Source organism: Streptopelia decaocto (genome assembly GCF_964273445.1).
Source record: "Streptopelia decaocto genome assembly, chromosome: 1".
In the NCBI taxonomy this organism is placed as follows: Eukaryota; Metazoa; Chordata; class Aves; order Columbiformes; family Columbidae; genus Streptopelia; species Streptopelia decaocto.
The window spans coordinates 107,641,874-107,708,675 of NC_138663.1; the positions used below are offsets into that span (position 1 = coordinate 107,641,874).

General features: G+C 43.3%; 3 protein-coding genes across 7 annotated transcripts; 2 read left to right on the top strand and 1 right to left on the bottom strand.

The window, feature by feature from the left end:
* Nucleotides 1-8,396: 8,396 nt before the first annotated feature.
* PRDX4 (peroxiredoxin 4) lies at nucleotides 8,397-17,208 on the top strand. Of its 2 annotated transcripts, XM_082065055.1 has the most exons (8): nucleotides 8,401-8,736; nucleotides 11,182-11,299; nucleotides 12,293-12,409; nucleotides 12,971-13,093; nucleotides 13,736-13,866; nucleotides 15,487-15,521; nucleotides 16,691-16,737; nucleotides 17,085-17,208. In XM_082065055.1, the coding sequence occupies exons 1-8, from the start codon at nucleotides 8,490-8,492 to the stop codon at nucleotides 17,086-17,088; spliced, it is 822 nt and encodes a 273-aa protein (XP_081921181.1). In that variant the 5' UTR covers nucleotides 8,401-8,489; the 3' UTR covers nucleotides 17,089-17,208. The 2 variants fall into 2 exon arrangements, with proteins under 2 accessions (XP_081921182.1, XP_081921181.1); XM_082065056.1 differs by lacking the exon at nucleotides 16,691-16,737 and having other exon boundaries at nucleotides 8,397-8,736.
* A 2,699-nt stretch (nucleotides 17,209-19,907) lies between these two features.
* ACOT9 (acyl-CoA thioesterase 9) lies at nucleotides 19,908-43,909 on the bottom strand. Of its 4 annotated transcripts, none has more exons than XM_082059836.1 (16): nucleotides 43,585-43,909; nucleotides 42,071-42,162; nucleotides 40,479-40,505; nucleotides 37,470-37,515; nucleotides 33,717-33,887; nucleotides 33,586-33,623; nucleotides 31,321-31,404; nucleotides 30,661-30,764; nucleotides 29,466-29,539; nucleotides 27,400-27,467; nucleotides 26,324-26,435; nucleotides 25,080-25,170; nucleotides 24,506-24,591; nucleotides 23,627-23,668; nucleotides 23,291-23,441; nucleotides 19,908-23,045 (listed from the first exon to the last, which is right to left on the bottom strand). In XM_082059836.1, exons 1-16 carry the CDS (start codon nucleotides 43,596-43,598, stop codon nucleotides 23,028-23,030), a joined length of 1,218 nt encoding a protein of 405 aa, XP_081915962.1. In that variant the 5' UTR covers nucleotides 43,599-43,909; the 3' UTR covers nucleotides 19,908-23,027. The 4 variants fall into 4 exon arrangements, with proteins under 4 accessions (XP_081915962.1, XP_081915960.1, XP_081915961.1 ...); XM_082059834.1 differs by having other exon boundaries at nucleotides 23,627-23,714; XM_082059835.1 differs by lacking the exon at nucleotides 40,479-40,505 and having other exon boundaries at nucleotides 23,627-23,714.
* A 6,976-nt stretch (nucleotides 43,910-50,885) lies between these two features.
* On the top strand, nucleotides 50,886-53,934 carry SAT1 (spermidine/spermine N1-acetyltransferase 1). The gene is made up of 6 exons (XM_082062053.1): nucleotides 50,886-51,162; nucleotides 51,450-51,501; nucleotides 51,593-51,676; nucleotides 52,876-52,977; nucleotides 53,069-53,109; nucleotides 53,420-53,934. The coding sequence occupies exons 1-6, from the start codon at nucleotides 51,097-51,099 to the stop codon at nucleotides 53,588-53,590; spliced, it is 516 nt and encodes a 171-aa protein (XP_081918179.1). The 5' UTR covers nucleotides 50,886-51,096; the 3' UTR covers nucleotides 53,591-53,934.
* Nucleotides 53,935-66,802: the final 12,868 nt, after the last annotated feature.

The window sequence follows — 66,802 nt, forward strand, 5'->3', positions numbered from 1 at the left end:
CATTCAGTATCGACATCAGCTTGCCACAGCTGTTTCTGGCTATATCCGTAGTTTTCCAGTAAGTAAACTGACCTGACGGGTAATAAAAATGAAATCACAGAAGAGATGTTGTCAGGTATTTTTAATGAGGCGTTTTTTAAGTAATTATTCCTTGCTAAACATTAAGAGGCTCCTGTCTGTTGGTAATGTGGTTGCAGACTCACCAGGACAAAAAGCATCATGTCAGCCCTCTGCAAAATCACAGCAAATGTTGGAAATGACCTTGGAGTCTGTTTTCCTACAGGATGATCAGGAGATATGCAACCTGACTTTTCCTTTTTTTTTTTCCTTTTTTTTTTTTTTGAAGTGCTGCTTGTTTCATTTCCATTAACAACACCATCTGGCAGAAATCTTCTCTCTGAAATCAACACCCCAGACTAAGAGAGGAACTCTGGCCCACAAACTATTCTGTGTTATCAGCTTTCTTAACTGGGAACTTCAGCTCACTCAGCCAACTTTTCATAACAACTATTTCAAAGCGTAGGCTTGAGGAATAATTCCATGTAACAGCTAGCTGTGCAGCAGGTCAACACGTTATTTTATTTATCTCAGCAACAGTTACCATCTTCAAAATCTTGGAAAAAAATCTTTATCTTAAAATCTTGTCTTAAAATATCTTTTTAAAAACTGGGGGAATTATTTAGCAGGGCTTCCCACCCAGTGAACAGCAGAGATGGAGATGACACAAATTTTGACATGTCTGCAGCTCCAGAGCATCTCGGACCTGCTTGTCCCCATGCCTAGGGACAGGCTTTGCTGCCTGGACCAGCACGGGGAGCAGCCCTCAGTGTGCACAGGAGCTGTGCACAGGCTCAGCAGTACAATGAAAAACAGTCATTTAATTTTCATATCACCCGACTGCACGAAAAAACCCGTTGTCTTATTTACCACTTTAGACTCAATACTGAAAAAAACTGTCATAGTATTTTGGCTTTTACTCTTTTATTGTAATTTAAGTGCGTAAATTGCATACTGTGCTTTGTTTCAGGCCTCCAGAGGAGCAGTTACAAGTAAATCAGCTGCACCCAACAGTAGCAAGTATAGTATCTTCTGAACATTTTCCTCTATTTTTTGTTGTGCAATGGTGACTGAGATTGTAGGGTATAAACATACAAATGCTTTGCACATAGGTAGGATACTTTAAGTGTACTATCTTCAATACATGCAGTATCTTGAAAATCCTGTGTTTTCACTTAAGACTTTGTAAACTTACAAGCCTTTCTAAACTTCTAAGAATGATGCCTTTCTCAAGAAAAAGTAAGCACATAGTAATAAATAAAACTCCTAGCTGGAAAATATGGGCTTTTTTTCCCCTTTCATTATGGGAAAACAACAGAACTCGATTTCAAGTTTAGATGTGGTAGATCAAATATTGGCTCTTGCACAAAAGCATGGCTTCCCAAGGCCCCTTGGAAAGCTGATGATCCAAACAGAGAAGCAGCTTTGACACAAACAGGGGTTATATTAGTACTGACCTAAATTAACATACAGTTCACTACCAACACGATTTATACACTAAATTAGACTATAAGAGCTAACTGAAGGAAATTCAACATATAAACCTATGGTCTGGGGAACACAAATATTAGATCTATTTCAACTTCGATGACTAAGAAATTTTGCTTTGCAAGGAAACCTCTAGGTCCTTGCTCTCTGAAATGCAAGCAAAATCGAATTGGAATGGATGCTACCATAAAAAATGTAAAGTCTTCATTTATTTACAGCAATTCTAAATGGAGCATGGAGATTTCTGAAGCAGCGGAGAAGAACAAGGGCCTGTGAACTCCACTCATCTTAGTCAAAGCAGAGACGATAGCTTTCTGGACTGCTATTTAAACTCCCAGAAAAATGTGTGTAGCTAGCAAAAAAAGGAAGCAGAAATTAAAATCCAATATTTATTTCATTACTACACAGTGACCAGGTTAAAACCTAACTTCCGTTACAAATTGCTACCTCTTTCACCACAAGTTTTATGCTTGTTTTTTCTTATTTTGTCCTCTTTTTTAAGAGACTACTTCAGTATTTCCAGCATCTTCACTCTCCGAGGCACAATAGAGAAAGCTTCTTACTGAAAAAATATACAAGGTTGATTACCTTTATTGTTTAAGAGGTTCACAGGAACTGGGGTTGTTTATGAGTATCGAATATAGATTTCATGTTGTATTTCCTTCACCTGTGGACCTTGAATTTTAGGGGAGGGAGAGGAAAAACAAAAAAAAAAAAAGGTGTTTCTGACACCAGATCCTCAGATCTTAGGAAATTTAAGGCACTTGGAGAATACAGGACTTAAATTTTTCTAATCGGTGTAACAGTATCTTACTGCCACCTAGTGAGCAATGTAAAAGCCACTAACACATCAAGGTGCATGGATATTTCTGGTCAAAAGCCATTTTTCTCTTTCACAAATAGAAGAAAAGGCAAATTTAGATATGGAACAGTGCTAAAAAACAGATAATACAAAAATCTTTTCAAGAGAAGACTGAAAAGGGGCAGGCAGGTAGGCATAAGGAGAGGAGCTGGGAATTTTTTAATACCATGTTATCCCTGTATCATGGGAATGAAGCCTCCTCTCCTCCACAAATCCTGATGTGATCACACATGCTTCAGGCAGCGGGGCCTACTTTTTCAAAAACAGCTAAACATTTCATTTTCCCCCACTTAGGCAGCTAACACACCCATAGGCTTGAGCAAGCTTGTTTTAGTGACTACCCACGGAACAGGCCTACCCAGGCATCATCAACAACCATCAGCAACATCTGTCTCTCTTCTGGTTTGAAATAATATGACATTGGGCTGCCACGGGGCTCCCTTCCACCCATGAGGATACGGTGGCAGGCACCTGCGAGGGCAGGACGCAGCTTCGCTTTTTGTCTGAGCTGAGGTGACAAATTTTCCACCTTTTCCCAAAGGCTGACTGAGCTCAAGACTTAGACCAAAGTGCACTAGCCTCAGCTCAGATCTGAGAAGGAAGAACCAAGAGTGGGTCCCCGAGGGCAGGAGCCTGTGAATCCCCATGAATGACACTGATGGAGATCATTACGCTTGGCACGGTGGGGTTACTCCTCTGTGGGTGAAGGTCTCTGTTGGTTAGCAACACCAGATGAAGCTAGCTAGGTTATTTTGGCTAGCAAGCTCCTAGCTGTGATGGTCTTGGGGCACGTCAGCAGCACACTGCCAAGGGTCTAGATGTCCAGCATCGGTTTCTAGGTGCAGCACCTCAATTGTTCGTCACAGTCCACTGACTTGTAGACAACAGCATATGCCTAACAGATATGGTTCAGTGTGGGCTTCTTCTGTCCTCACTGTTGTCAGTTTGACTGTCCAAAAATTGTGCGAATGCTCAGAGACATTTTGGGCACTTTATTTGAATACATGCTTGCCAAAGGAAGAAAAAATGGGATGGAGCATAAAAGCACTTGTAATTCACCCCTCCAGGTGTCAGCCAAAGGAACACTGACAGGGCTGCCCAAGGGCTACATTATTTATTAGGTCAAGAAGGCTGTTTCACAGTATTTGTTTATCTTCAGCAACTTGTAGATTCTGTCAGCACCTACAGAGGCAGAAGAAAGCTTGGAATGGGTGGTGCGTTAAGAACCGTGCTCCCCCATCACCCAGTGACCAGCAGTTTTGCTCACCCTGTTATGCCATGCTCAGTCAAACACACAAAGACCATGCTCAGTCCTGTTCCTATCACACCAACCCCGCAGGGTTTCTGACACTGATGCCGCAAGAAGCAGAACCAGCTGGAGGAGAAAGGGAAGGAAATGAAGCAGAACTTTTCTATGGCAGGTGTGTTTGAAGAGGAAAAATATAAATTCGTCTCCAAACACTAGCATATTCCCCAAAGGTACGTTACAGGAATTATATAGGAATACCTATTACACCTCTATACTGCAAAGTGGCAGATTTGAAGAAGCTTCTGTTTATATTCAATTAGCCATACTGCTTCAGCTATATTAGGAGCAGGCAGAAGTCAGGATGAACCTCTCATCAAAGCAAATGGAACCGCCCCACACTTATCAGCTTGATACACTTTTTCTTCAGGGACCCTGTGCAGTTAGTGCACACACAGCTGATCCCACCAGCCTAGCCTAATCAAGAGACAAAAAGGAGACTCCTCTAATTGCTAACTTTAATTATGGTCATTTTGATCCAATACCACTTACAAAACAGATGTTTTCTACCCTGCTTTCTCCAGCAAAGTTTTGTACACTGCAGTTTTTCTGTCATGCATGACAAGCAATGTAATACAGTTTTTAAAATGTCCCTGTAAGCCATAAGGAGGATAAACCCAGCTGCTAGTTTCACCAGCACAATACTGAGCATCTGTTTCATCTGTTCCAGGAAACGTGATAGGCATCTTGCTACAATATACTATGTTAATTTTTCCAAGTTATTTTTATATTAGGTCATTTAAATGATAGTGAGGTATTTTATCACTACAAGCAAGGACAGAACCTCCATAACCATCTCTAAACTGCTTTAGTAGCCTAAATCACTCCCTGCTCCCGTATCTCTAATGCCATCAGGGCAATGACACCCTGCCACAGTCAAGCCCTTTGCCAAAACCGAACAACCTTGTGGGCCTGAATATGGCATGACATGCAGTTAAGACAGCCTGTTAAAAGAAAGGAAGGACTTAAGAGCTTTCCCTTTGCATGTGGTAAACTCTACCAACTTCAGAGAGCTGTACAACTGGAGCCCTGGAGCCCTCAGTACAGCAAAGATATGGATCTGTTGGAGAGGGTCCAGAGGAGACCACAAAAATGATCAGAGGGCTGGAACACCTCTGCTGTGAGGACAGGCTGAGAGAGCTGGGACTGTCCAACCTGGAGAAGAGAAGGCTCTGAGAACACCTTATTGTGGCCTTTCAGTGCTTAAAAGGGGGCTATAAGAAAGATGAGGACAGACTTTTTAGGAGGGCCTGTTGCAATAGCACAAGGGGTAATGGTTTTAAACTAAAAGAGGGGAGATTCAGGCCAGACATGAATAATAAATTGTTTACAACGAAGGTGGTGAAACACTAGCCCAGGTTACCCAGAGAGGTGGTAGATGCCCCATCCCTGGAGACATTCCAGGCCAGGCTGGACGGGGCTCTGAGCAACCTGATGTAGTTGAAGATGTCCCTGCTCATTGCCAGGGGTTGGACTAGATGACCTTTGAAGGTCCTTTCCAAGCCAAACCATTCTATGATTCTGTGATTCTGTGGATGAGTGTAGCACAGTGACAAATGAAGCAGTGTTTCCCATATTACATACTAGCAATGTAACTTAATTTTATCAATTTAAACACAAAAATCAGTATTCAGTTCAAGTATTTCATCACTGGGCAAAGAAAAAAGGCTGTCTGGGCTATCCATTTGGACACTGAAGCATGACAGATATTTGGATTTCATCTTGAATTTCATTTACAGATTTTTTAACTTTTAATCACTGGCAGAAGCTTTGATAGTATAGCAGCAGCCAGAAAGTCTTCATTGTTGCTCATCTGAACTCTGTTCCATGTCTATATATACTTAATCACATAGGAACCTCAATTTAGTGCTATCCAACTAACATGTTCAACAGACAAAACACATTTGTGTCCTTCAGGATTTTCTCCACTCACAAGACACCAGATTCTTTCCTATTTTTATTGCATTGATTTTACTGATCTTCTCTCTCATGTACTGGTATTTGCGAAAAATCTTTCAACTGAGGGATGTTAACATTATGCAAAGTGCATACCTCTCAACCTTTCAATTGTTTTCAGCTTTACTATACAACTACTCTTCAAATCACTGCTCTTCCCTGTGGTTCAAAATACCAGCAGAGAAGAGCAGGGACAACCAAAATAACTTTGTGAGGCCATGACTGTGACTTTCTTTACAAGCAGTGACATTTAGGAGAGCTCGATATTAATTTCAGTATGACTAGAGTTGGATCATGGAAAACAGTGATCTACCAGCACATTTTAGCAAGCTTAAATGTAAGGCATGCATGAATCTGAAATCAGTGCAAGTGCAAAGATTCTTCAAGTGCTTTTCATCCACCAGGGCCAGTGTGCTTAACAGAAGCAAACAGATTTTGTTCATCCCCACTTTAAAGGCATGCCCTTGACAGAAGAGGAAAGTCAAACCTAAACAGCAGCACTGAAAAGAAGATCAGATTTTATCCTGCTTCCAACACTTTAGGAGGTATAATCAGAGATTGGCTACCCTCAGCTCACTGTGGAAAAAACAGGACAAGGCGATCCCATGTGCCATCAAGTCCATTTTTTATAATTTCACACACACTGATGAAGCCCAATAACTATGTAGGTATTTTGCTTCCATAGCTGTCAGAGGGCTGTTCCAGAACCTTACCCTTCTGACCCTCACTAATCTTCAACCCCTTCAGGTGGGCAAATATGCCAAAATAAGGTTACTACCGTGACAATAACAGTATTAATGGCATTTTCCAAGCATGATCCCTAACTTGCAGAATCTAGACTGGAACTTAAAGGCAAAGATGACAAGAGATGGGAAAGGAAAGGAGTTCCTTCTGAAGAGGAGTCAGAGCTTTGGAAGAACACTAAAATCACAGGGTAAGAAGTCCAAGCAAGCTCGCAAGGTCACGTTTCTCCCACTTCTGTGAATTTAATTTTGTGAAATATCTTTTTAAAGGGTGGATTCTGTTGTAGGAAACCAGAAAAATAGCAGGATTTTTTCCAGACACAATATATCATGATAGGTGCCTTGCTAATCACTTTCTTCTTTTACAGAGCCCATATTCTTTGAAAACGGCCCTCAGTGTTTTCTTTTCGTTCTGCTCTTTATGTGCCTGTTCCATATCATTTTTAAAAGAGAGAAATTGTGCTGTCCATTCTGGCACGGGTACCATACCATCCTGAAGGTGCACTTAGCACAAATCATCTGCAGAGACAGGATGCGATGCAGATGTTCCTCTGCTAAGAGCCTGACATTGTCAGTCTGGAGTAACCCTCTTAGTGAACCACCAGTTTCCCCAGAGGATGCCACCCACAGTGCTGCAAGCACAAAAGGTCAGTGGTGTCCCCACTTTTGGTAAGGGATAGCTCCAGCCCTTTCACATGTTAATTTTTAAGGATCCTGGTTACAATTTGAGGATCCTGGATCCACTTGACATATGACCTGAACTGTCCCAGTCAGCGAGGTATGCCTAGCATAACTTAGTTCAACCAGGCATTATGCTACAAAGCTTCACCTACTGCTTGCCACAGCCTACTCACTGTCTCCAAAATTTTGCTTGTTTTTAAATGCGCTGCTGAATTACCTTCTAGCTATGCTTATGTGTGACAAATATGTAACTATTTTGTGATATGAACCACAATCTACTGAGCACTGAGAAAAATTACCTCACAAGGCAAACTTGGAACAAGATATTTGTGCCACAAAGCTCATCACAGGGCTGGAACACTTCTCCTGAGAGGACAGGTTGAGGGAGTTGGGGTTGTTCACCCTGGAGAACTTATAGCAGCCTTCCAGTATCTATAGGGACCTACAAGAGAGCTGGAGAGGGACTTCTTACAAGGGTATGTAGTGACAGGCAAGGGTTAATGGCTTTGAACTGGAAGAGGGTAGATTTGGACTGGATCTAAGAACAAATTCTTTACCATGAGGGTGGTGAGGCACTGGAACAGGCTGCTCAGAGAGGTGGCAGATGCCTCATCCCTGGAGACATTCAAGGCCAGGCTGGATGAGGCTCTGATCAACCTGATCTAGTTGCAGATGTTCCTGCCCATGGCAGGGAGATGGACTAGATGAGCTTTAAAGATCCCTTCCAACCCAAACCATTCTATGTTTCTATGATTCTATGAATTAAAAGGCATTTAGTAGTATTGTTTCTGTTTAGCCACATTCTTAATGCAGCCACTTGCACTACATGGTGCTCTTTCATGAATTGCTGCCCAGCTGGCAGCAATGCAAGATTTCAGATCTATGGCAGTTCGCTTTTCCACATTTTGTGTATTCATTAGGCCAGAGTGTACAAGCTGCGCTTGGCATAGACTGGTACGGCTGTGAGTGATGAAATGCCCACAGAACCCACTCTGCCACAGATAAGGATAGAGACAGGATTATCTCACATATTGGTAGAGAGTTTCCCTCTGCAATTACACGTGTTGGACTACGTGCACGCTCCCTCTCCACACACACGTGTGTTTTTCTTTTGTTTTTTTCTCTAGGCACGTACACAATTCAACATTTGCTCCGGGACTTAAGCCCGAGGCCACAGCCCAGCCGGCAGTGCCCGGGTGCAGGCGGCAGGCAGCGCCCAGCCGCACCGAACGGCAGGGCCTGGGGGTGGGTGTGCCGGGCGGCCGCGGGCCTCAGACCTCCGCCTCCCTCAGGCAGCGGCCGCGGGGCGGGGGCCTGGCCGTGCGGCGTGTGCGACAGGCCCGGCCAAGCTCCTCCCGCCGCCGCGCCGCGGGGACGTGCAGTCGCTCGGCGGGCCATGGAGGCAGCGCGGCGGGGGCTGCGGGCGGGCGGCGGGGCGAAGGCCCGTGGCTCCGCGCTGCTGCTGCTGGCGGCGGTGGCGGTGCTGGGAGGCGAGGCGGCGGCGGCAGAGGCGGAGGAGCCGCGCTCGGCGAGGCAGCGAGGGGACGAGCAGTGCCATTACTACGCGGGGGGGCAGGTCTACCCGGGAGAGGCGGCTCGCCTGCCCGTCTCCGACCACTCGCTGCACCTCAGCCAGGCCAAGAGTAGGTGCCGGGCGGGATCGGGGAGTGGGAGGCCGGCGGATGCCGTACGGGTGCCCTTCGTTGCGCCGCCACCGAGGGGCGGCCCGGGGCCGGGGCGCGGAGAGGTGCCCGCAATGCGCCTCCGCCGCGGGGCGGGCGAGGGGCGGGGGGCGGTGGCCACCCCACGGCTTGGAGCGGCAGAGCGGCGGGCAGCGCCACGTCAAGCCGAGCGCCTTGGCCCGCCGTGGGACTGCGGCCCTCCCGGGATCCCCATGTGGCTGTTTCCCAGACGGCCGCCTTGCCCGGCTCTCTGCACCGGCAGCAGCCCCTGGCTCTGCACGGCCTCCCCCGTGGGGTGACCGGGTGTGCCTGCGGGTGACCCCGCGGGAGCAGCACTTGCCGCTCCCCCCGCTGCTCCCGGGTGCTTTGTCTCCCCTCCCGTTGGCTGCCGGGGAGCGGGGGGCTCGGGAAGGCGCAGTGTCCTTTCCAGGCCTGCGTGTTTATGGTGTTAAACTGACAGCGAGTTAACGTTTCACAGACATTCACCAACGCTTGCGGTTCCAGATATAGCGAAGGCGATCAGGGGAGCGCTTTGAACAACGTGCAGGAATGCCTTGTGCTCACACGGGGGTTAGAGATAGCCAGCGGGCACCTGTCCTGACGCTTACTGGCCATACTGGGCTGGGTTTGCCACTTTTGTGCAGGCCCTCTCGTTGTGGTTTAAATGCTTTATGGCAGACTGAGGTGCAAGCATCTTTGAGTCACAGCGAGATGCTCTGGGGCACCCGTTCAAGTGCTCAGCTGCTCCCCAAAAGTCCTGCTTTTTTTAGACTGAAGAAAGGAGAGAAGTCACACAAAACGTGTCTTTGCTGTGAGAATTTAGAGCTTTAAATCTTTTCCTCTGCCGAGCCAGGGCATAACTTCTGTTATGAACATTTGCAAACAGATGCTATGAGAAAAATGGAAAAGCAGTCAAGATACTTGTAACCAGCTCTGTTCTTTTTTTTTCGTCCCTTTGTAATATTCTTACAACATTTTAGACAAGTCTTTTTCAACCAAAATATCACTTAAAAACAGGTCAAGATACAACATATTTAATTTCTTTTCCTTCTCCCTAGTAATCTGAAGGTCAGTTGAAGAGAATGTTTTGCTGTGATGAGATTAGATTATGAGTGTCACTGTTTTGTAAAGAGCAATATTTGAAACATTGTGGAGAGCTCAAAGTGAGGATTAATCCTTGCTCTCACTTGAAAACTGTCGCATACCTACATAGACTCGATAAAAATTTTTTTAAAAAATAAATAAACCAAAACATTAGAGGTCTGCAGCTTGAAATCTGGTCAGAAAGAATTCTACAGAAGACTTGAGAGGATTTCATCAAAACCACTAAACTGAAATTATCAGTCATACCTACTGACTCTCTCTGTACTTGTATTGCTGTGTTCCTTGTGGGTTATATCATGAGAATCCAAAGCCGACTGCCTTCCCATTCACAGGCACACGTGATTTGGGGTATTTTTGGCAGTCCTTGTTGTAGGTGCTCAATAGCTAACAGCTGTGAGTTGTCCTAAAAAAAGGAGAGACCAACAACATAGTCCTCATCCAGATAATAATTAAGATTCTTTATATTCTTCTCAGCAGCATTTCCCTAGTTCCCTGGGACTGTAGGTCAATGTCCTTGACATCACAAGTGTATTCAGATCACCTTGGATCTCCAGCATACCCTATTCTTTGTCTCAGAGTTCACATTGCTACGAAAATAGTACCTGGCAGAATAATTTTTAATGGTTTTAATTCAAGGTTAATCCCTTTTGGTAGGCAATACATTTCATGCATTTTAATTGGATTATTTTGTAAAACACAATTATCATCAAGTTACAATTTGCTTAGGAGTTGTAATTTAATAAATACACATGGTGGTTTTAGGCATTTGTCTCCAAACATGTTGCAGCATGTATTCTTTTTGTGGACTTGAATTCCAAGTAGACTTTTGTGGCTAAAAACTGACAATATGAATTTGCACTGAACCATTTTATGTTTCTGATTTGCAACAGCTATTCCTAACGAAGTAGTACGGGTTCCTGAAATCTTAAACAGCTTCCCCTTCAGTCTAACAGATGTTCTGCCATGAGCTGGTAGCAAACACATGGGTTTTTCAATACACCCAGATAAGGTTTGTGTGGCCTTGGTTATCAGTGATTCAAAGGGTTTATGTATTAGCACAAGTTGGTCAAATTATTGACTTTCCATATGTACTGAAAACTACATTTATTAATCATTCTGTAGCCTATGCCAGCTGTGCACTTTTTAAAGCGGTAAGAAAGTTTCATTTTGTAACTGTGTGCGGGTTGTTTTTCAAGCAAAAGGAGGAACAGTTGGCCTTGTGGGCAAGCTGGCTAGTGAACAGCTTGGTTTGAACACGTGCTTTGTATTCTGACTTTTAATTGAACTTTCTTCATATTTCAGTCTCCAAGCCAGCACCTTACTGGGAAGGAACAGCGGTCATTAACGGAGAGTTTAAAGAGCTGAAATTAACAGATTATGAAGGAAAATATCTTGTCTTCTTCTTCTATCCTCTTGACTTGTAAGTAAGATCACTGTAGACATATCAAGACTGAGTACAGCTACGCTAGACCCATAGTTCATTAATTTTGCCCTTTTTTTGAGATCTTGTTTTTTTTTTTGTTTGGTAGGGGCTTGGGGGAGAAGAAGCAATGAAAGAAAATATGGTATTTTCATTTGTGTTTTCATCGTGCATTGGTACAATTGTAACACAATCTTTGCCCTAATAAATGTGTCCACTAATTTGTGTCTCCGCACACAAAAAAAAAACCCTTCCTGTCTGTAGCAACCTTTATGTTCTGTTTGATGCTGTAAATCACTGCTGCAAATGAGAGCATCCCATCTGTATTTTCCAGAATATATCAAGGACATTAAAAGATGACATTTTCCCTTTAAGTTCTTCCCATAACACCCTAAGAACATCTGACATTACCCTCCTTTATTTAGAATGTGGTAACTTCAGTGGTTGAGTAGAAACACCTCAGCTTTCTACCAGACAGTCCCATTCATTTCCACAAAATGAAGACAAGAGGACAAAGATGCATAACTACCTTGGCATTATAAAGGAAATAACATAGCTCTTGGCCATTAGCTTCAAGGCCCTAGAAATTGTGGTCTTTATTTCTTCTGTAGTGGAAGTCAAAGGTCAAAATAGTTAAAATTTGCAGACATGCATGGCAAAAATTATAGTATATTCCTCTGAAAAAAATGGCATATTTTGCTTAAATTCAGCCACTTAATATTCATAAGGTCTAAAGGAAAGTAACACTAAAAACACTTATACTCAGATTGTAAGACAGCGCAGGTTTGTCATCTTCTTCCGTAATAAACTCTGTGTAACTAAGCCAGAAACTGAGGCTTAAAGATTTGTCAGGCAACATTTTGTTTAAATACTTGAAGAAGCAATAAAAAATAAGTAAAAGCTGAAATTGTTTATGATGAATCCACCATTTTAAGTTAAACAAAATTTACTGTGTCATGAAATTTTGACTTTATCTTGTTTTAAATTATCTAGTACATTTGTATGCCCAACCGAGATAATTGCCTTCAGTGACAGAATCGAAGAATTCAGAGCAATAAATACCGAAGTAGTAGCATGTTCTGTGGACTCAAAGTTCACTCACTTAGCATGGTATGTATTTTTTCCTTATCTTTTACTAAAAATTATTCATGGGTCCATCTTAGCTGAAGAACTGTATCCCCAGATTTTTAGCCTATGTAGGTGTATCATAATCTGTAAAAGCATGATACTGTTGGTACAACTGTTTAAAATATTTTTCAGTAGTAAAATTTTTTAACCCTAGTGTGTGAAAGTGCCTTATCTTTGAGTCTTGTTTGATACGTTTTGCTTGAAATATATCATGTCTCAGTCCAAAAAATATTTCAAATACAAAAGAAAAAAAGGAATAAGGGTGCAGGTATCTGTAGAGGCGTTACACTGTCCCAGTTCATGAGCACATTGGTATAAAGCTACTGTGACTGATAAGAAAGAGGTCACTGTTAATAAATCTGGCCAAAAACTGCAAAAGATCCACTGAACATTTTGCTTCGACTGTAAATAGTATTCATCTCCTTTGTATGCAGAACAAGAAAAATGTCACTTGCTCTAAATCTGTTCTGATTTGTGACTTAACTTTGTGTAGGGAATATAAGTCTTTATGAGAAACACATCTGTATCTGATTTCTTTCAAAGGATTAATACTCCTCGAAAACAAGGGGGGCTTGGACCTATGAGGATTCCGCTTCTTTCAGATTTGACGCATCAAATTTCAAAGGATTATGGTGTATATTTGGAAGATCAAGGACATACACTTAGGTATTTCACTTGGTTACTGTTCATTTTGTTCTGCTGGAGTGGTACTGACTACTTCATATCTAAAGAAGCTTTTGATATTTTTCTTTGAGAGCAATTTTTACTTGGGGATTCGTGCTTAGAGACAAAATATATATTGAATAACACAAAAAAATTAGCCATAGTGAGTCAGAACACGGATGGAGGTTACTGTCCTGTTTAACAGCAGATACCTGGGGCAGGGCAAATATGCAAATTTGGCAAATACCCCAAAACTGCAGCTAACTCAGCGACCTCCCAAATCCAAGTGGAGTCAAGACTAAGAGTAACTAATAGATTCAAGAGATACATGTTTCATAAATTTGATTAGTTACTTTTGGGATCCCTGAAATGTCTTAGCATCTGCAACATCCCCTGGCAGGGCCTGCCAAAGTCTAGCTTTATGTTCTGCAGAAAAATATCCTTTTTTGGTTTTAACTTGCCGTCATCTCATGTCATCAGATGCCCCAGATAAAGAATCGTAGGTTAGTAGTATTCTAAGGTGGTGGGTATTGTATGGTGTTTTCAGAGATCAAATTCTTCCCATCCAACAAACATGAAATAGTGTGTAAAAACATCACTGTAATTCATTCTGCTTCCTAACACACACACAAAATGTCTTCACAGAGGCCTTTTCATTATTGATGATAAGAGAATCCTTCGACAGATCACGATGAATGACCTTCCTGTTGGGAGATCTGTGGATGAAACGCTTCGTTTAGTACAAGCATTCCAGTACACAGACAAACACGGAGAAGGTGCTCTTTTAATTACTCTACTTTGATGTTGAAGATTGTTTTACTTAGAGTGGAAGCTGTATTTGTAGCTTTTAGGAAGAAAGATACTCAGTAACTTTAGAGACTAATCTCATACAGGGAATGAAGTGGTTTGATTGCCCTGCTACGAGATTCTGTCGTCCCAGTGCGTTCATAGGTTGTTTCTAGAATAGTAATTCATGTTTTGCTTCACATCCATGAGAATGCAGAGCATAAAGCATTCCTTACTCTGAATTAAAGCATTAGGTACCATCTGTCACAAGCATAAATCCGTACAAAATATGAGGCCGTGACAAATCAGGCCCAATATTTCAGTAAGTTTTGACATACTAAAATAATTGAGATACCAGTCATACTTGTCCTGTGTCATTCATTGAGGATCTGTGACAAGGAATTGAGTGTGCTTCGTGCCAAGATACGTAGTGATGCTGTGAAAGTTAGACCACCATACTTGTGTTTTCTTTACAAGTGCTATGGGATCATCTTCCCCTGACAAAGAAGCTTTCACTGGCTTCAGATCATTACTTTGTCTCAACAATTCGTATCCTCCTCAGATCAAGCATAGAATGAACTTTTCACATTTCTTTAATTAATGTGTTTAAATAAACACATTCTTTTATTTAAAGATTTGTTTAAGTATTAATACATATGTTCAGCAGCTGAACTTCCATTTCAACTTAGTTTCACCTGGCATTTGAAAGTGCATTTATCTTAAGGTACAAATCATTATTATGCTTTGCTGTACAGATTTAAAAATATAAATGCTGATACTTAGGCTATACACAGTTGACTGAGGAAATTTAACCTCTCTTATTTAGTTGCAAAGCTGTCTTACAGAATACTGATTTGCAGCGTGTTTCCAGAGTACCATTTTTTTTTCCCCAGCTTTTTCATGAACGCAGAGGAGAGCCTCCCTATATGCCTTACTGGCTTCTTTGCACAGAACAGGAAAAAAGTTCTCCGTGATTCCTAATTGCATTTGTGGCATTTTGTGTGGCAGCATGCCTTAAAGCAGTGTGAGATGGCATAACACATTGAGCTAAAGCCTCAGAGGGAGAGCTCTGGAGAGATAAGAGCTTCGCTCCAGTCTGTGCAACTGCACAGGTGGTCACAGGGCGCTCTGCCACGCTGCACGTTAACCACATGCTGTAATCCCTTTGCTCCTGAGCAGGGCTTCAAATAAAATCACTCAGTCTCTTGTGGAATCTTTGAACTGATTTATTTGCTATAATTTTTTCCCTAACATTGGTTTTAAAGAAAGAAAGGTAGGTCTCTGAATAGTCACCCGAATTTTGTTGTGAAACTTTTGTTTTTGCTAGACTAAGTGTTCATTCTCAGACAGTGCTTTGTCTAGAAGGGCACAAGAATTAAACCAAGGCATCAGCATCCATCCAAAGATAGCAGAAGTGGTAGCTGGTAGCAGGTTATCAACTGTTATGACACCGTCCCATGTATAAAGCAAACTGAAGTTGCAGATATTTACATGTGACATTTGTGTGCTGTGTTACTTCAGGTTCAGAAAGATAATGTTAAGTGCACAGAAGTAACTGTGTGTAAAAATACTTTTACTAACTTTTGTTCTTTTTTTTTTTTTTCCTCCAGTTTGCCCTGCTGGTTGGAAACCTGGCAGTGAAACAGTAAGTCACTGTTTATGTATAAATGCATGTACTATTAAAAAACTCCGGTAAAGCCAAATCCAAAATCTTTGCAATTTTCAGTGAGATTATATGAGTAAACTCACATTATTATAGTTACAGCTTTTGGATTACTACTGACTTCATTAGGAGCTCGTTTTCCTCACGCTATTCCAGTTGTTTCAAACTCCCTGTGTATGAACAAAACTCTCTTGAGCAGCAGTTAGTTAGTGATCAAGAACTTTTTTTTTCCTATTAACACCTGATGAGAGGAAGTTGGAAACTCTTGAGTGTGTCTTCTCTGTTATTTGTCCATATAAATTCTTGGTTCTGTCAAGTGCTGCTGTGGATCCTAGCTAGGCACTACCCAAAAAGAGAAAGTTCCCAGGCTGCTGTAGTATTTGGCAGAGCTGGTGTGCCACTGTCAGATCTCCAGCAGAGAGCACTGCTTTGCTGCACAATAGCTCTTCCTCCTTTGTTACAACTCGCCTACATGTGACTATAAGCACAAGAGCAAGGGCGCAGATGAACACCCAGAAACCATTGAACTTGTTTGTGTTCTCTGGCTTGGATCAAGCCTCAGCAGAATAATGACATTTTTACTAGGGGTCTGAGCTGCCTAGGTCGGATGAGATCACTGCCATTTAATTGAGCATGTGGCTTTCTTCTGAACCATCTGGTGATGACAGAGTGTTGTTGTTTAAGAGCTGTCTCAACAAAATGCAGGTCCAAGCAGCCTCTAAGCAGAGTAGCGAGCATTGTAACTGACAGTTAAACCATGTTTCTTTGCTGGGTGTGAAAATTGCCCAGGATGACTGCAGGCTCGGAGTCACCTCTTTCAAGCAAGCAGAGTGTCTCAGTGGGGCAAGCCGGATATTCAGACTGCAAAATGAAAGAGGGGTGGCTGGCCTAACAGACATGTTTTGGCAACTGGAAAGTTCTGTCCTCTGTAACCATGGATGACCTAAATAATATGACATTAATGTAATTTCTAAAAAATAGTCTTACAATGCTGAGATCAACAACTCCAGTACTACCAGTGTGAAGATCTAAAACAATACATAAGCTTTCTCCTCTGTGCAAAAGATGCAGATAATTTAAATAGCATAGTGGTTCAAAAAGCCTTTCTCGAAGATGTAGCCATGCCTTCTAAATGTGTTTGATTTAATTAGATCAGACCAGAGGAAGCCATGAGAGTGTGGTGGCCAAGGGAAGAACTGTAAGTAAATTCTAAGAGTCTTGATTACAGATATTAATTTATTACAGTGTCTTGCTTTTGGGGCAAGCAGCATAGATGTATGTGGTCCCAATTGTCAAGATTCTTCCTTTGGTAGGCTGCACTCTCTCTTTGCCCAATTAGTTAAAACTTTCTGCTACTGTTGTTAGGTATCTTTAGAGATAAAACAGTCATCTAGGATCAAGTCCACTTATAAATTACTCTCCGGTGTTGCTTGTGGGTTGGCCTTAGCATCATATTATGAAATACTACGCTGTTCTGGTATTACAGTTTGTTGTGTTTATGTGTTTTGTTTTTCGACTAACATTTTCATTTTCTTTCTTGCACAGATAATTCCAGATCCAGCTGGAAAACTGAAGTATTTTGATAAACTAAACTGAGGCTTGCTTCCGTTGAATTACATAGGTCATGTTCAACTTGATTTTTGCCAATAAAATTTCATTAATTTTGTTACTTTCATGAGTTTGACTAATATGTAACTGCAGTAGACCATTAAAGGTCTTGTTTCTTAAATGGGAGTTTAACCTGTGTGAAGCATGGGTACCTAACTAGTTATCAGAAAATATTCTTATGAAATACATGTTTTCCCTGTAAGTTTGTTTAGATGCTTGGTTTTCCCAAAATTTACTTCTCTTAGCTTCTCAGGCTTATATTCATGACTTTTGCTATTGATAAGATTACTTAATTTTTGCAGAAATCTTGTCTTGCTTGGTCACGTTCCAAGAGCTACAGCTAGCAAAGAGCCACCTGGTTATGGTACATTAGTCTGTGGTCCAGAGGCAACAGCAGCTAACCCGAAAGCCAGAAATAATTTACAGTTGCTGAATTAAAGTTCCAGTTTGTCCAAAGCTGGAAAACATTTTTAAAGTACTAAGAACATATTCTATGCTACATAAATCAGTACAACAGCACTGAAAAAAATATAGCTATGTCGGTTCACGTGATTCAAGGGCTGAACCAGTAATTTTTTTCTGTGCTTGCAGTTTACATGTTGATAAGATCAATTCCATTTTCCTTGGTCTGAATTATTTCCCTGGCCCTCCAATATTAATAGATGTACACGATAGTCAGTGTCACATGCTGATCCATTCATTAACTGCAGCTCCTAAGTTTTAAGGCCATAATCGTGGTCTTTTGTAAGATTAGTATTGATGTGTCTAATGATCTGTCAGAAGCTCTTGTGGCTCATGTACATGAATTTCTCCTTTCACGGGAAAGGAACATCTCTGTGTGAGACACACTTCATGCTTGTATGCCCCGGAGAAGCCTTTCAGAAGAATGTCTATTCTTGCTTCTTCCCACCTCTCTCTCTGTGTTGGAGTCTGTGCAACTGGAAAAACAGCAGTTGAAGTCAAGGTCACCTCTTTACCAGGATCAGCCTTGAGAAGGCCCCAGAGAAGGCATCCTCCCTGCTCCAGTCCAGCACGGGCTCACTGTTACTCCTGGTTGGAGCCCACGCTCTTGAGAACTTATTTCCCCTTCCCCCACCAGACCATACGGTTCTCTTCCCTGGACACAGATGCTTCAGTTCTCTTCTGCGGAACTAGACCAGCAGTTGCATTTTCACTGTCCAGTTAACTGATTTTGTAGACTTTGGTGGATACTGAGCAGCTCTCTTGATTAGTCACTGCGGACAGAGAGTGGAAGTGGCTGCTTGCCTTTTGCTTCAGCTTCGACACAAATAACACAGGCCTAGGGCAGAGGCCACAAGGGCTGGAGCAAGCAGGACTCCAGCAGGCCCCAGCCTCCCTGCCCCTGCAAGGCCTGGGGAAAGGAGGAGCTCCCCTCACTGTGGAAAAGTCATTGAGTTGCTGGAGAGAGTTCAGAGAAGGGCAACAAAGCTGGTGAGGGGTCTGGAGCACAAGTCTGATGAGGAGCGGCTGAGGGAACTGGGGCTGTTCAGCCTGGAGAAGAGGAGGCTGAGGGGAGACCTTATCACTCTCTACAACTACCTGACAGGAGGTTGTAGCATGGAGGGGGTTGATCTCTTCTCCCAAGTAGCAAGTGACAGGACAAGAGGAAAGGGCCTCAAGTTGTGCCAGGGGAGGTTCAGATTGGATATTAGGAAAAAATTCTTCACAGAAAGGGCTGTCAGGCATTGGAACAGGCTGCCCAGGAAAGTGGTGGAGTCACGATCCCTGGAGGTGTTTAAAAGAAGCATAGATTAAGCTCTTGGGGCACATGGTTTAGTGGTGGACTTGGCAGTGTTACGTTAATAGTTGGACTCCATGATATTAAAGGTGTTTTCTAGCCAAAATGATTCTGTGATCCCATCCAGAGGGCAGAAGCACAGCGGGACCAGCACCAAAGGCTGGCAACGTGCTGCTCCAGCCCGTGTCATCTCAGAGACCAGAGGGCATCATGTAGAGGCGCTTTATCACATTACTAGGCTGTAAACCAGCTGCTTGCGTTTTGCTTAGGATTTTGTTCACCTTTCTCAACTGTGAAACACCAAAAGCGTGAACACAGAGAATGTCAAGTAACTCCGAGCAGTTGCAGTGTGATGAATGCAGGCCCAGCTATTACATGGATGTCCATAAGCAGCCCAAGGCACAAAGCAAACCTAATACACGTGCCTGCTTTAGAAATGGCACTTATGCACTCCTCCCGCCCCAACTCTCACCTCTCGCCCTCAAACACCAGCATTTTTGCTATGGAACAGAAAATAAAAGAGTAAGAAGCAGCTGATGCCCACAAGTGCCTCCAGGCTGGTGGAAGCCATGCAAGGACAAGGATCCCCTGCTGTCAAGGGCAAGTGTTCCGGTGTATTTTCTGTGCCAGTATCATCATCCAACTACACATTCCACAACAGGAGTCACTAGTTTCTCTTTCATGGAAGCTGACTATTTATCTTTTTATTTTCCTGTTAGCTAGTGCCTAGCCCATGAAGAAATAATCTCTCCCACAACTAGTTAAAAATGCATTCAGAGGAGGACTCGCAACCAAACAAATCTGTCACCCAATGAAGGCTGCATGGAATGTGCAGTAAAGCCAATTAAACATGCAGAAAGTCTAGAGCAAGTTTCTAAACTAGACCCTCACTCAGTGGCCCATGCTGTGCCAGCTCCAACAAGCTTCTTCCCAGAATACTGAACCCCATGACATGGCTGCAAAGGAATCACGCATATTTGAAGAAACGCCAGTGGAGGCTGTTACAGTCTGAGTAATATTTATTTTTTAAAACACATAAAAATAAACACATTCAAAACAAAGTGCTTTTTGGAGCACTGAGCTCAGCCAGTCCCACAGAAATCTCCTTTTCTATCATCACCATTAAGTGAGAGGGTTAGGGGAGGCAATCCAGCCACCACAGCATTCGTCCTCCTTACTGTACTCCAAGACACAATGGGCACAGAAACATTTACTTCCCACTGTGGAGCTACAGCCAATTACACAGATAGGTACACTATAAATAAAAATATTTTTCTACCGATACCTTAAAGCCTGTGTGGTAATGCTTAGTCATTTACAGCAGTGATGGGCTGGCCATTAAGTTGCAACATAAACTTGACATTAATTACTATGTTAAAATATTTCAATTCCCAATTTGAGATCTGAGAACAATTTTATCTCACACACAATGGTATACAGCGAAGTGCATAGATAATGCCCTTGAACAAAGATACATTTAGCCTATTATCAAAGAGGGTCACAACTTGGAGTTACCCTCTCAGATCAAAAAATAGATGAGGACATACTCTTTGTTTATTACTATATATATTTTATATCTTTTACATATGTATATATATACACACATATTCTCTATTCTATCAACTACTGTGTTTGCGGTACTTGATTAAGTTATCATGAACTTCAAAAACACACTAATTCTTCCAAGCATCTTCATTTGCAGGATTCGTTTTCTCCACTGTGTCCAGAGATTCTGATGCCATGCCTTGCTCCTTACTCTATTACCTCTTTTTGTCCTGTCCAATCCCTTCCCAAAGGCTGCATTTAGAAATTATGACAAATTAATTTTTAAATACAGCTGAAAAGGCAGTAGAGGAGGAACTTGGTATCCCCTTAACTTACAAGTGCTATACAAAAGTGACCCAGGTAGGCCCACTGGGTCAATGGTAAAAACCTGCAGTCAGGAATAACACATAGTTCTGAAACAGATCCCTCCACTTTCTGCCTTCCTACTTATTTTTTAACAGCCAACAGTGACCCATGCAGCAAGGGGGGAAGAGGCTGGGATAGAATTTCTGTTCATAATTGGTGTGGTCAGTCAAGTATACTCAGCTTTCAAGGAGTTTTTAAAAGTAAAAAGCCAGAAAATACAATATATATGCACAGTCTCATTAAAGAAAAACATTATAACATCATACAGCTGAATAGGCACTGCAGTGAGGCTGAAAAGAGAAAGTCTGTGTAAGGAACCAAGAGCTTACTATGACTGCAGCACATTAATCTGATCCAGATCAGGCAACACCGCTGTGCCTCCACTGGAAAGCGATGTAACTGGGACATGCAGACAGCCCAATCTAGAAAGGAAAGGCTGATGTATAACACGCTGGTTATTATAACACAATGCTCTTCCTCCTCACGTGAACAGCAATCAGCTCTCAGGAGCCATGAACTTCACGCTATCCCAGCGCCAAAGGAAGCTGGTCCTAATTGTGAATTTCTCAAACTTTCTTAATCAGAAATAAAATTTCAACATGTCACTTTATTTTATCAACCTGTTTCATGCATTTGTGCTGATTCACATAGTGTGTGAATTCTGTGCTGATTCATACTTGCTGCTTCGTCCTTTGATTTTAAACCTAGCAGGGAAGCCACAGTCTATTCTTGTGTATTACAAAACATCATATTTCATCCATTTAACCTACCATTGAGCCCAACTACTCCTCTGTGAGTGTCCTGCTCAGACAGGATATCAGCCTTGATTCGAAGGTATCAGAAGTCCAATTTTGCACTTGTGACTAATCATCCTCACTGCTAAAAGGTGATACGTCCCATCCACCCACCTTCTGAATTTCAGGACGTTGGGCTTTATCTGCCAGATATTGGAGACATTGAAACTTTCTCCACTACATCAGAAGCACTTCAGTATCAAGTACTTTCTTCCTGTTCCTTCCATGCCATGGTTATGTCCACTGAGGTGTCCCCTCTGTGGTGGGGAATTACTCTGTCCTTCACAGGTAAACTTTGACAACCTTTAAAGCTGTGCAATACTCCTATTTCATTACAGTCTACCAAGGAACCAGACAAAGAACCCAGTTGAGGAGGCTGCCCTCTACCTGTGCCACCCCTCAGCGGAATAAAAACGCTCCCACCATTCAGCAGCTGACTTGGGAGCTGCTCAACAGAGATTCTCTGCACCCCTAACTCCAGCATCAAATGTAACCATTACCATTTAAGCAGCGTTTTACTTTTCCTACTCCCAATCCCTAACAAACCAAAACATTCTGCTCTACAATGCCTTTTCTCAGTCCCACCCAATGTCACCAATCAGATTTCTACAGGCCACGAGAAATAATTCATTGAGGAACTCACAGTTATATCCCCCCCATTAAAAAAAAACAAACAAACTAGAAGAGGCCGGGAAGGACTGGCTGTACACAAACAGAATCCCAGAAGAGACCATCTGGCCACCTCATTTCATTGCAAAAATCAGTTTCCTCCCAAGGGAACGTGAAACCATCCAAAACAGAAGCTGCAGCAACCTTGTAAAATCCCAGATAATGGGAAACACCTGCTTGACATTGTGCACACACTGGTGACCTCTAAGCTTATGCTGCCCAGACGCATGTGTCCTTGTTAAAAAAAAAAAAAGGACCCTAAACTTAAATGTAGGTCAAATGGGTTCATCTGTCTCTATCTACTTATTGCACACATTTTTCTGATAGAATTTCTATCCCTTACCAGGGAAATACAAAGGAGAGCTGCGAAGCGGAAGTAGGCAGATGGTGACAAGACAGCAAAGGTCATAATGAGAGCTCTCAAAGCAGACAAAGAGAAGCTATGGAAAGCTTAAGATTGTAATTTTTCAGCCTTTTTTCCTAGCTTCGGCATGTAAAAGTAGATTTTAACAAATCCTATTAGCAGAGTATAAAAAATCCAAATATATGCAAATACATAAATAGCACTAAAAAGGTATTTTTTGTTCTGGAGTTGGTTTGGGGTTTGTTTTGGGGTGGGTTTTCAGTATTCCAAGCACCTGTCTGTGAGCCATCTCTGGTGACAGCTCTTTCCAAGACAGCACGCTGATGCAGCATTCACTGTGCGTCAGATTTCTTTCATGGTTGCAGCAAAGTGTCGCTTCCCATCTAAATACAACATGGACTCTGAAATAAGGTGGAGAAAAGAGAGAACCACATTAGTAACTCAGTATCAATACTGGACAACTACAGAGAATGGTTAAAATTAAGCAGCAACCCACATTGTCATCAAAGCATATGGTGTGGTTTGCCATGAAATCCTGCTAAATTCATCAAATGCCAATAGTTCACCTATTAAAACGACCAATCTTCCAACAGAAAGTCATCTTTTCTACAGAGCTATGATGACACTGTTTTAACTGGATACTTGCCTCCATACGTTTTGGGGACAACCCGTGGGACCTCGTTTTCCGATATAAATGTAAAATGGAAGATATTGGTTGTCTGGTGCTCTCTGGTATCTGCATCATAAACCTCACTGTGTACTCGAACCTGGATGTAGTTTTTTTCTGTGTAACAGACCTACACAGTTAAGACAAGAGTTATAGCTTGTAATTTTGTCATTGGCACTGAAAAGCTCTGACAGACTTCATTGCACTGTTTAACAGGAAAATCACACTGTCTCTTAATGCAGTGTTCATTATCAGGGATTAACAATGACTACAGCAAATATAAATTATTCTTTTCAAAAAGAAATCAGCTCCTACCTGTCCAGAAAGCAGTAATAAGGATCCAACCTCAACTGGCCTCTGAAACATGATATCATCAACAGATACGATAAATGGTCTGGAACCCCTGAGCAAGAAAAGAGAGAAATTTCTTCTCAAGAATAACAAGGGTGTTTGGAGAAATTTAAAACATTTCATTGTTAGCATTTTAATCGAGGGTTACTAGAAAACAGCTCTCCCTCCTAAACATGGGCCACGGGAAGCACTGAAGAATTATGTCATCGCCCAAGACAAAAATATCTAGAGGAAACCTCTCACACATAAAAATACACACTCTCGAAGGAAACATTATTGCATTATTGCATCATTCTTGTATCTTATGACTTACACATGCAACCTTCAGGCCACCCTTGCTTAGGCCTCAGTTTTCCAAGCACTGACATGAAACACTTCACTTTCTGTTAAGCAATGCAGCCTCCATTACATTTACGCACTGACCTCGGCTGGTTGGTGACCCCAGTCACACTTTCTAAGCACAACTAGTTAGTAGAAGAAGTTCAGAAACTACTCCTCTTGTGTACGGAATGAGAACATGCCATATTTATTTGATAGAATGTCTATTTTATACAGTTAGAAAGAAAACGTATCTTCAAAAGTCAGTCTCAGAAAAAGGATGTATTTTCTAACTTGACATATAATGCTTAAAAACCAAGCTCCAAGGAGCAAGACACAAATCTCGTCATAAGTACAACAGATGCTCTAAGGAAAACAGTGCTGTGCCCCAAGAGTGCAAGATTCTACTAGACGCCCAGGTCTTTTCTACTCAGATTGTCATTAGGTTGGTTACCTTGCCTTCCTGACCTACATATATGCGCACAATGCTCAGGATTATATAAATATTGCAGGTGTATAACTCACCCATAGCTGCAAGCATTTGCCCATCCCAGTTCAAACGCCTTTCTCATGAGAAAACCCCCAAAGATCCTATTGAAGATGTTCCGTTCCTGTATATGGAAACAAAACCAAACTGCTACATTATACTTAGTATTTTCAAAGCATTGTGTTGAAGTCTGCACTTCTGTTTACAGTATATAACAGAACTCACAGCATTTGAATGTATAAAAAGCATGACTGAACTATATAAGCAAAAGTCCAAATGGCTGAGCCAACTCTACTTAATAGGAGCTCAACTGACTTATCTGACAATATAAGATAAAAACTCAAATTGAGACAGCAACCAGAAGCCCAACTTAAACAGTTTGCAAAGGAATTTCTTTACACAAAACAAACAGTCTGGTAAGAAAACGAGGTAATTAAAAATCTTCTGGTTTGCAGTGGCAATCCATATAGATAACAGAAAAATGGCAAAAGAAACTAAGATCTAAATACATTGCAAGAACTGCAGAACCAAAACAAAATAATGGATTGACTAGTCTTACAAGGCAATTAATAAGTAACTATTTCTGTAATTCATTGATATTTTTCAAAATACCTGAGGATGGCAAATCTGTAGGCCTTTTAGCTTTGCATCTTCCATCCACACCGAATTGGGTGGTAATTTACGACTGCGGAAACTTACTGTCCTTTGGAAGAGACAATAAAGTTTATAGCCCAAATTAGCAGAATTCAGCAAGTCAAAAATGCACAAATAGTAAAGGCAGACACACACTAAAAAAAAAAAACACCACACATATCCCAGACCAAACAGAAATGCTGTCACTAAAAACTGTTCCAACTGACCTTGAAGCCTTATCTAACATGATACTTTGATTTGTTACTGCAATAAGCGCATGCTCCTGATCTTTCCAAAACTTCTGCTAATGTTTGAGCTTATGTAAATGAACAAGCTCGAGAAAGGTACACGAAAGAAAAAATGAATCACAACTACAAAGCACACACTTTGTCAGAAAAGCCTTACTCTATTTTTTTAAGTCATAATATGAATGAAAAGCACACAATGAGCTAACAGAGTAATTCAACATCAAACATGCAGATGGTTTGAGGTTTTCAAATCCAGACAGAACATGTACAAAATATATCTGCCAATTTTAAGGGAAAGTATGTCTCACTTTGCTGAGCAGCTTTGAAAACAACAATTGTATAATGTTAGTAAGCTAAAGAAATTATAAATTATCCACAAATACAACATTGCACTTATGTCATTAGGCAATGTTCTATCACCATTGGCACTGGACAACTTCACACAAATCTCAAGTTTAAGAGAAGCACACCAACAACAGTCTTCCTCAAATATTGTTTTCAGGTATGACATTTAAAACACATTGCAAATTTACCTGGTCAAAACATGGCCAATTCCTGCCCTCACAGCTTTTTTTTTCTCTAGATATAATGGCAGAAAACTCTCAGGTTGTGCAAGTCACATGGCTGCAAAAGCATACCGTTCCCCTGTTTGGTTAAACATCATTAACCTGTTCCTCAACATTATTCCTAACAGCTTGGTCAGAACGGTTTGTGCTCACGCTGTCACTTTCACCACCTGGGCACAGCTAACACTCTTTAATGACAGAAAACTCTTTTAAAAAGAGATGCAGATGGCACACTAAAGTTCATACCTGTGTTTCAAATAAAATGATATGGAATTTAAATAGTGAAATGGGAAAAAAAAAAATGCATGCATTTATTTCAGACTACCCTCTTACGAGCCACCCACTCAAAAGGCACATCACTTTTCTCTTACATAGGACTTCAGTTCTCCTCCACCCCTCCCCTTCTTGCCTTGTGTCCAGTGTATTAAGGAATATGTCATGAATAACGTTTCTTTCTTCTGCAGTGGGAGCCATTTTCAGTAAGGAAGCAGTGCTGAAATCAATCCTCTTCAGCTTGTTCACTAAACATGAAAAAAGGCATCAGAGTTCAAGGAAAAAAAAACACACACACAAAACACGCATACATCTGGTTTGGCTCTGAACATTTTTAACCTGGAACCAGCTCTTTCCTCTTTTCTACCCTGTAACTTAAAAGCTGTAACTTCACAGCCCCATAAATTGAAACAGAAATTTGGCTTTTAAAATTGACTGTATCGAAGAAAAAATGAGGCAGAAGTTCACTGTTTCCAATGTGATGAAGACCTTTTATCCATATACCATGATACTCAGCCATGACTCCTACAGAAAACTTAAGTACTCTCCTCAAAGTACAGGGAAAACCTATCAAATAAGAAATCCTACAGAACAAACAATCTTCTTCAGGTTTTGCCCATGGTACAAGAATGCAAGTTCATGATAGAACTCATTACCATAGACCACAATGATTGAAATTTTAGCTTAAAAGATCTTTTGTTCAGTTTATTCAGTCTTTAATGTTTCTCTGATTCTCTGCTTTGAAATTCCAGCTTGAAACAAAAGATGGAGCTACACACTCTTTCTACTGCTCTTCCCCCTTCTTCTTCCGAGTTTCTTTCCAAAAAGAACGTGGGCACCCAGACAGGCGAGGAGCTGCGACGCACCCAGCAGACCCACCATGGGGACAATCAATCAGCCAGAGCACAAGGAAAGCCCATGCTGCACCCAGGTCTAAGGTGGAACCAGCATCCTGGAAACAGAGGAGTCTTGGAGGGCTGCAGGGCACACCAAGAGCGCCCTTGTCTGTCAGTTTAGCCAAAGTGTTCCCAAGAACATGAGAGCAGGCTTTTAAACTATCTTACACTACTGATACCCATGAGACAGAACAAAAACCTGATTTTAAACAAACTAGGAGCATTTCTAAGCAGCAGAACTTCCAAAGTCTACTTCCTTCCAGCTACTAAGCTGAGCCTGAGGCAGATGTGTATGCTACCAGGAAGCGTGACATACATTCCCCTTGCTTGATGATTTCTTCCTCCTCAGGGGTCTCAGGTACGAGTGGATTAACAAATGCTGGCCTACGGACAAGAATTATTTTTAAGTTACGAACATTGCAAGAATTTGTCCTGTGAATACATTATAACAGTTTTCTGTGTTTGCTTACATACACATTACAAGATGAAAACACATGCACTTCAGGTTATGTGACAGCTGCCAAGAGAATATCATACTAGCTTTAACTCTGAAGAAGCAGTTAAGTGATCCAACTACTATTTAATTGAGAAAGAGTAAGCGATGCACTTCTCCTTCTTAAAGAACTAAAACTGTACCCACACATTATAATGAAGATTATTCAAGCAGAAAACTGCTTAGAAACGGAGCAAACTAAGGTGTGATGACCTAGGATAGTCTAAAAGAGATACACAAAACTTGAATGGTGGTGAAACAGAAAGAGCACGGTGCTGCAGCTGGCAAGCGTTGTTATAATCTACACATTCCCATGACAGCCTTATCAACAGCCAAAAGCTGTTTACCACATGTACCACTTATCAAAGATGATATGAGGCCGCCTCGCGTACAAATTTGTATGTGTACTGCATAAGGATGTTTACTCTAACCTAATTATATAACATTTAATTATTTCTTTTCACAAGACAAGGCAAATGCTTATTTTTAAGAGCCATTCTTCCCCATTATTTCCAATTATTAATTTTGCTGAACAGTTTCACCTCTCCCTCAAGCCTTTACTTGAGCTGGTGACATGAGGTGTGCAGAGAGGACCTTTCCCCTTGGATCAAACTGCCCTTTCCTGGTTTGCTAAAGCACTGGATTTTAGAGACACACCAGCTCCTTCTCCTCAGCTCAGGAGACATCTACATCAGCTTGTCTGCCCAAGACCTGAGCTGCTGAGATGCAGGTTTGCTGTGGTCCTCAAGCCACACATCCACATTTCTGTAGCACTATACTCAACCTAACACAGCCTGTACCTCTCCAAAAAGCTTTTTTCTCGTATAAATACCCTGCTGATAAAGACAGAAGGCTTCCAAAACACAGCTGGCTTGTGGACTGCTGCCTTGAAGGGCAGCCACTGAAGTTTTTATCTAACTCCACAACTCCATGTAGACTTGTGCTTAGTCAATCTGCTAGCATACAATTACACCAGATTTGATGCAATTCTTTTGCAAAATAAGTCCTTGAAATGTGAACCATAAATATAAGTTTGTGTATATACATATATTTAAATGTACAGTATGTTAAGGGATTTGGAAAATATCTCACAAGTCAAATGAAACCAACCTAATAATTACTTATAATATTATCAGGACTAAATAATTATGTCAAGCAAAAGCCCTTCATTAAACATATGCCTCTTAATTAAATACAGGCAATTATTTGAACTAGTTAGAAACAGAAAATTGTTTATTACTTTTGCAGGCTATATAAGAAAGGGAGAAGAAAGACAACTTTTTTTTCTGGTGCTCGAGTCATAAACCAAAACTGAAATTGAGCAGCCTGCTATTTTAATGACTAAAGAATTACAGAGAGAGTAAAACTAGAAAAATAAGAAAGTTTGTGGATTTTTTAAATTTCTGTGGGGACACTTACCAGTTCCATGTTACTTACATAAGCAAGTTTTAGGTCAAATTACTCTGATGACACCTATCATGTCTATCGGGGAATTAATGGCATTATTCACTCAAAGACTAACCATTGAAACTCAATCTTTTCCATTTTTATGGCAAGAACACAATTAATTCTAACAACTACTACAAGGCAGGTGGGTTTCTAGCAGGTTCATTAAATTCTCTGTTCATCAGGACAGACATTCAAACACAGGGAAAACTGGTTAAAGGAAAGTCCCGAGACTAACACCAGTTCCCAGTATCATCTGAGTGCTGATAGCAATGCTCTGAAGCCGGCCCCAGGGAAGTAACACTTGCCAGCAGAAAACATCAACTATGTGATTTATTTATCATCTACACTATATGGCTTCTGCACATACATAGCAAGCTGCCATGTTTGCTGTTTTCACCACAGCAGGAGTCTGAAAACTATTTTCCTGTCCTACAAATTACCGTTTATTCTCTGGATCCCGGGCCACCATGACAAAGGTTGCATCTAACACAGGGCTGTAATCACCATCATGTAGCTAAAAGAGACAGGAAACAATTATATTTTTCACTCTCAAATTGTAAATGTGTTTAGCAAGCTATTCAGTTGACATCAACTATTTCATCACACTGTCAATGTGGTTTACTTTCATGTTCTGTCATCCCTTCCAAGATCTCTCACAACAGGTCAAAGAGAAGGAAATAATACAAATTAAAACTCTGGTTTCATGAATTCTGCAATGGAAACATTAAGCAGGGAATGCTTGTTAACTGCTACTTTCAGCTGGGAAGCGGAGGAAATCAACACAGGCTTTGTAAAAGGACACACACTTTATTCTGAGAAAAGCAACAATTTGTTGTCAATACCAAATTGCCACTAATGCCAGCACTGCGAAGAGTTCAGACAATAAAGGTGTGACATTATCTTCTACAGCAGATACTTTACTTTAGGAGACCAACTGGATTTAAAGAAATACCTGTTTATCTCAATTATAGCCACTAATACCACTGAAGTGTTCATAGCATATCTCTGTTACTCTACATAATTAAACAACTGAATTAACGTTTCAGTTAACTAATCAATTGTCAGTGAGTATTCAACAAAAATGTTAAGAACTTTTTAATTGAATTATTATTATTATTATTCCTTTTGCTTCCTGCACAGTGTAGCCTAGTTACACCATTCATTTTATTTCTTTTCTATTATTTAGTATTTAATAACTTATTACAAAAATTATGCTACACAGTAGATAAGATGAACACAAGAGATACAATTTAATACTGAATCTGAATACCAACATTAAAATTTATAAATCTACAAAATGCAAAGGTATAATGAAAATGAAGTTTTTCAAAAGCAGGGAGAAAAGAACACGCAGAGCACAGCTACCTATTTTTTTCTGTTGGAGTACTGTGTTGTGATTTAATTAAATAATGTTGGTTAGGAAAAATGCATGCCTTGAAAGAAAGAGTAGCACAAGAGTATCTTGCTGCATCTAGATTATTGCAAGTCGTCTTGTTCTTGAAAACTAAGGCTGTCTTGAGCCCTTCAAAAGCAGTTCTTTTAGAAAATAATTTAGATTGCTAATGTAATCATCCAGACTTCCCCCTGAAGCATCTCATGCCTGTCGTAAGATGGAGAGAAGTCACAGGAACCAACCTGCAGCATGTGCATCTTCACTTCCATTGAGGTCTTCCCAACCCAGGAAACATTGCCTGTGAATTTGATGTCACAGTCTGGATATATAATCTTCTTGCACAAATCTACAAGACAAACATTAGTGGTTACTGGAGACAGATCACTCACATCTAACAGTAGAAAGACTTGATTCTCCAAGACCTTTTCGTGTTCTGCAAGTGGTAACACATGCAAAGACAAGCCAGGAAAGACGGCTGTTGCCAGGGAGCATAGCACCAGCCTGCAGCTTTTGCCTCATCAGACTTGTAAAGCCAGAGCAGGAGGAGGACACAGGCACATGGGTGGCACACAAATGCCAGACCCACAGAGGTGTTCAGTAAAACATGTGACGCAAGCAAGGTCCAGCTCCACCAGAACAAACACTGTTCAATAATGAAATTAAGAAACTCACATGCCAAAATAAAACTAAACACAGAAGTGCAGGAAGCGTGAAAGCTGTATTTTGAAGGGAAGGGAAATCTGAAATGACGAAAAGCATCTCAGAGTTCAAAGCCAAAACAGGATGAAGTGAACTAAACAGAAGACAGAAGAAGGTCTCCTCAGCAACAACCACGGGAAGGCAGTAGCTGCTGGAAAAGACAAACAGATTAAACCTTCTCTACTGGCCAAATTGCCACTTACTGATTTTATCCACCAGAGCTGTAACTATGGACAAGGGAGACCTTGGCTGCATTTCCTGCTTGGTGTGCGTGTAGCAAATAAGAACTGTGGAAAGACCAAAAACTGAATCAGCTCATTAACAAAAACAGCAGTGGAGCAGATCAACACCATCTTTGTGAAGCATGAGAAGTATCTGCAAAGCACAAACTAAAGTATCGTACTGTAGGAGTGCACATGAATTCCACGTTTTCACGTATATGACTCACAGGGTTGCTATAAAGAAACCAGTGATTCAGCAGCTGTCTCAGTTATGTGCATATTTATTTACTACAAAGAGAAATTTAGCTGAGCACTTTAAATCAACCCATCGCTCCACTTCCAGTCCCACATAATCTTTTCCCTCTACCCCTGCAGCCTACTGTCTCACATCCTTCCTACCTTCTACTTCAATTTCATGCAGGTTGTCCAATGATACATGCTGTCTGAGGACTTATTTTCAAATACTGATTCCTTTTAAGAGGTGCAGATTAGATAAACTGTGCCTTACAGGCATGAAAAGCATCATAAGAGATATTTATCACACTGTAATTACTACTAGCTGAACCACTATTTAAATTCATTAGCTCTGCTTATAAGAGCATGTCCAAGTAAACAGACTCCTTAAAGTAATATAAAGCTGTAAAGATTTTTTTTTTTTCCTAGTACTCACATGATTTTCACACAACACAGATTTCCATAATCAGAAGTATCTGTTTGTACTTCATGAGATAAGAGAGAAAGAAGATATCTGCCCTTCCAGGTAATGTAAGATTTGTTTTACCCAAAAATTACTGAAGCCACAATTCTAAAAACTGTTATACCTATCAACTCATGCCACTAATGTGATTAGTAAGAGTCTGAACAGGATTTATCAGAATCCTATTGCCAAAGACAAAAAAAGCAGAAGTCAATCAGACCTTTATGCAGTACATCTGCTGAGATCACAGAATATACTGGGGGCAGGGGGCACAAGGGTAGATGAAACAGTACATTTTCCTATCAAAACTGCTGGCCAGCATCCTGAATATTGTGTAATTGCGATAAAATATTGATTAACCCAAAAAGATACATCCCCAGTGGAACTGGCTGAAGCCCACTATGACTACAAACAAGGCAAAGACATTCTGTGCTGCAAAAAGAAAAACCTAAGCTTCACAGATTTCCAGGGAAAATAAAAAACAAGGCACAGAATGAAAAATAGGTTCATCTCATCTACCAATGGAGGGCAGTCAATAGTTTCAAGTCTCTTATTCTAATTCAGGACAGGTACTGAAGCCACCATCTTCCAAATCCCAGAAATAAATATTAATCATCTAGCTACTTTTTCTATCCTTGATAAATACGTGACATGCATTCAGTTGTTTCTCTGCCCTCCTCAGCTTTGCCCACCTGGACCCACAAAAGGTCTTTCTTTCCTGCCAAGAAAACCCACACAAACCTGTTCCATTCAGAACTTTCCCTTAATAAGCACTACTTCTTTGTCAAAAACCTCCATCAAAATGTTCTCAATGAACAAGAGAACCCTGATGAAGAAGGAAGTCACCTTGTGACATTTTAAGAGAAAACTATCTCCAAGTTATATTAACAACCTGGCACTTACTCAGCTGCAAAAACAAAAATCTTGAACTTTTAAAGACCATGAATGAATAAAAAGGAGGAAAGAAAAATAAGAAAGCTAACTCACTAAACAACTGAGTTGTTTGTACCCTTAACATAAATTTGCAGATAGGTCCCAAGAATCTATCTCAAGTATTTTTCATTTGTTTTCAACAGCCACTTTCTGTTCTTCCCAGATTATACACTCTTCCCCCTAAATGGAAGATTAAAATATTTGCACCTCACTATGTGTTGGGTTTTGTGGCATTTTGGTTTGGGTTTTGTCTGTTTTTTAAGAGAAAAATCATATGTTTTAATTTGAAATGGTGTGGTCTGCAAATTTTTTCTGATTTAACACTCAATGCAGATTCACAATCTAGGCTCCTTTGTCAGTAAATAATTCTGGTCCCTCACAAAATTGACAGAGACAAGAAGCTGAGCTGAGTGATTTTGTTTCTGTCTGTTCTTTATCATCCTTCCTTCTCTTTCAGCATCAGTATCCTTTCTTTTTTTCCTTCTCTTTGATATAGTGCATTGATGTGACCCCCTCCCTGAGGTCATACTATGTCACACCAAACAGCACTCAACAGTACTCAAAACTCACTTTGTCAGCATTACTTGTGCACTCTTTTCAGGGGCACCGATACATACCTCCTAAACTGTCAAGATCTTCAAGTATCCTTCCAAACCTGTAAGATACATTTTTTGACAATTAAATACCTACATCCATACTAAATGAAATTTAACACTTTCCTGTATGTGTAACATGGTTGCTTTGTTACCTTACACTGTTGTGTACATTCAGGTACTTTTCTCTTATTTCAGGTTGACTTCCTAGAGGCAGAATAACTTCCAAGTAGCTGTCCTTCATTCTCCTAGGAGGGAGATCTTCCTGCCGTTTTGCCAACAAAGTGTGAAGAGCTTTTCTTTCTTGCATTGCTTGCACATGATCCCTGGTAAGAAAAACACCACTCTGTCTGGCGTATGGCCACGGAACTGCAACCCTAGCTAAAAGATGTCACACTGAGTATTATCAAAATGAAAACAAAGAAGAAGTAGAAATAGCAAGACACAGTAAATGTGCCTTGAAAAGAAAGTGAAATGCGCATAACGAGATGTGCTAAGCAAGACTATCGCAGAAAACTTTTAAATAGTTTTGTGTAGAAGTAGCAAGCATGTACTTTGCTCTAAACAGATGAAGAAAATTTATCTAATTCTGAATGCTACCAAAATGGCTCCCCTTAAAAAGAATAAATCAGACATAATTTAACGTATGAGGTTTTATGCATATTCATTTCTTCCACAACTACTGCATTATAACTCTTCCTACAGTGCCAATTTTAAAGTACTGACTGTTAATTTAAAATCTCCCCTCTTGAGAGGGCAGATGTAAAGTAGTTAACATAAAGACCTAAAGAAGCAGATATATAGCGTTGGTTAGTACCAACGATAAAGTACTAATCTGCTAAGACCTGCTATTCTCCACAGGCAAGTTCTCCCTTTATAGCATCAGTTCATATAGCATACACTCAATCAGCAAGTTAAAAGAAAGGGAAAAATTATCCATTTCTCTTTCAATTCCTACTCAGTCATCTTATGACTCGACAGGAAAGTTACAGAAAGACACAAAACCGAAAAGGGAGCACTGCCCCTCCAGAGCTGCTTTTCCAGCACCACAAAGTCAGAGGGGTTGCAACTCTCCCAAATGAGTAAAGGCCAATTCACTGTCACTTCTTTGCGACCTACCAAGTCAGTTCCTCGCGCGGGTGTCTACAAGACAGAGCAACTTTGCCCAGCATTCTCTTTTGCCTGTTCCTCCAATGTTTCCTCCCGCCAAAAGTGCAACCTGACTGAACAAAGCAAGTATTCCACAACATTCCTAGAATCAACAACAAAGCACTAAAAAACCTAAGGGTTACGCATGCAACAGTTCTGATATAAAGCCAAGGAGTAACCAAAATGATTAATCTATTTCACAGAGCAAGAGAAGGCATAAAATATCATGTAACCAAACTGAATTTTAAACTTGTGGATATGTGCCGTTCATTCAGTCATGCATGCTGCATTGCCAAGATCTGAGTGCCATTGTGTTTAACAAAAACAATTAAAAAAAAAAAAAAAAACTTTAAGAAAACAACAGAAAGAACCTTTTCACCAAAAAGAAAATTTGTCTTAAGTTTTGACTTTGGACGAATCCTGGGTATTAGCCATTTAAGATGAAGACTTTTTTGCCATGAGTTTTATTTCTGGAAGAAGAGAGGTACAAAGCAGTCACGCTTCAACATACTTATATTCCCTCTTTTCTGTTTAATAACTTTGAGGGAAAGATTAATAATCCATGATCAAAGAGAGTAAATATCTAGCAGAAAATTTCAGTAAGCTTTGTTCGTTTGTCTGTTTTAAATATGAAATATGGTTTACCTCATCTGGGCAACATGACTACTGCATAGTTCAGACAACAACCTCCTCCAGAAGGTTACTGTTTGAAGTTATGCCACTGCACAGAAATACAACATACTACATGACTAAGGAAAGATGCAATGTCCAAGATGATGCACCTTTAGGCTTTTAAAAATATTTGTTTCCAAGGCCTTTCAGTGAAAGGTTTAAGAGCAATTAATCAGAGACTAAATCAGAAATTTGTCTACAAACACAAAGAAACCAAACAATAAAAATGTAACTATATTTTCTTTTCCCTACTCCCATCCTGGCTCCTCTGAGGTCAGCAGCAGAACTCTTCTTGACTTCAGCTTCAGAATATACTTGTCAATGTATGGAAGTATTTGGCTCCAGGCAGTAACGGTTTTAACAGATAAACACTGTTACACACTGCAGTACCAGCCATATTGTAGCAATATTTCATCTAAGTATTAACTAATATCTGCCCTAAACATTCTGAGAAATTACATTATCTATTTCTGAAATGGCCACAACTCTATTTAGGCTATAACTAGCAATGAAAAGATTAAGTCTTAATTACAATTTAAGTACAAAATGATAATAAATATATAAGCAAGATCTTTCTTGCTAACACAAGGTGCCACTGGCCCTTGCAAGAGAAATCATGAACCAAAGTTTCCTTTTAACAAAATTAATGGCCTAAGGCGTTCCTCCAACACACAGCACTCCCTCTCTCCCAGCAACCCAGGCATACGCACATCAGTCCTTCCCTAGTTCCCATCTTGGGACCCCTATCAAGCTGTTCCCTGAGGTTTGTCCTCTTCAGTCATTCTCTGGCCTAACTCAGTTAAAACACCAGCTCTTCAGTCTCCGCATGTGTCAACTGTATGTCACTCCACTTTAAAAGTGGGATCTCAACGGCCGCACAATCCTTGTCTTCCAAACCTCCCCATATTAAACACATCATTCTCAAGCACTCCCAGCTATAGGCTCCCCAGCTTTACTCCTTCATGGCACCTGAAGCATCCAGCGCCCTGCAAACCATTTCTGCTGTATTTTCTATGGCACAACAGACATACCTATCTAAGAAAAACGCTGCTATGCTGATCCTGGCTTCAGTCTGTTCTCCTGCCAGGGTGGGAGCAGTGGGGGAAAAGAAATGGATGGAAGATGATATTTGACCAGAGTCCTCTCAAATCTCAATCCTCTGATGGCATTTCCATATGGCACGGTTCCTCACCAGCCATCCTGGGCTGTAGCAAAGGTTTTTTTAAATCTGCTTCTGGAGCCCTTTCCATCTGAACTGCTGGAAATTTCAAGCCCCTTCATGCTTACACACTAGTCTTACTCAGCAAAAATCAGCTTCCCTGATTCAGGCATTTTCTTTAGCATGCCTGTAATCCTGCTTAGATAAACCTTGTCAGAAGGCCTGGACACATCAGACACTCAACCCAGGCACACCTCCCTTCATTTCCCTATCAATGCACAAAGTGAGAAAGAAAAGCTCAGCAAACACAGCCGTAAGAAAATTAACAATCAATACAACAAATATGGGACAAACCAAACTGCAATATGTCATTCCCCCAGACTGCTATACTTTTTTCAGAAATATCAACAACAGAGAATTACAGTCAACTTTGGCTTATTCAGTGTAAGGGAGGGGGAGGAACGTAACCTGAATAAAGCCAAAACATCAATTATTTAAATTATATGTAAATTAATTCAAAATTAAGTTACAGCAGAGAAAATAAATGCCAAAGATGCTCCTGACTAAGGAGACCTCAGCCCCAAGCTGACAGTTTTCCAAAGCGACATGGGTGCTGCCAGGCTATTCATAACACAGCCTGCTTCACACTGAACCAGCTCAGCTGCCTCAATCCAGTGCAGGATAAATTACACCACATGGATAATCCACCAACAGACAGCTCAAGAGGTAGCAGCAACATAATATTTCCAGCCAGACTTTACAGCTTTTAAAATTCCATTGGATTCAAAGTTAATGGGAGAATCTTGTAAGCCTCAAGATCACCTTTTTTTGTTCCTTTGGTGCTAAACATTGTTAATTCCGCTACCACAACTCTGAGCTCTACCTGGGTTTTGCAAATAAAGTAAAATACATTTAATGTACACTGTACCTCCAGTTGGTAGATGCTCCTACTATATCCCTCAATCTGCTCCGCACTGAAAAAGAAACAAAAAATCAAAGCAAATCAAGCTTAGTTCTGCCAGTGATGAACATGAGGTTGCCTGGCGCTAAAAGGCACAATCCTCATCCCAGAACAGGAAAATTAAGCAAATACATGCAAATAGCAGCCCAGAAACAAAAGTTTGGCCAAATTCATTGATGCTGTTAGTAGGCATATCACAATAACGGGTTGAGTAACACGATTCCATAGCTTATTGTGTATAGCCAACAAAGAGTGTTTGTTAATGCAGTCAAACACCTGCAGTGCTAATCAGCAGCTAAAAGAGACAGCGGATCAAGATCACACTGAGGAATTTTAATGTGAAAATATTTCAGCCTAAACACAAACAAACTGTGGAGATAACACAAATCAGAAAGTCATAAAAGAACATTAAAAAGAACAGTGCAGCTGGGAGACAGGGAACGAGAAGAGTAGTACTTAAATAATCCCACCCATGAAGGCAGGCAATGTCAGCAGACTGGCTGTTGCCAGTAGGGTTTCATAGCCTAAAGAACACAGTGTTAAGACACTGAAGACAGGTCCATGAAATTGTTTCCGGCATGGTTTGCATTATCAGAGTTAATAATAGTTCTGCACAATTTTTTTCCTAAATTTAAAGAATAATCTTCATAAGCAGTTTTTCTGCTCTTTCCTTGGATGAGGCTAAGCGTGCTGAGATCCCATCAAATCTATCAAACTACTATATCATTGTTATGCAGGTGAAGGTATGCTGTTCGGAAACACCTGAAAACTAGCAGCAACAATTCCCAAGCTCAGAATAGAAGTTGAGAATTGCATAGTAGGGATTCCTTGCTTAGTTACAAAGATTGTTATACAAGGGAGTTCAAATATTAGGACAAATTTAGGACAAAACAGTTAAGGACACATCAAGGAAGAGGTACCAAAAAAAATCCAAAATTTAATGGTGAAACAGAAGGAGGGCTGCTGGTGACTCACGAGCTGACCCTTTATATTTGTAGGTGATTAGACATCATCAAGCTTGGCACTTCTCAAGCTAAATGCCCGGTCAGAGTACTCACAGTGATCAGTAAGCTGTCCTGTGAACCCTGGAGTGAGCAGAGCCTGATTTCCTAGGTATTTACATCACATACCCCTCTCCCTTAGACAGATCCACTCAGTTCTGGCCCCCTCCTCCCCACACGGTCACTTCAGCTCCTGCTGCTTCCCTGCCCAAGTCCTCCACACCCCCAGCCCTGCAATACCCCCAAACTTCCACTTTTTCATTTCTTCCCCTGCAAGACCCTCAGCTCCTGTCCCTGCACCCCCAGCCTGCTCCTGTTTTGCCTGCCCGCTACACAAGCACCAGCATGAGCTGTGGCTAACGCCTGGAGCTACACAGGCACTGACTGACAGCCAGCACATGGATCCCTGTCACTCCACAACTGCCAGCAACACCAGGGTCCATGATTTGGAAGCCAATTTGCACAAAGCTTACTGAAACACGGTTCTCTTCGAGAATTGTGTTCATCTACTGGGCTGACATCAAGTAACAAAAGATTCTGGAAGAACAGGGAGACAAGAAGATAGGCAGACAAAGACACAAACAGATTACTTAGGCCTCATTTCTTTATGAAATTAGGATAAAAACATGTTTTGAAACAAGAAGAGTTCCACTACTGATTCTAAGGACAAAAAAAATTCATTGGAAGAAACTGACTGAAAATCCTAGAGTTTATTTTTTTTTTTGCAAGGGGGGATGTGTCTGATTTTTCTTAAGAAGCAGTGGGCTTGTTTACAGAATAGGCACTACTTTCCTGTTACTCATACTCCACCTGTGAAGGATGCCATAGCATGCATTTGGTCAACACAGTGTTAGCAGAAACACTGTAACAGCTTCTAGAATACAAAACCTCAATTTTCCAACAGTGTGCAGACTGTGCTGGGATGGAGAGGGAATGAACAGCACTTTCTCTTTGCTTAAACTAAGGTCATCTTCCTTTTCAACTCTGCAGAAGTAAAAAGCTCTGAAAAAAAATCTTGGGTCCAAACCCACAAATGTGTTTATACACTGTAAGTCCCATTTAATACTTCTGATTTCAATTTCAGGGATACAAGTAAACATTAGCTAGGCTGAGATTACATAATTTTTACTTTTATAATAAAAGGGACAAAGTGTAAGTGCATTTCTAAAATGTTGCCAAGCTAAATCTAGTCCATTTTACAGGCTCATAAGTATGTAGTTTTTATCTTTTTTTTTCCCTTGGGGAAACTATATTGCTCTTCAAAATATTAGTTATTTTACAACAGAAATTTAAGTAAGTAATTAAGCATAAAAATGCACAAATTCTTCCTCTTCTCTTACTTGGCAAATGTCTTAGAAGTGCAAAACAATTACAGCAAATGGGGTTTATCAATCATTACCATTTTGTATATTTCATAGTATCTCCTAAACTGTGGTCAGTGGACCACCAATGCCAGAGCAGCAGAGCCTGGGTTTATCTGCACTGTGCTGCGACGAAGGATGCAGGGCAGCTGGACACAGTCACCGCATTCATCTCCACCAGTGAGACCTCTGTCCCCTTGTGCTGCTGCCTCCCCAGGCTGCATCCAGGTGCAGGTAGACTGCTAGGATGTATTTTACCACCAGTTTTGGTGTAGAGCTGGGTCTGCACTTCAGCGAACGATGCAGATTCAAGTGTCTAAAACAAAGCTAAGTGCTGCAGGAGATGCTGCATACAAGATTTTGTATCCCACAAGCCTCTTAGGAATGGGTTATCCAGCACACCTCCAGAAATACACCGTGCTGACAGAGACCTGGTACAACAGTATTGCCACAAGTAAGATCAGAGCTGTTCACTGAAGACAAAGAGGCTTTAAGCAAGTTCACAGAGAAGAATAATAGCGTTTTTCATGAATGCTGAAGTAAGGAAAAATAGTAGCCGACGAAGTTTAGTGTTACAGCAAATATTAAAATATACACAGATTACCACAACACACCATTATTCACATGAATGGGTAAGTGTCCTGTGGAGTGGAAAACACAGGTTAGATTAACAATTTAAAGAAACAATGCAAATTACTTCTATTAAGGGATCACCTGATTATGTTACCTGCTTGAGTTCTATTTATGTACACGTTCCTTAATTTTAGTAAGCAACTGCAGACAATTTGTCCTTGCCTGATTAACAGTCAATATCTTTGTGTTTTCAACTGGGTTTGCCTTCTCTTTCAAAGCCAGCTCTCCAGTTCATTTGTCTCCTGGCTCTGTGTAGTATCTGCTTGCAGTGTAATTCCAAGTTTTTCAAACTTGGTGCTATCAGGTAATGCTGACAAACACTATTAACTTTGGGAAGAATATCTGGAGCATTTTTCAGGAAGCAGGATGAGAGTTATCTTGGAGGAGACTTCCAAATTCCTGCGTGGTGTGCCTTTGGGAGAGCCATGGAAGAAGTGAGGGTATTTACAACTGGGACCCAAAGTTGGGAGGAGGCATGTGAAAAGCTAGTAAGAATGAGTATTTGGTGTTTTGTGAAAGCATGGATACCAAATTAAAGGAAAATAGTTTACATGTCAGCATAAGTTTGTATAACATCACTTTAATGTTACAATTTTGGAACAGAATCTCGATTATCTACAATTACTACAGTCCAAAAAATATTAGCATTCCTTGGAAACAAATCAGAGACACAGCCAAGATGGCCTCACTGCTTCCTTACTTTTACTGGCCTTCTAGGTGGTATCATTATGAAATATCCAAATAAAAGAGTGGGGTAATATTTTCAAGTATGCAATATTCTGTACCTTTGCTTTTCCCCTTTAAGCTCTCAAATTGCTATTTATTAACAATAACAAAAAGAAAAGTTCTATAACAATCAATCACCCTCATCTTCTCTTTCACTGGATTACCCAGGTTTTCTATTTAAAGAACAAAGCGGAAAATAAGATCTCAGAAACAAGCAGAACTCCATGAAGGAATTATTTGTACCTGGCTCCAGTCCTTTTCCTTCTTCCCTTTTCTCAGTAAATGGGATTAGAATGCAAGAAAACTTTTCTAAAAGCTTCTGAAACAGGAACATTACGGTGTATTACCATTAGAGCGCTAAAACAACCTTTCAACACAAAGCTCTATTGACATGAGCATTTTCATGAGGCAATGCAGCTGATCTGATTAAAATATTTCTCTAAATTAACAGTATTGACACATTAAAAGCTCTGTAAGACATTCTTTCCACTCAGTTCCTCCATTCCTTGGCCATTCTCTGCACTCATTATAGTACTTTTCTGTGCTTTGTTGACTTTCTAACTAGAGCCAACTTGAGAAGCAGTTGTCCCTCCAGAAAAGAATCACACGCTCTTCCAAGACTAAAGAACGAGACAGCTCCTATATCTTCAAGTATTATACATATTTGTTGGCATTAGTCTCCAAACACACACAGTGTTTTTCTGCTAATTCCTAAATACACTGTGAGCTAACAGTCAAAAGCATGTCCATTATCCAAATCATATTAACACATTAAGGGCCACCACCTGAAAGAATAAACTCCTTAGAAACATTTCTAAATCTTCTAAAGTACAGCAAATTACTTTACCTTCAGACATGTCAGGAAGCACAGAGGAGCCACTGGAGCCAGAAGTCAGTGTCCTAGCCAGAAGAGAAGGAAGCTTCCTCATGGTGCACAACCTACAGACCGAGCAGAAGAATTTAGTGCCATTAAAACTAATGCCACGAAAATAACTTGGGATTTATTTGTGGAATGGCACTGATTACTTCAGAAACTTCCTTCCTTATTTTTAGGTGGACTTTTAGAACAAGGCACAATCAGTAAAAGTTCAAAGCCAGGTGAAATTCCAGCTCATACCTGTCCTTATCTAAAAACAGGAAGAATGACTTGCTGGTGGTAGCTGTTTTCTTCACTAACTACTCAGATGCTCTGGGACAATCAGCTTAGACAGAACACCAGTTTCTACCTTGTAGACACCCTAACAGAGACAGGGTTCATGTGCATTTAGGAAATCATCCATGACCCTAACCATGCACTTCTCATGTGCTTGGCTGGCATGCATAGCAGTGGAAGGTGAAATACACCAAGAAGGATATCACAAGGCCTCCAACACAGTCCCATTCAGCTTAAACCTGGTCTTCTCCTCCATGGCTTAGTACTGCTACAACTCAGAACAAGTCTAAAGTGCAGGACATAATCTGCTTAGCTGTTCAGCAAGACGGGACAACCACAAAACCCCTCAGAGAATGCAATCCACACAGCAATTCCCTAAGCATTCAACCAAGTAGTAGCCAGTATGACTCCTCCAGGCAAGCAAAACTGTGACAACACAAAAACACACGCAGAGGGTCAGCAGGAGTAAAATCCCTCGTGACAGTTCACAGTGTTATCATGCCAAGGAACGTGGGTTGCCTGTCCCTTAATTTTCTTCAGCAGAGGTTTCACCTCAAAAAAGAGGCAAGTCCCCAGCCACCACTGGAAAAGTAGGGCCATGTGTATCTCCCTATATATATATCCCTCGCGTACATACCTACACATATATATCATGCACACACGTTTCCTTTGCCTCCAGGTATACCAGGATCAGTGAAGAGTGTCAAAGGAGACACACAAAAACCCCCGAGGAACCAACAGAGTCTCGTATGCACCAGAGATGTCGCGAATGGACACGGCGACAACGTGAATAGAGACGGTGACAACCCCCTGTACCTGCTGCAGCCTCTGGACTCAACTCGTGTCCCAAGGCGGAGTCAGCAGCCGCCCCGCCCGCCCGCCCCCCGCACGTCCCGCAGCCGGGGGCACCCAGACCCGCTGAGCCCCGCGGCCGCCGCTCCCCGGGCCGCCGGGCGGACGCTGACAGGATCAGGCGCCACCACCCGCCGAAGCCGCGCTGCCCGAGTGCGGGGGCGCTCCCCCACCCACCGCGCCGAGACCCCGCACGGAGGAGGCGGGGGCACGGCACCCCCGGGCCGGGCAGCGAGTAGGGCCCTGCCCCACCGCCCCGCCGGGGGAACCGCTACCTCGACCCTTCAGGGAGCGGCCTTTCCGCCGGCCGCCCCCCACCCTCGGCCAGGGGCTGAGCGGCACGGGGGCAGCCTTACCGGGTGCCCAGCATGCTGCTCGCCGCGCCGGGACCGGGACCACGATGGGGCCAGTGCCGGAGCCGTCAGTGGGGGCGCCGCTCGCCTAGCGCCTGCGGGGCCACGCCCGCCACAGGCACGCGGTCCTCCAGCACCATAGATTCGCGGCTCGCATGGCATAGAAAGTGCTCCCCGCGCGGCCCCTTCCACCCCGCGCTCTATGCCCTCCTCACGCAAGGACCGCTTGGAGCCGGCACTCCCGGCACTTCCCGCCTCCGGGCGCGCTAGGCGGTGCCGCTCGGTCGCGGCCTCCTGCCAGCGACCGCGCCTTCCGCGCAGGGACGGGCCGCCGGCCCCTGCGGCCCGCTCGTCCCGGTCGCTCTCAGGGGCGGAGATTCACAGAATCACAGAATGTTTGGACTTGGAAGGGACCTCAAAAGATCATCTAGTCCAATCCCCCTGACGGAGCAGGAACACCTAGGTGAGATTACACAGGAATGTGTCCAGCCGGGTTTTGAATGTTTCCGGAGTAGGAGACTCCACAACCCCCCTGGGCAGCCTGTTCCAGTGTTCTGTCACCCTCACTGAGAAGAAGTCTCTTCTCATATTTAAGTGGAACCTTCTGTGGTTCAATTTGTATCCATTGCCCCTTGTCCTATTAGGCTCTGCGTGGGCGTCGCTTTTACTGAATACCGTGATTTTTTTAAATTATTTTCTTTAAATACTCGTTTTTTCCGCCGTCTCCTGCCGCGGAGCGGGCCCGCGGGCGCGCAGCTGGGCGCTGCCGGGGCCTCAGGCGGAAGCGCGGGCGTTCCGCGGGGCCGGGCCGGTCCCGCACGGCTGCGTGGGCCGGGACACGGCGGGACTCGGCCGCCTCCCCTGGTCCGGCACTCGGTGGCACTGTTGGGGAAGGTAACCGAGAGCCTTGGTGTTTTCTAGGGAGGTTTAAGAAAACACCGCCGTGCTGAATAAGCCGTGCGCTTGCCGCAGCCGGAGAGTCAACGAATTTAATGCGGAACCGAAAAGTCTTAGGGCAGAGAGGACAACCCGCCCACGCCGGGCTCCGCGGGCAACTCCTGCTCCGCACGCAGACGCTGTGGAGCCGGCTAGGATCTACCTGCCAGTGGGAGAACCGGCCACCGGCCGTCTCGGCACCTTCCAGGGACCGGTGCACCGGCGGCCAAGTGCAGCCCGCGGCTTTCACACCCAACAGAGTGTGTGTGGCCCTCCCCGGTCATTGCAACTTGCCAGCAAAATGGTGCTTATAGGAGGTGGAAGTTAGCTATGAGGTTGCTCAACATGCCTTGCTAAAGACTTACCCAAGACACCACTGAGATTGTGCGAGGATATGAGAAAACAGATGTTCTAGCAATCAGTGAAAGTACATTAACCAGATTATTACTTGCAAGAGTAACATGAAAGGTTGAAAGAGCAGGGTCTCTCTAGTTTGGAGGAGGCTGAGGGGTGACCTCATTAATGTTTATAAATATGTAAAGAGTGAGTGTCATGAGGATGGAGCCAGGCTCTTCTTGGTGACAGGGGCAGTGGGTACAAACTGGAACACAAGAGGTTCCACTTAAATTTGAGAAGAAATTTCTTCACAGTGAGGGTAACAGAACACTGGAACAGGCTGCCCAGGGAGGCTGTGGAGTCTCCTACTCTGGAGACATTCAAAACCCACCTGGACACATTCCGGTGTACCCTCATCTATGTGTTCCTGCTCCGGTGGGGGGACTGGACTAGATGATCTTTTGAGGTCACTTCTAATCCCTAACGTTCTGTCATTCTGTGATTCTGTGATCAGTCTTTTTTTTCTAGTGTCACCTTACTTTTGATAAATTGATTCCAAACAAACTAAACTAAGGCTATGTGAATTAAAAAGTAGAATTCGTGTCTTTTTTTTTCATAGGAGACTTGTGACAGATTGCAGATTTTGGTTTTGAAAGACTGAGCGGCTGAAGTTGTGTGCCTTGTACACCAAGCAAAACCCGCCTGGAACCAGCCCTCGCCACTAGCACGGTTTTTCTGTCATGGATGTGGTGCGAGCACTTAACCTCCGTTTCACAGCCGTGTAACCGGGCACAAGTGAGGGGCCTGGCAGGTGATCCTTGTTCACAGAGCAGGCAGGCTGGCACGCAGGACACAATAGGGGAAAGGCTCTCCTCAGCCAGCTGACACCCCCAAACACCTTACAAGTCCCATCCCCAGCTCCAGCCTTGGTATGCTCCAGCCCTGGTACACACCAGCCCGTGCAGTCACGCGCCTCTTGCAACATGACCACGGACAGACCAGCAGAGCCTCTGTGGCTGCAGAGGAAAAAGTTGAGAGCGCTGTTGCAAAGTTGCTTGTTCATTCGGGCATGGGAAAAAAAATCTGGAAACTTGTTGCTGGTGTGTGCTGTAGGTTCAAAAACCAAGATGCCATGAAAAGAATCACCTCTGGACAGTGCAAAAGACCATGCCAAAATTATGATTGTGACATGTAGGAAAAGCACCTGCTCATCCTGCGAACCCCCGTTAGTTTTAAGGAAAGATTTACAATCCCCAGGTTTCTTTTTAGAGCCTGGGATAGTGCACCCAAGGACATCAATTTAAGTATATTACAGGATCAGAGACAAAGGGACTTCTACTGTATCCAAAACATAAAAGTTACAAAATTAAGTCTTGAATTTTTTCCCAATATTTATTTTTGTAACTTTTATACCCCAAATTATTTGCATGCATGATGCAGATGATTTGTGGAGGCAGGCAGACAGCTATGTCTAAATCTCAGATTCATCAAATTGCATAATTACACATGACAGATGAGATGTATTAGCTTACAGGAATCAGGTTCTAATGAGCTAAAAAACGTCTTCAAAGGCAATAAAGGAAAATGATGTTCCTTTTGTTTCCAGCATATGGAAATTCATGTAGTCTTACTATGTGAAACTGTTAATTTTGCATTTGGTCCAACTTCTGAGCAGTGCTACTGCAGTATTTCTTTACTATTCTGCACTGTTCTGATAGAAATTAACTTTTTCTATGTACAGCCTAGTGTTGATAAAGTATAAATTACTTGAAAAAAATACCTGGAAGCAACTGCGAACTCATAAATATCAATGCAAGTTCTGAGTATCAGAAATAAATTATTCAGTTGAAAATGCTACGAGAATTCTGAATGTTGTCCAAAAACTAATCTGGGAAAATTACAGGTCAATACTGAATACTAATTGCATTTTCTCTATTTTGCTCCAGAGATTTCACAGGAAATGTGATTTGGAGTTACAATTTAACAGTTGGACTCAATGATGTTGAGGGTCTTTTCCAAACAAAATGATTCTATGATTCGGATTGAAATACTTGAGAACACTTAATAGTGTAATAAAAAATTACTAACTCACTGCATTTTAATGTGGAATAAGCAGTTCTTCTCCTTCCCTCTTTTATTTATTACAAACAGAGAACCTTTGAGGTGCGAGAGAGGCATTCATACAGGAATGCAAGGAATCTTCCTAGCGAAGGAGGAAATCAAAAATTAAAATACGAGAAGTAAAGAGAGTTTGATTAGTCAAACAGCAAATAAAGAAAGCTGGTGCCCACTTTAAGCCTTGCCATCCAGACTCCAAGAAAAGAGGATATTCAGAAATTTAGATGCAGATAAAAATATGCTATCAGTACAAGTCAAGCTGAGGTCCCGTAACTCTCTGAATAAATCATTCAGCTGCATCGCCGTGAAAGGTTCTCAGGGAACTGACCTGGCTCCTTCCTATGGCTTGAGACTAGACAAGACTTCCAACTCTGGAGAGGATGTGGGGAAGACTTGCCTCAGGCAGATGCGTAGCACTCTCTGTGCTTTTATTAATACCAGTTCCTGTTGCATGCTAAAAAAGAAAGTGCTGCTTGCTATTTTGCACGACATTTTTTGTTGCCCCACTTACAAGTAAGATTTAGGGAGGAGAGAAAATGAGAGTAAGAACAACAATACACATGGTCTTTTTAGATAATTCTAACCATTCTACCCCTCAAACATGGAAGCAGCAGCCCTCCTGGTGGGAATGGAGACGGATTCATTCAGGTTCTGCACAGAAGCAGCTGCTGGCTGGTAACAGAAAAGCAAGTTAATCCAGACTTCAGTGCATATTTCATTACAACAGGTTATTTCAACCTCAGTTTACCTCAAACACACCTGCTAACTGCTTTCCAGCATGCACATTTGCATAATTTGAGAAAAACTTGATCCTTTTCAGGAGACTTACCACTATGCATTCCCTTGGACACAAGTCCAAAGAAACAGGCTGACCGCTCAAGGACAAAATCTGAGCCCTGTGAAAGTTGCCAGAGATGTCACCACTGACCTCAGCGACACCAAGATGACACAAAACGTGCTCAAAGAGAAAGAGATCTGAGACAAAAGGCAGGAGCTGTACAGTATAAGGCCCATCAGTTTGATTCATTCACAAAACTGAGTTCTTTTAGAACTTTTTTGTAAAATATTCTTACAATTCTTATTAATCTTAGTTATGCTGAAAAAATACCTCTAGTATAACTAAATAATTGCAGCATAGTCTCAGAAATCTAGGTATCTTAATTGGATATTTTTCTTTTTTTTTTTTTCTTTTCCCTCTGAATTTCCTGTTGTTTCCTGAAACTATTTTTGATACTTTGGGGAATTTTTAAATTGTTTTTTCTTCTACCTTGTGAATTTGAAAGCCAGCTCTAATGAACTGTATACTCTGGGGTGGCACAATATCAGCATATTTCTGAGCAAGTTAAAGCAGGACTTTCAAAAACAGTCAAGGTGGACAATGCCTTTTTTTGCCTGAAACCTCACTTTCTAAAAATCATATGACTTTTTTGACTTGAGAATGAAAGAAACCAGATACTTTCTGCTCTTACATAAGAGTAGGTTTCCTGACAACATGACTTCCTCGTTGTGAAATACAAAACAAAAAGAGCTGACACAACACAAACACTGTTGAACCTTTCAGAGGGACAGTATTCCCCATTTCTGATACCATTCAGATAATTTCTAGGCACTGAAAAAAAGTATATTCATTAAATATTTGTAGTTAGGCTAGGTCTGTTTGCTAGTTTATCCAGATTCAGTCTCCATACCAAAAGCCCTATTCTGAAGGATTTACGGATCCTTAACTCCTTCTGAAACAGATCTTAACTTTTCTGCTACCAGCCATTGGCTGTTGTTTTGTGCTTTGGAAATGCTTCTGTGCTTTGGGCATCTCTGGTTTTGCTCCAATAGAGGATACACTGAGCCAGTCAGGGTGTTTGCATAAATCCTAAATCACTCTTCCAGAGCTCCAAGAGCTTTCCACTGTGGCAAAGGAATTTTTTTTGGCCAACACCAGCCACCAGAATACACACCTATATACAATTCTCTTGTAGTCTCATGTTCCATGCTGGTTCTCTGTCTAAATGAAGGTGAACTTTGTCGGATACACTGAAAAACAGGGCACAAGTGTTCTAAGACTGTTTGGGAATCCAGGTTTTAAGGATTGTTACTTTGCAGAAGTAGCATGACTTAGTGTCTTCCCATATCCCAAATCATTCTTAAGTCTGACTAAGCTAAATAAAGAGCTTCTTTACAATACCTAAGAATGGACATGACGGTTGCAAAGTTTATAGAAGAGGGTGAAAAGAAAATCATGCGTATGCCAAATATTTTTTTCTATACTTCTCCGGGTGCCCTATAGATCTGCATTGTCAGGATGCAGCTCACATTCTGCAGCAGATACAGAATCACAGAATGTTAGGGATTGGAAGGGACCTCAAAAGATCATCTAGTCCAATCCCCCTGCTGGAGCAGGAACACCTAGATGAGGGTATACCGGAATGTGTCCAGGTGGATTTTTAATGTCTCCAGAGTAGGAGACTCCACAACCCCCTGGGCAGCCTGTTCCAGTGCTCTGTCACCCTCACTGAGAAGAAGTTTCTTCTCAAATTTAAGTGGAACCTCTTGAGTTCCAGTTTGAACCCATTGCCCCTTGTCCGATCATCGGGTGTCACTGAGAAGAGCCTGGCTCCATCCTCATGACACTCACCCTTTACATATTTATAAACATTAATGAGGTCACCCCTCAGTCTCCTCCAAGCTAAAGAGCCCCAGCTCCCTCTGCCTTTCCTCATTAAGGGAGATGCTCCACTCCCTTCATCATCCTTGTTGCCCTGTGCAGGACTCTCTCCAGCAGTTCCCTGTCCTTCTTGAACTGAGGGGCCCAGAACTGGACACAATATTCCAGGTGTGGTCTCACCAGGGCAGAGGGGAAGGAGAACCTCTCTGGACCTACTAACGACCCCCCTTCTAATCCACCCCAGGATGCCATTGGCCTTCCTGGCCACAAGGGCACAGTGCTGGCTCATGGTCATCCTGCTGCCCACCAGGACGCCCAGGTCCTTTTCCCCTACACTGCATCTGTAGGTGATGTTCATATGACGAGCTGGGCTGGGGATAATTCTTCCTGCCTTTCATACTCCAAAGCCAATTTGGGGAGTTTATCCAGACTGAATTTCTTCATCACATCATCCATACCTCCATGGGAAAGGGGTCTCAGCCTCCCTTATGGCAGATGACTGGCAGACCCCTCTCATTTTTAAAACACTCTGGTCCTTTGTGCTTCTCCCGGCACTACCCCTTCTGGTACAGCGGGTCGGTTATTGTGCGTGCGTCAGGCTGGAAAATGCCCAAAGGCCACAGTGAAACTCTGACCCCTTCTCCATCAGGTCGCTCCTGCGCTTGGCACGAGACAGCCCCGCAGAGTGCGCTACGGGTCACTATTCAGTATTTCAAGGAAGTACAGAGGCTTTTTTTTTTTTCTTTCTCTTCATACAGCAGTGAAAAATACCGTGCCGAAAGCCGCCGTCCACCCTGAGCACTGAGCCGAGGCGGCGCCACGGCCCCCAAGATGGTATCGCGGTGCCCAGCGTCCCTGCCCCGCGCGCCTGGGCTCGGTTTTCGGGAACCCTGGCAGGCGGTGCCGGGAGAATCCCGCAGCCCCGAAGGGCGGCAGGGCGGGATGAGTGGGCGCTGGGTGAGTGCCCTCAGCCCCGGGCCCGCCGCCCTGCACCCTCCCTCCCCGCCGCTCAGCGAGAACGGGCGGGTCCGATCAGAGCTCCCTGCAGTGCCGCCCGCCTCCGCTAGGGGGCGCCACCGTGCGGGGAGGGGGAGTGGGCGAGTCACGAGACGCCCCGCACCAGCTGTTGCTGGCAGGCTGAGGCAGCATTCCGGAGCGGGGCGCTATCATTGGCTGAGGGCGAGCACCACAGGCGCTCCCATTGGCTTGCGTGTCGGGAGAGGAGGAGCGTGGGCGTCTATAAAGAAGGATCCCGGCGTCAGTGTCCGGCACAGTTCGAGTCCGGGACACAGCGGCTTCTGGTCGAAGGTCGCCTGTCTGCTGAGCGCCGCCGGGACATGCTCGGAGCCTGACTGACCGCAGGTGGCCGCCGCGCCCGGGACACGAATGAAGAAGCAGTTGCTCCTCCTGTTCACACATCGGGGACTCGTCAGCCGAGGGGGCCGCAGGGGGAAGCGCCGTCGAAAATGGCCTCGTTCAGTATCCGCGCCGCGCGTCCTGAGGACTGTTCCGACCTGCTGCGACTGATCAAGGTGCGGGAGGGGCGGCGGCAGGCGGGGCCGGCCGGTGCGTGTGTCCCCCACTCCACCCAACACCCCTCCATGGCTGTCCGGGGAGGGGCCGGAGGCCTCGTCTGGCGCCGCTCTCCCCGCGGAGCGAGGGCGGGTTTGGGGCAGATCCGCAGCCGTCATGGGGGAAGCGGGGGGGTGTACAGCTTGTCCTTCGGTGTGAGCAAAAACAAGCTCTTGCGCAAGGCGGTGACGGGGAGGCGGGGGGAGCGGCCAATGGGAAAGTCCCCTTACGTGTCGTTATCTTCCAGGAACTGGCGAAATACGAGGACATGGAGGATCAAGTGGTGCTAACTGAGAAAGGTAAAAAAGCGAAGCGGCACCTGCTCACCGGGTCGGTAACCGAGTGACGGTGTCTGTAGCTCAGGTGCCGGTTTATTCTGTTTTTTTCTAGAGCTGCTTGAGGATGGTTTTGGCGAGCACCCCTTCTACCACTGTCTGGTTGCTGAAATTCCAAAAGAACAGTGGTCCTCTGAAGGTGAGACTTGCTGATGCTTAAACTTTAAATGCTAAATGTGTGAGAGCCATCTTATACTTAATGTTATCATTTATACATAAGGTTCCACTAGTAAATTGGGGTAGGAGGAATAGGTTAACCATTAAATGCAGTAACATACAGTAATACTCAGCTGAAGTAGTTGCTGATCCTGGAGGCATGGGAAGATCAGGTATAACTTAATGTACTTGACTCCAATTAATTAAATGGCTTTTCTTGTTTGACCCTGACTTACCTTGATGTAATCCTGTTGAATCACATTTTTTTCTTTAATTTGTCCCCAATCTTCAGGTTACAGTCTCTAGCTTCGCCATGTACATGGCCCTTCTGTGTACATGGATGGGCGGGGAGGTAACTAAAAGATCCGTTACACAATAAAGTAGATGATCATAATATGAGGTAAGGTCTACAGGGACAAGTGCTGTTCCCAAACCTTTACCAAAGACACAGTAGAACAGAAATCTGTTTGCACGCTTCTGTTACAGTATGTGCAGAGTGTTATGGCAGATGTGGTTAAAATACTTGAGGTTCAGGTTTGAGTGGGTTGCTGTTGGAAGAGCTGATTTCTCTTCCCTGTTGAAACACAGAGTTATAATTGAAGCTTGAGCTTTGCTTACCTTGACTGTAGGGTGCTGAAGGTAAAGAAAGTGGTGTGGTGCTGTCAGTGGAAGCGTAAGTTGAGGTGCTGGAAATGCTGCTGTAAAGGTGTGCTGTGAGCATGCACTCCCACACAATGTAGTTGCTGAGGAATATGCATTGAAAGATCAGTGTTGTGGAGTTTCATAGACTGTTTTGGTTGCTAAGGAAGCAGAGTTGGGGCAGTCATCTGGATTGTGAACTGCTGTGTAAAGTTTCTACCTGTGTTCCAGAATGGAAGTACTGATAAATCAGTAGGGTATGCATTTGTTTGTAGAAAAAAGCTTTGCGTTCAGCCCTTACTATGATAGTGCTTTTGAGGATTTCAGGGTTTGGCAATGGCAATCTTCATTCTGTTGGGTTGATAAAATTAGCCAGAACTCATATTTTCAGTTGTGTGCTTATTTGTAAACTTCATTCTTAATTCTAACCTAGTAGCCAATATCTGCATGTCACAGAGAATCTGTATGTTTAAACATGCATGTAAGACTTAATATTTTTGCCCCTTAAATTCAGACTAGCTGAAGTTTCACCCTTTGTTTCAGAACACTGCATTGTGGGATTTGCCATGTATTACTTTACTTATGATCCATGGATTGGGAAACTGCTGTATCTTGAAGATTTTTATGTGATGGCTGAATATAGAGGTATGTATTGCAGAATTAGGTGAGTTGCTTCCTGTAGGGCTTCTTCAAAATTCGAACTTAGTTTCTTATTGTGTTGTTCTTATTTTTTTAGGACTTGGCATTGGGTCAGAAATTCTGAAGAACTTGAGTCAGGTATGTCTAAGTGATAAGTCTAAACAAGCAGAACTGAGTACACATGGTAAGGCAGTATTCTTGTTCTTCCAACTGCATGAGAGCTTCTCCTTCAGCACTACTCAGAACTAAATTAAAGGAGGTGACAGAATAGTAGACAGCTTAAAACACTGTCTAGAGTCTGTTGAACAGTGACAAGTGCTGAAGTGACTGACAGAATGAACTTGATGGCCTTTGGTGATAAACAGTTGCTGAGTAGTCTCACCAGTTCTTACTGGGCTCATCATCTGGAGCTGTTGATGGAAATGTGTTGTGTTGCACACTTCTGCAGGTTGCTGTGAGGTCCCGCTGCAGCAGTATGCACTTCCTTGTGGCAGAGTGGAACGAACCGTCGATCAGGTTCTATAAGAGAAGGGGTGCCTCTGATCTGTCCACTGAGGAGGGGTGGAGGCTCTTCAAAATTGACAAAGAGTATCTCTTGAAGATGGCAACAGAAGAGTGAGAGATGATTCCAGCAAATAAATTCTTTCCGTGAATGCATATGCTCTCTGAATAAACTTCTTGCTTTCTGTGTACAGTTTGTAGTGGAATAAAGTAGTGTGGATGCTAATAATGAAAATTATTTGCAGGTGTGGTCATAGATTAATTGGTACTGTGATCTGGATTTGAGGCATCTGTGAAGTTGGGTCCATGTGCTTGTGTGCATCCTTTACCAGTGTGGGCTTGTAATCTTTGTATATGGAAACTTCATTCTTGTAAGTGTCATTCAAATGTGTACAATGTACACACTGGTAGGGTTTGTTTTAATTATTGCCTTTTATAAAAATAAACAGTGTTTTCACTTCATGGCAGTAGTTTTGGCTCTAATTCTCACATACGGTTAGATAACATGTGGATTTTAATAAAAGACTCTCTAATTCACCCAAACATTTTCATGGGCCTTACTGCAGTCCCAGAGTGCTGAAAGGAACACTGTGCCTGCAGGACCTAGTGGTGAGCTGCAGGGTGTTTGGAGGGGTTTGAGATCAACCCCTACTTTGTGTGTGGTGCAGAGCATGCTCTCTAGTGAGCACGTTGTACAACTGAGCTATGCGTGAGGTGCAGTTGGAGTCCCTAAATTAGGCTACTGGAAAGCAGCTTCAGAAAATCTGGAGCCTGCAACATTGCCTCCTTGAGACATGTAAATCACAAAACTAGGTTTGACTGGTCAGGAGTAGGAAGAAGTATTTTTACCATGGTCTCCTCTATGTGATTCTTAAAACATGAAACTACAATGCTTCTGCTAATCTGGGTTTTATGTGCATGATTTCAGATGCTGCACAGAGTTTCTGCATGTACCTCAGTGCACTCTAGTCAGTGGCAGTGATGAGATGCTTGAAATTAAATGCTGTGTTAAGCAGTGGAAACCAGATGTGTATTTAAGCCTTTCTACTGCAGTAAGTTAAAAGAATGCTGCTTGTGAATTTTTTAATCAGTTTTAAAACAAATTAATCAACTTCACAGTACTGTGTCTGCCTTTATCATGAGCTGATGGTGAAAGTGGATGCATGCCAGTTTTAAGCTGCTCTCCTCTTGCCCTGTAGTAACCCCACAACAAAAGGCTTCTTTTGGCCAGCATTGCTTTCACTTCAAAGGAAAGGAAGAGGCTTACCTGCCTTGTAACATGCACTGATATAAATAAAACAAGGTTTTAAACAGATTTTAATCACTGCAGTAGTCATGTCATCTGGAAGATGTCTTGTAATCCTACAGAGTGCTTCAACCATGGGTAAGGCTAACCTAATTTTAAAAGCAAGAAAGTATTTAGCATGAAAGTATTCTTGGTTTCTAGTTTGTTTTTTGTTAACTAAGGTGTAAGCAGCAGTGTGCCAGCTCTCCCCAGGTGTGAGATACAGCTGTCAGCTGTTGCCTCAGGGATGAGAAGATAAGTAAGAAACACAGGAGCTCTTGGAAGCAGAAGGTAGTGTATGTCCAAGTGGTTGGACAAACACGTGCTGGACTGAGCCCAGAATACGTCATATAAATAGCCTGATTTAGCAGATCAGTTTCTGCCTAAGAACAGTAATTTCCAGCCACTCCCCGTGTCTGTGCAGCACCTCAGCTGTGAGAGATTCATACCACACGCAGGAGCCTGAGACTCAAATCCCTCTCCTGCTCAAGGGGAACGTAAATCTGTGTTTCTCACTTGGCAGCAGATTAAATACCAGGCTACACACCTCCCTGCCTGCTCTTGCTGAGCCTATGCTCTTCTGCAAGTCCCTAGGCCAAAAGAGGTGAGAATAAGCCCACCTGATGAACTGGCCTGGCAGCTAGCACTGGTGGTGGCATGGAAAGGATGAGATAGTCTCTAGCAGCTCTCACTGAGCATCAAGGTGTTGTGTCTTCTCATGGGTGAAGCTGCAATAACTTCTCTGGTAACTCTGAGCTGTGGTAATCTACCTGCGCATCTCAGTCCTCCTGCAACCTAGTTTGAAGTTATTTTAAGCTGGTGCTTTTGGCCCTGCATCTCAGCCCAGAAGGTGATTACTAGTAGAGCAGTTTAAGAATGTTTTTATTTTCAAATTAACAGTTCATTAGATATCTAGGACAGACCTGCTCAAATCTCAGGCCCCAGACTTCTGGAGCACAATAAGGTTATCAAAGCTGCACGACTGAATGGAACAAGCTAACTAATTAGGCATTATAATTAGGAAAGTAAGCAGCTTAGTAAAATTCTCAATCAATTTAAAAGTGCTTATTGTGTCTCGTTCATCATTTTCTGCCACTGCATTTTCTAAATGAATTCTGCTGGAATAGATTTTTGGAGAGTCACAGAAAACAAGGGAGGCAGCGTTAAATAAGAAGACCTTTTCTAGCTGACTGCGATTATTTTAAACATTCACATGTGAAAGTAAAGACAAGGATTAACCTTTCAGATGTGTCCCGCTCAGAGGCAGAGTGTTTAAAACCAGCAGAAATATTCTTGCAGTTCAGGTAACAGAGTCTCCAACAGAGTGATGTGGTAATGCCATGGCTCAAGAACAGACCGATTTCAAATGCCCTCAATAACTTTTTCTCAGGCTACCGGGGGACAAAAGTGACCCTGTAACTACAACTGAGACACAAAGTGGCATATTTTCTGTGGGTTTAGAGAGGGGAGAAACCTCACCTGGTTTGACTTGCTTTGTTTCCAGGACCATGATCACCCTGCCAAGCTGCAGTGCAAGCATATGATGGAGGGTAAGCTGTACCAGCAGGCTTTGAGCTGGTCACTGGTCTCACACCAGTGGGAATCCATCACAGCCCAGGCACAGGGCTGGCATGGGGCCTGCAAGTACATCACCCTTCTCCGTTGCCCCGGTTGCTTGCCTCTGGGGAAGCGCTGGAGCGTGGGTGTTACGGCAGTGCTGATAACATCTCCGAGGAGGTGAGGTGCAAAGAACCTCCTGGCTCTCAAGTTCGTGACCCAGGAAGTTCTCTTCATGCTGAGCCAGCCAGCAGAAGACTTTGCAATCACAGCATTCCTGTGTTCCATTGGGTGGGGATGGAAGTGGCCTCGGACAGCCTTGAGACCAGAGGACACGGTGGAGGGTCATACCGGGCTGCAAGAAGAAGGAGCGCTGGGCTCGCCACCCCCTCTTGGCTTGGTGTTTTCCTGCTTGCAGGCTCCCACACAATGATCTGAGCTGTAGCCATAGCAACGGCATGGAAGGAGGCTTTTTTTGTCTACATAATTTAAAACATAATATATATGAGAAAAACAACCCTTCCCCCTCCTCTCTTCTTTTAAAGAGCCTGTTATCTCAACGTAATTTGAAAAGCCAGTGCAAACTTTTTCCCCAAAGAGCATATAGGTGCTTTAACGCATTCCTGCGTACAGCAGGAAGATGGGAGATGTGCCATCTGGAACCTGGCCAGGTGAATGTGGAGGTGTCTCTGACGCAGCTGCAGGGAAAACACCAGCTACCTCCAGAGCAGGGCCTCAGGAAACCATTGCATAATTCACCGTCACACAGCATTACCTCAGGCTGGAGGCTAGCACAGGGATGTGCTTCATGTCTCCCTTTCTTTGAGTTGAGTACAAGGTTTATTAGGTTTATTTCCTTCAGCTTGCATGAGTTCTCTCCTCACAGTGGTCACTCTCCCTCCACATGCCTTGAGGGAGCAAAAGCTGAGCTGAAGGTGTGCACACAGACGATCATACATGTACAGCTGTGCTCATACAGCTGTGCATGTACAGCCGTGCACACACACACACTCAGGGCACACAGCAACTGATGGCAGTGCTAAAGAAACCTGCACAACACAGCGGTCTCCCTTGGTTTAACTGATCTGCCTCACGTAACAGACTCAGCTTTGCCTAGTTGTTTTGCTTGTCTGGGCAGGATTGCTTAACTGTTTGTTTGGGGTTTGATTGTGGTTTTTTGTTTTTTTTTTTTGGAACAGGTTTCACAGAAGTGGCTGCAATTTAAACAGAGGCATTAGCTGCTATCAGAAACAAAACAATACACAACTGGTGTGGCTGCAGGTAATGTTCAATCTCACCACAAACTCAAAGCTGGCCGTAACTTCACCATCCAGGTGTGACTCCCTCCCAGGGCTCTTCTTTCTTCCCCCAAAGACCTAGCTAACTTTTTGTTGCTGTTGAGCAGGTTTTTGGGAAGTGCAACCTTGATGGAGGGCTTAGGAGCCCATCAGGAGCTCAGGGTGGTCTCCATAGGTAGGCCCTGGAGGGGAGGGCATGAAGCTGAAGGTGATGGACAAATATCTCAAGGGTGGGTGCCAAGAGGATGGGGCCAGACCCCTTTCAGTGGTGCCCAATGATAGGATGAGGGGCAACAGGCACAGGCAGAAGCACAGGAGGTTCCATCTGAATACAAGGAGAAACTTCTTTGACAGTGCCAGAACACACTGGAACAGGCTGCCCAGAGAGGTTGTGGAGTCTCCTTCTCTGGAGACATTCAAAACCAGCCTGGACACATTCTTGTGTGATCTGCTCTGGGTGAACCTGCTTTAGCAGGTGGGTTGGATTAGATGATGTCCAGAGGTCCCTTCCAAACCCAGCCATTCTGTGATCCTGTGGTGGACGTGTGCTTTGGGGTAGGAGTACAGCCAGGTGCACTTCTCCTGTTCCCCCGGCCTCACCCTGCTGTGCTCTGGCTTTTTTCCTGGCAGAAACACTCACAGTGGTTGGTAACCAAATAAAGCACAGGTACACACCTCTATCAGAAATAGGGAGGTGGAGGAAAGAAATCCATCTTCAAACCAGTTTCTGTTTCATTTCACAGTTTTACTGGAGGCTAAAGCAAGAGGGAAAAAAAAAAAAACAAAGGCCCCAGGGGATAATTAGCTCATGAGCATGAAAAACAAACACCAGTTGCAGAAACTCCTCTAGGTTAAGTAGTATTGTTTATTTGCATTTGGACATTTACGTATTTCTATTGTTCACACAGCAGGTGTGGGCTGGTCACATTCACCCAAAGGGAAAAGGCATCTCCATTTTCTTAAGCTCTGTTTCCCTTCTCCACCAAAACAGGTTAAAAAGAATGTGCTTTGGTAAGATGAAACCAGGTGCCCATCCTCCCCTGCAAGTTTGCTGTACAGCCCCATGAGGTGGCTTCACGTCTTGCAAAACACCTCCCAGGAACCCACCATCCAGTAAAGGGACATGGACCCCTGAAATTCCTATTAGAAACCTTCTTCCACCTGGGGAAAAACACATGAAAGAGATGGTAGCTTTCCACATGAAAGTTCATACATGTTTCCAGGCAACCTGGATATTGCAATGGTGTTTTTAAAATACGCTGGTAAAAGTGCAGAGTGAGATTTTTCAAAACCGGTTACTATAATTAGGCATCCAGATACCACTGTAAAGATACCTTTGAACAGTCTTCTTCTGATTGCTCTCATGATGAGCAAACTCCAGCCTGGCCTCTTCACATTCTCCTTGAACTTTCACATTTGTCCAATATCAGTCACTGATGTAAAAATGCCACTGTGCAGCTTGCACAGGAGGAAACGAAAGGACTCTTAGTTTCGGCCTATAGTTTTATGCATTTTACAATCAGTTCATATGGCAGGATTTTGTTGTTGGTTGGGGTTTTTTCTGCAGCCAGCTTCCTACCATGGGCTAACACAAGTGTACAAGAACGTTTCCCACCACATAGTTTTAGCTACAGTTGCAGGCACATGGGTCTGTTTTTTCCCCATATTTTCAGAGCCAACGTGGAGGGAAGGATCAAAAATCTGTGTTTGCCACTCCTACAGATAATTACCTCTGTACAGACCTGTCACTTTGCTATTGGGGCATAAAATGTAAGGAAAAGAAGAAGCTGGAGAGGCCTGCAGCAGTGAAGAGATGCTGGGTGCAGGGGCTGACCATGTAAGCTGCCATGGGGACCTATGCACCCCATGGAGGCCATGGCATCAAGGGAAATGGTGTAGGCTTTATTCTTTCCAAGTAAATGTAATCAGAAGAAACTAGAAGACTCTTATTTAGCAAAATCATAAGTCTCAGAGTTAAATTCCTGGGAAACATTAATAATTTCTGGATTATTTTTAACCTCCCATCGGTCTCATTAGCCATAACTCAATGGATTAGCAAGCATTGGATTTAATGGTGCAAGAGCAGAAGTTATTTGCTGCCGAAAAGCAACAGGCAGAATTGGCAGACAGAAGCAGCAAGTGCTAACATCAAAGAAATAGCACTATACTAATTCAGTTTTGAACAAAACTAACTGAGAATTCGAGCGCTAATGGCAGTCAGTGTTATGCTGTTCCTTAGGCAAGGAAACACACCCATTTCTTGTAACTGTATATCTGTGATAGCTGGCAAACTGTAAATAAGACTGATAAAGTCCACCACATTGCAAAGTGCAGCTGGTCCAAATGATGGTGAAGTGAGGACAAAGTTAAAGAATCCCAGAGAGAAAACAAAAAAACCTTTTCATAAGCAAATACTCAGGATTTATAGGCATCAGTTGACTACCTTCTCAGCATGGAGAAGTAATAAAACGATTCTGCATTTCCATGCTGAGTTTGCAGTCACCAAGATTTGACTGAAATTTGATTACAGAAGTCCTGTGGGGAGTCATGCCCAGGGCAAACCTTGCGTGTATGAGGAAGCTGTGCAGCAGCCAGAACCCCAGAGCTGCTTTTCTTGCCATTTGGGCTTGACGTCAGCAAGTTATTGTTTTCTGCTGTTAAAAGTCAAAGCACTTTTTCACCCCTGCAGTTCAACACCCTCCGACATCCCTGCTTCACTCCCAGGCGGGAGAAGGTTTGCCTCTGCCACCCACTCTGTTACCCACAGCCAAGTGCCTCCCCAGCACAGGTCAGGCAGCTGGGGCCTCCCTTGCACACACCTACGTCTGGTTTCTCAGCTAGGGTATGTTCTTGGCATAAGCACAGGTCTAAAAGCAAGAAGGGTTGTGGCAGATATACCCACCCCAATAAAGACCAGGGCTTTCAACGAGGCAGCCGCTGGCTCTTTCGTGCCCTTATTTTCATGCCTTTTGCACCACACCATGGCTGTTGTCACATACACGCTTTTGTCAGGCATTGACTGCCCTGTACCCATGGCACAGTGACTCCAGTCATGTAAACCCATCATTTGGGGGAGCAAGACAGGCAGCACCCCCTTGGTCAACAAGCAGGGTCCTCAGCCGAAGTGCCCCAGCCCAGAGAAGCTTCTGAACCATGTCCAGAGATGACCACAGCTCAGATCTGGCCAGGATACGAATGGGGCCTCTGGCCATAGACCCCCTTTTGAGTGGTTTCCTTGGAGCAGTGGGACTGTGATCAGAAACTATCCCCTTGAAAACTGGGACACTGTCCAAGGAAACTTCCCGGAACTGAGTGTCCTCACCACCCCTTTCCCCTCAATGAGTTATTATATCTTCTGGATATATCCTTGAGTGAGAGTTTCTCTTTTTGACTGAGTGCATGCATGCTTTCGATCATCATTCTTGTCTGCTGTCGTGTAATGATAATATCCCCAACTGGTACATCGAACTTAGAGTTTGTTAAATGTTAACAGAGTGTTAATTGATTTTTGATTACCCTGGCTGCTCGTTGTTTTTTGTCATTGGTTTTGGTTCCCATTCTGAATTAAAGTTGATTTAAGCTTATTATTTGCTTTGAGTCATTTTGGGATGCCTCCATGACAGAGGTGTAAAGGAAAACATGACATTATCTCCTTTCTTAGAGAAGCTGTTGACCCTTTGGAATCCAATAAATGATGGTCCTTTCATTTAAAATATAAACCATCAGGTGCTTCTGTTTGCAGGAGTAAAGAACATAAAACAAATGTAAATCTGCCTAAAACTATGTATTACTTGCAACAAAAGGGCTGGAAACACAAATATACCATGGGCTGTTCTGGCTGGGGTGCAGCCCCAGCAAGGCCCCAGTGTTGTGGGGACAGTGGCACTTGCAGCTGATCCTTCTGTTTCATGATCTTTTTTAAGTTCATCCCTGGTGGTCTTACTTTACACAGCTCCAAACAGCACCCGCATCCTCCACCTCAAACCCACCACAGGCACTGCGGTACGTGTTTCAGAGGAGCTTCTGTGGGAGCTGGCGCAGGATGGAGGGGCATGGGGGTGGCCATGAGCAGCTGGAAGCCCTCAACCTCTTGGTGTGGAAAAACTTGCCCTGCACTGAAGGACCCACCAAGTACTCCATGGGAGAGCTGTCTGCTTGGGGACATGATCACAGACAGCTCCAAGTGTCAATGTCTCACAGCGTCATCCCTGGTGCTACTGCAGGCAGCAAAACCTGCCCGCCTGCAGCGTGGGGAACATCTCCTGCAGGCTCAGAGCCTGCTGACACACCGTGCAAGAGCTGGTCAAAGCCAAAATAACGTCCATTTCTGCTGAGGCTGAGCCCCAGCAATCTCATCATACCACAAACGATGGGAAGAGCCCAGATAGGTCCCAGCCAGCTCCTCTGCCGTGGGGCTGAGCTGTGGCAGCCAAGATTCAGCATCTGCTGGGATGTGACAGCCAGAGTTGTGGCCATGGGCTCGTCATGGACTGCGGCAGGAGCACAACAGAGGAGAAACATGCTGAGATAAATGTGGGAAGACTTGGGGACCAGACACGGGGTTGTCCGTCCTCAGACATTTAGCCACCTGACTGGCTGGCGGAGAGGCCCAGGCAAGCCGAGGGCAGGGGAGGGCTGGCAGCTGGTTCACTCCACTGCTGGGCCCCCTTGGTGGCCATTTTACATCATGGAGGAGAGGAAACTCACACTTCTCCTTCAGGCAAGGAAGTGTTTTGTCTGGAGAGATGTTTGGATTATGAATGTGATATGCAAAGGGTGTGCTGTGGGGCCACAGACACACACTTGGGTACGCGCCTCACAGGCTGCTGCCCAGCACACTCGGTTAAACATACACCAAGTTTTATAAGCGAAGAACTACAGCCCCCTGCAGTGAAACAGCAAGCATTCCCTGAAACAGCTTTCTGCAACATGGCTGGCATGAAACACAGATGTTTTTTCCAGAGAGCCTCTTTTACGAAACCTCTGCAAACTCAGCCTCTGCCTCGGCCAGGCAGCTGCCAGAGGTTGGGGGTTGCACGCCTGCGTTTTGGCAAAGCACGGGGGCACGCCAGGGCTGGGCGAGGATGGCCAGGAGGATGTTCAGGTCTGCCCTTGAATCAGCCCTCGCTGTGGCACCTGCCAACAACCTCCTTGGGCATCTGGCAGAGCTGCCTTCGTTAACTCAATACCCTTTTCTTCAATGTGGTTCATTAAATCACAGAGCCTCATAGTTATGTGTGACTTGCATGATGTGTGAGTGAGCATGTGTGTGTGAGCTCTTCTTTTACTCAATTAAAACTATAGTTAAAAGACTTTTCCCATAGAAATACAGTAGAGTTTTACTTAATTCCCAGCAAATACAGCACCGGAGTGATAATGTGCATAAATAATGCGTAAGTTGCACTTGGTCATTATGCATTTTTGTGTTCATTTCATTAAAAGACTAATGGTGAACTTCTAATGACCATGTCTCAAGGAAGCCTAGAGAAAATCTGCTGAAGACACTGAACACTACCTTTATGTATAATGTAATTTATTCTAAGTGCTTTATTATTGAAACAAGCAAATGTACTATTAAAGCATTAAATAAGAGACTTTTACAACCACCATTAACAAGTCCGTACTATACCCGCTCTTTTGGAAACTGCTGCCCATTGCAACCAAGTGCCATATTTTGTGTGTCCTTTGCCCAGCTGAGAAAGACCAGCAGCCCCATTGTGTCCTCGGCTGCGTGCCAGTGGGGTGAGGAGCTGGTCCCTGCAGCAAGGACCAGCAACATCAGCACACCCCATCCCTGGCTGGTACCTGCCAGCTGCCTCCCTGGAGGTGCTACAGTGCTTTCAGGCATGGGAGGAGAGCTCATGTCCTGCTGAGCCCCGCGTTGGGAATGACTAATAGCCAAGCCACGTTTCTGGTGCAATCCTATTTGGTTCAACAAGCCTGTCTCCTCTCTTTTCCTGGAGGGCAGCGGGTGACTGGGTGCCATTCGGACTTTCCTTTCATTGAAGAAAAAGGGCGGGGGGCCTGATGTGTGGAGCGCAGAGTGTCAGCATCACCTCAGGACCACCTTCCTTGGGCACAGCCTGACACTGTGGGTTCCCACCAGTGCTGCTGGCAGTACCAGCTTCCTGCAAGCGAGCCCTAGAAACACCAGTTGGGCATCCGAAACCTGCCAGTTTCTTCTTAGTAAGAGGCTCCATGACACTTGATTTTATCTGTCCTTTCCTGCCCTGCCAGAACCCCTCATTTCACTGACTCATCTGGAGGTAAACAATGACCAGGCAACCGGGGGGTGAGGGTGCTCAGCAGGAAATCCTCACTTCTGCTGTTGCTGCTGAGAGGTTACGAGATGCAGCTGTAACCTTCAAGCATGCACCAGGAAAAACATCTGGCACACTCTTCAGCAAAGCATTTAATAACATTTATTAATCCAAAACCACCAGTGGACTGGGATTATTATGTATTACTTCAGGGTGTTCACTTTTGTTTTCAGTAAGATAATCAACGGCTCAGGCTTGTTAATCTATAAAGAGAATTAGGGCACTGTAACTGCACAGGAATGCTTGGAGAGGCCCAGATAGTTTCTTAGTTTCTTCTTTGTTATAAGCACAGTTTTGCTTGACTCTTCCTTCTTTTTTTTTTCTTTTAAGGACAAATTAAATAGATCAGCTGAATATATCAATGGCTAAATCTCCATCCCGGGAGAAGCAAATAGTTCTTCTGAACACCATAGTTTCTTTACATGTTTTCACATGTCTTTTCTGATCACATTGCACATTTTTGCTGCCCCCTGCTCTGATGTTTCCTTTTTCTTTGGTTTGTCATCACCCTTGTCCCCACAGTCAGCATGGTGGGAAGCTCTGGTCCAAGGAGCTCACCTGCCAGGGGTACCACCACATCTTACCAGTTGGGCTGGCTCTCCCCTATAACTGACTTCACACGAGTGGGAAAAGAAGCATTTGAAAAACAAAGGCAATGCCAATCTCTTCATAGTCTTCATAGTCATAGAATAATTTTGGTTGGCAGCGACCCTCAGGATCATCAAGTCCAACCATAACCTAACTCTGGCACTAAACCATGTTCCCAAGAACCTCATTCAGGCATCTTTTAAACACCTCCAGGGATGGTGACTCCACCATTTCCCTGGGCAGCCTGTTCCAATGCCTGACAACCCTTTTCGTGAAGAATTTTTTCCTAATCTCCAATCTAAACCTCCCCTGGCGCAACTTGAGGCCATTAGTAGTTTCCTTGAGACACATCCCTCTCATGCAAGGCATGCTATAGCACCCTTTCAGATGGTTTTGGCTTCAGGGTGCCAGAGGTGCTGCAAAGCTGCCATTGCCAGGTTTCTAGGGACAGCTGCCCGGCTCTGCAGCCTGTCCCACAAGGGAGGGGAGGCCACTGCTGTGTCAGTGGGGGGAAAAACAGCCTCCATATACCCACGTGAGCACTGGGTGATGTGCCACGGTCCCACGTGCCATGTATTTAGGAACAAAGGCTCCCGGGGCACCAGGAGTCCTCCAGACATGCCAGCACAGAACCGAGGCCCCCTGTAACCAGGTCAGGTGAGAACATGGGGACAGTGCAGCCATCAGTGCTAAAACTTAACCTGGCTCGAAACCCGGATGTTTAAAATAAATTATATTTTTAAATTGATTGAGTTTATTGTTCTCTGGCTTTCAAAATAATAATTGACCAGATTTTAAGGAAACACTGTCCCCAAATCACTGATAAAAGCTGCTAACAGTAACCATACATGAGAAGGAGCTTCAGGAACCCATAAATGAGAAACCTTGAAAGCAGGGATGATGACATGTCAAAATTCCTCAAGAAAATTACTGAGGTGAGAAAAAAATGTTGGGAAGACCTCAGCAGGGTCTTCAGGCCAGGGAGGTGCTCCAGGCGAAGCTGGGGAAGTCCACACGACAGAGGGGTCACAAAGTGAAAGAAGAGAAAGGCAAGAGAAACCAAGTTGGTGCAAAGAACTAAGTCAATGGTCAAGTATAGAAACGTTAGAGTATCTTCTGCCCAGGGACCTCAGTTCCTGCAGGTGTGGGCAGAACGGGTCCCTATTTTCCAGTTGGGAGGGATGGTGTTGAGCTCTCCTGTATTCCAGGAGCACCCCTCTGGGGCTGGCAGGTGAGCCAGGTGTTTCATGTGATGCTCCTCAGCCTTCCTGCAGAGAGGAAGGCTGACCAGTTAGTTCTTCAGCTGGGGGGGAAGAAAAAAGAACTCATGCAAATAAAACCACTCCCCTCGTGTCTTTCACTCTGCAAGGAAAACACAAACAGATCCTGCAGGACTAATAATTATTACTACTTCACATCTTCTTAACCATTCTAACTTTATTTACGGCAGTTTACTTAGACTGATGGTTACAAGTTTATTCATGGTAGTTAACCCTGTCACCTTCCAGGACAAAAATCAAGCTCTGGGCAGAGCATGTCCTTAGCTCAGAGACTTGTGGTCTGAGGTATATAGCATGTTATACACATCTCCATTACACCTTTGCTTAGCCACCAGGGAGCCCAAATCACTTGTGTTTTTTCCGCCATTGTTCTGTTACTTTTGGGTGTGAGTCACCAGCTATCCCAGGGCAGAGGGTGTTTTTACACCACTGCTCCTCTAACATTCCTCAAACAAGAGAGTCTCCTTAGTAGGCTAATCTCATCTACAAATAGGAAAACAGTGTCAAAGCAATAATGCTAAAAAGCAACACGTAAATATCTGTCTTTTTGAAGAGTTTGAGAAAAGTTGTGGCACTAAAAGAGGATGTGCTCACATTTATGTTGAGCTACCTCTTTTTTCCACAAGCTAAGGCTTCTTCCCCTTTACTGTTTTCTTCTTGGTCAAAACACAGTTGCTGATTTTAGCATCTGTGTATTTTGCTCTCTTGTACACGGATAGATCATCCTGATCTTACTCCATCAAGGCAAAAGTACAGCCAAAGGTTCTTTGGCCCTAGGGACATGTCCTTGTACAGTTGGATGCTGTACAAAAGCTGCTAAAAGGCAGAAGACTCCAACATTATGTATGAATTGGCTCGCTCTCTCTTTTGGCAGAGATGGAGGACAGCTGAGCTGATGCACACTTCCTTCTTCCACCAGCCGGTAACAGCTCATCTTTTTATTATCAGATGAACCCGGAGGCGAGCACAGAAGGGACAAACACAACAGACTCCGCCCCACTG

What these genes read in the sequence shown, in the direction of transcription:
- PRDX4 (XM_082065056.1), top strand. Translation starts at nt 8,490, where the DNA reads ATGGAGGCAGCGCGGCGGGGGCTGCGGGCGGGCGGCGGGGCGAAGGCC. An exon ending in GCACCTCAGCCAGGCCAAGA is followed by an intron (nt 8,737 to 11,181) that starts GTAGGTGCCGGG and finishes TTCATATTTCAG; the next exon opens with TCTCCAAGCCAGCACCTTAC. An exon ending in GGAAACCTGGCAGTGAAACA is followed by an intron (nt 15,522 to 17,084) that starts GTAAGTCACTGT and finishes TTTCTTGCACAG; the next exon opens with ATAATTCCAGATCCAGCTGG.
- ACOT9 (XM_082059834.1), bottom strand. An exon ending in GCTTCCTGACATGTCTGAAG is followed by an intron (nt 40,506 to 42,070) that starts GTAAAGTAATTT and finishes TCCACTCCACAG; the next exon opens with GACACTTACCCATTCATGTG. An exon ending in CTTAATACACTGGACACAAG is followed by an intron (nt 25,171 to 26,323) that starts GCAAGAAGGGGA and finishes TCTCTTCCAAAG; the next exon opens with GACAGTAAGTTTCCGCAGTC.
- SAT1 (XM_082062053.1), top strand. Translation starts at nt 51,097, where the DNA reads ATGGCCTCGTTCAGTATCCGCGCCGCGCGTCCTGAGGACTGTTCCGAC. An exon ending in AGTGGTGCTAACTGAGAAAG is followed by an intron (nt 51,502 to 51,592) that starts GTAAAAAAGCGA and finishes GTTTTTTTCTAG; the next exon opens with AGCTGCTTGAGGATGGTTTT. An exon ending in TGTGATGGCTGAATATAGAG is followed by an intron (nt 52,978 to 53,068) that starts GTATGTATTGCA and finishes TTATTTTTTTAG; the next exon opens with GACTTGGCATTGGGTCAGAA.